The sequence below is a fragment of the Thamnophis elegans genome, chromosome 2, assembly GCF_009769535.1.
Source record: "Thamnophis elegans isolate rThaEle1 chromosome 2, rThaEle1.pri, whole genome shotgun sequence".
Classification (NCBI taxonomy): domain Eukaryota; kingdom Metazoa; phylum Chordata; class Lepidosauria; order Squamata; family Colubridae; genus Thamnophis; species Thamnophis elegans.
In genome coordinates this window covers 88,657,034-88,719,315 of record NC_045542.1, presented here as the reverse complement: position 1 = coordinate 88,719,315, position 62,282 = coordinate 88,657,034, and the positions used below count along the sequence as shown (strand labels likewise).

General features: G+C 37.1%; 2 protein-coding genes across 4 annotated transcripts; both read left to right on the top strand.

Annotated features, from left to right (window-relative positions):
* The first annotated feature begins 6,034 nt into the window (after nt 1-6,034).
* Nucleotides 6,035-21,730, top strand: CLK4 (CDC like kinase 4). Of its 3 annotated transcripts, XM_032210099.1 has the most exons (14): nt 6,035-6,412; nt 6,995-7,052; nt 8,940-9,082; nt 14,660-14,882; nt 15,966-16,056; nt 16,418-16,484; nt 17,801-17,917; nt 18,013-18,179; nt 18,268-18,362; nt 18,602-18,731; nt 18,904-18,986; nt 19,824-19,903; nt 21,207-21,294; nt 21,383-21,730. In XM_032210099.1, exons 3-14 carry the CDS (start codon nt 8,940-8,942, stop codon nt 21,521-21,523), a joined length of 1,425 nt encoding a protein of 474 aa, XP_032065990.1. In that variant the 5' UTR covers nt 6,035-6,412; nt 6,995-7,052; the 3' UTR covers nt 21,524-21,730. The 3 variants fall into 3 exon arrangements, with proteins under 3 accessions (XP_032065990.1, XP_032065988.1, XP_032065991.1); XM_032210097.1 differs by lacking the exon at nt 6,995-7,052 and having other exon boundaries at nt 6,037-6,412; XM_032210100.1 differs by lacking the exons at nt 6,035-6,412; nt 6,995-7,052; nt 8,940-9,082; nt 15,966-16,056 and having other exon boundaries at nt 14,795-14,882.
* Nucleotides 21,731-33,167: 11,437 nt separating this feature from the next.
* On the top strand, nt 33,168-50,234 carry LOC116523962 (collagen alpha-1(XXIII) chain-like). The gene is made up of 3 exons (XM_032239055.1): nt 33,168-33,591; nt 42,826-42,895; nt 50,065-50,234. The coding sequence occupies exons 1-3, from the start codon at nt 33,313-33,315 to the stop codon at nt 50,232-50,234; spliced, it is 519 nt and encodes a 172-aa protein (XP_032094946.1). The 5' UTR covers nt 33,168-33,312.
* Nucleotides 50,235-62,282: the final 12,048 nt, after the last annotated feature.

Here is a 62,282-nt window from a genome sequence, read left to right as displayed (position 1 = left end):
TTTACCGTACAGTTTTAATGCTTTTAATACTGTAAGCCACCCAAAATAGCTTCAAAATGAGATAGGTAGCAAATATATTTTATAAATAACTATAACGCCCACAAAGGCACAGGATTGAAAGAGCCTTGGAGTCAATCTGAACCAACTCCTGCCGTATGCAGGAATCCCATAAATCAGTGATGGCTAAGCTTTTTCTAAAGGTGTGCCAAAACTGTGTGCGTGCGTGCGTGCCCACCCACCTGCACATGTGTGAGCAACCTCACCTGCGCATGCACAAGCAACACCTAACCGCGCATGCGCAAGTGACCCCCGCATTAGGGGGGATTTTCGCCCTCCCCAGGCTCCGGAGGCTTTCCTGAAGCCTGGGGAGGGTGAAAACATGCCGGCCGGCTGATTTTTGGCCTTCCGGAGGGCCAGGAGAGGTTGTTTTACCCTCCCTAGGCTTCAGGAAAGCCTCCAGAGCCTAGGGAAGGTGAAAAACAGGCCCAATGGGCCAACCGGAAGTTCATTTCCAAGGGCCTCCATACCAGCAAATATGGCTCAATGTGCCACCTGTGATACACGTGCCATAGGTTTGCCATTATGGCCATAAGTACAAGGTACCCAACAAATGGCCACCCAGATTCCTTTATTTCCAGTGAAAGAAAGTCCACTACTCCCTGGGCAGTGTGTTCTATCGTTTCATATCTGCTCTCAGATTTTATTTACCAAGGAAATAATATTTAAAAATAATATCAATGCAGGAGATACATCTTTATAATTAAACTGCATTGCTTTATCACAACCACCTATCAAAGTATTCAAAGTCTTACAGAATGTCAATACCACTATTGCCACCTGCTGATCAGAAAAATATATACATTTAAACTGTGATAACATTACCATCATTTTATCATCTTTATGCCACTAAAAGGTTTATGTCTGTAACATTTAACTGGGCGAAACAGTATATCATAGGGCAAAATATTTTGAAACAATGTACCTCAAATAGTCTAACTTACATAATGTGTTCAAACTCTGGGACCCATAATTCCCTTGGAATTGAAATTCGGATAAAACAATTTATGACATAATACGAAGTCTTATTATAATAAGATTTAATATAATTCAAAGTAACATGAAACTTTTACCAGTGGATCTATTGTTATATATTACAATATTATTACAAACCATTAACAGGAAAGACCAAATCATGAAAGAATTTTGAATTTGAATTTATTATATTTCTATGCCGCCCTTTTCCCAGAAGGGACTCAGGGCGGCTCACAACCCAAGTCAGGGGGGGGGGGGGATAGGGGATACAAATAGGGGGGAAAAAGACATAGACAAACAATACCACAATTTTAAAAACAACTCAACAGGCACACCATTCGAGCGGGGACAGGAACTCATCAGCCCCAGGCCTGTCAGAACAGCCAGGTTTTAAGGGCTTTGCGGAAAGCCTGGAGGGTGGTGAGGGTCCGAATCTCCACGGGGAGCTCGTTCCAGAGGGCCGGAGCAGCCACAGAGAAGGCCCTCCTCCGGGTGGTCGGCAGTCGGCATTGGCCAGTGGATGGAATTCGGAGGAGGCCTAATCTGTGGGATCTAATCGGTCTATTGGAGGTAATTGGCAGCAGGCGGTCTCTCAAGTACCCAGGTCCAATACCATGAAAGGCTTTATAAGTGAAAGGAACAACATACCTTCATATTTTCTTAATGTACCAGCAAACGAAAAATCAACAATCCAAGCTTTCTGATGCAAAATGTATGCTGTCTAATAAATGCAGAATAAAGTATTTTATTAAAACTTAATTCAACCAAGTCCAGAGGAATATGGGAAGATAATAAATTCCCATTCATAGTTACAAAATAAGTGTAAAAATTAAACCAAAATATTAACCTGAACTGCTCATTACAGTATATAAAATGGTTTGATTTGCTGTTTAATTAAACACTCTGTGAAATGAAAGGGCACATGCCAGGGAGAATATACATTTGTCCTTCTCTGGGCATTTGCCTCAATATCAAGATCAGGTCATGTTTTGATGAAGGAGAATGTACTTGATTTGAAGGGATAATAAATACTGTGATAGATGCCACCCAAAGAAAATTATCTTGGATTTCCAGGCACTTTTTTAAAGGACGAGACAGATTTGGGAAGCAGATGATATAAAGCCCAAGCCTGCGTATACAGTCAATCAGTTTATGGATTATGGCAGAAAGATGTGCTTACGTTACTTGGAATTCTATGACTTAAATTTAGTCATGTGGTTTTGAAACCCTTAATATCTTGAGGCTTCCTATGGTCTGTAAGTAGTCTATTCCATACTTATTATCATACACTTATGCTGGGCTACCACCTCAAATAAGGGTGGGGTCATTTTCAAAACTTACTCCACTCTGTCTGAACCACTGTTTGTCCACATATAGTTGGAAGCCAATTTGGTAAGGCTCTAGTATGGTCTTGTGGGATCTAGATGTGGACATATTCAGAGCTGGATCACTATCCAAGCAAGACAGGAGGAAAATCCCACAACATGATATTTCAGGGTTAGACATATGCCCAGGACTTGAATGCTTATCTGAATTAGATATTAATACATTTAAAATAAATTATTTATGTACTACAGTGCTGCATTAACTTAAAGCTTTACATGTTCAGCACTTTACTGGCATGTCTACAAGACTTACAAAAATACCCATAATTATTAAAAGCAACAAAAATAAAATCCTGAAAACTTAACATTAAAACCCAAAGATATTCAAAGGATAAGAAACCATGTCTTAGCTCTTTCCCAAATTGTAAAAAGAAAATGATTTGCTTCATTTTCAGTCGTAATTTGTTGTCTAACATGTTCTCTCTTCAGAAAATGCAAAATTAGTCTTCAATGCATCTGAGGCAGAATGCACAATTTGTACTTCCCTAATGACTTGTTGAAAGAAATGTCCTTCTGGGTTCAGCTCCAAGTGGGGAAGAAGACACTGGAGACATGGAGGCTGCTTGGAAAGATGGTTTATTGTTGGACAGGGCCACATGGCTTGAGCCCTGAACAGAAAAGGTGATCACATGCTTCAATGTTGGTGGAGAAGAAGAGAAGGGCTGAAGGAGGGGCTTGCTAGGCTTTTTATACCCTGTTTAGTCCCACCTGTTTCCTGTTCCTGTGTAAGAAATGTATTCTGATTGGTTGTCAGACTCCCATGGGGTCATGCAGGGGCTACTCTCTAGGCTGTGTTTTGAATCCAGGTATGGATGAGCTCTCAGATGCCATGTGCTCAGCTGAGTAAATTTCTAACATTATCATGCCTTTACTCCCATCCCCCCTGGGGCTGCAGTGGAGAAGTCTTTATTATGTAAAGTGGACTAGCCTGGCCCATTAACAGTGGGGATGAGCAGGAAGCTACAGGTAACTATTCTGTCTTTTAAAACATGTTTCTTTCTCCTCACATCCAGAGAAATATTCTGCCTTTTCAATATTTCCTAGGATATTTCATTTTTCTGGGAGAGGGCTGGATGATAACTTCCCACAGACAGTAGAGTGAACTGTAAGGCAGGAAGCAGTCATATACATATATAGTTTGGGATTAAGCTGTTTTTAAAGCTTGCTGTTCCTTCCTGGCTATAGTGGATTGGATTCAGAAGGTACTCAGTGCAACTACTTCAATAAAAGAATAATGAAGGATCTTAAAGACATACCACTTACCACTTGTGCTGCCACATTCAGGGCCACCTACAATTGCTGGACTGACTTCAAGGACTGACCCATAATGAATGTATTTAAATAATCTAGTTTTGAGACAACCAAAATATAACTAACCAGTCAGGGTTCTGTCCCCCACCTAAGAATGCATCAGCTAAAGCTAATATAAGGCACTATTTGTGTTTTACTGTTTTACTCTAGTAGTTAATGCTTTTTCTCAACCTTTTCATATATATGAAATCAGTAACACTATTTTTTAAAGATGGGATATAATATTTGGAAGTTCTTGTATGGTGTCTTGAGAGATTTTGGGATGTTTCCTCAACAGAGGAAGCTGATTCCTGAATCCTGGCTGATTGCTGTCATGGTTGAAATGTGAAATACCAGATATGCCTCTGAGAGCATCTGTCTTTTATTCCCAAAGAAGAAAATGTATTGCAACAATCCAGTTTAACCAGTCGAAGGTCCTTCCATGGCAAGGATATCACTTCTGGGGCCTCCCTCCTTCCCTCCAGGACAAAAAATAGAAAAGATATAACCAACTCCATATATCATTAAAGATATAACCGACTCCATAAGGAAATTCAGAAACAATCTGTATGAAGCCATTGAAGTCTGAACCACACTTTTTACATGGCTTCAATGTGAATTTTAATGTCTCTCAAGATCAAAAGCTACAGAATTTCCAGCATCCCTTCCAAGATCAATTATTGCATCAGCGATTCTGCTGGCACACAAGCCAGATCCACCTTCATCTGAGCATTCAGAAAAAACAAAATTCTTTTAATTTCTTGGCCTTATTTTTCTCAATAAAATGGGAACGATATTTTGGAGATTACTGTAAAGAACTCCATGTTTTACCCTAACAGAAAATCTGCTTCTGCATAGCTCTCCTTTCTTTACCCTTATTTTCTATAAAGTTAAAAGAATGCTTTTAAGTAAAGTACTGTGGTTCCTATGCAGAAAGTACGTTATGGCATGCTACCCGTCCACATGCCTCCGCGTTTTCAATCCACAAGAGGACTCTGCAAGGTCTTTTAAAAAGCCCCTTTCCCAGTTACGCTGGTGGCAAAGCGGCATCCATCTTTCCAGCGTTCCAGGAACCCTGGAAATAATCACACGTACAGATATTTTATTTCACAGCTACACTCAGCAGAGCGACGTCGTCACCTCCTTCTGAACACAACAAAAACATCAACCCAAACACGCGCCACAGAGAACTATTTGTGGCAAGGCACAAAAATTAACCAATCGCTGTTTCCGACGTCATAATCTCCGTAGCCACCCCCCTCTTCGGGCAATATGTGGGCGGAGCCTCCGTTTCTACAGCGCCCTGCTCTGGAGTGGTCAGGGGACGTGGACCGCGGAGGGAAAGACGTGTGTTTTTCTTTTTCTCTTAAAATGTAAACTTTGGAGAGATAAATTATTGTACGTTGAGCTCGCCGGTTTTTTTAAGGCTTGGCTCTGAGGGAAAGCAGTGTTCTTCTGAAGCAACAGCGAGAGCTATAATGCACGATAGTTTACTTCGGATTCCAGGCTGTCTTGAGAACTTTTTAACATCGCTCTTAGAGTAGCCTAGTTTTACAGAGTAACAGAGTTGGAAGGGACCTTGTAGGTCATCTAGCCCAACCCTCCCGCTCAAGCAGGAGACGCCACGCCATTTCTTTTGCCAATTTAAAAGCAATCAATTAAACTCTCAACCTAATACTTTGTAATCCAGGTTCCTCTGTGGTGTGGAGTGAGGATTACATCCTCATCTAAAATGCTTCTAGGGATTCCAGTACAGTACAAGGAAGGGCGGGGGTCTGGAGGCCACTGGCTTGCGACTGCCTCGCAGTGGATATCAATCAGAATAGAGCTGGAAGGGACCTTGGAGGTCTTCTAGTCCAACCCCCTCCCCCTTCTCAAGCAGGAGACCCTATACCATTTCAGACAGGTGGCTGTCCAAGTGGATACTTTGGAACGATTTATTATGTTTTTTTTTTAATAAATGGAACCTTGTTGCTATCTTTAAGCCGTTTTTAACGTGACAAGTTAGACCGCGCTGCTGCCCACGACCCACTTTTTGCCCCCGTTTCCACGGAGAAGGCCGATGGTCCTTTATCTTGGCTGCAGAAGCACTGATGTAAACACCCAATTCAAGATCCCGGGAGAAATAGATTTAGAAACGCCTGAAGGAGCACAACGCGTGTTCGCCGCCTCCTGGAATAATTGTTTATAAAAAATAAAATAAAAAGCGGAATATAAAGAAATATTTCAACATCGGCGAATTCTTGGAGGTCGAAATCACAAGAGGCCAAGTTTGGATACCCTCGGTGTAGACACAATTCCACCCGGACCCACGCTCATTTTCTGCCTTTCTTCCCTCCACTTTCAGGCTATGGTGACAAAAGCGCTGCTACCCCTCCCCATCGTCGCATATTCTGAAGTTCTGCTTTAAAAGTTCCCGGTCTAAACGTTGGGGAAAGCCGTCCTCGCCACGGAACTCAAAAGTTAAAAGAAAGGAAGGAAAAACCTGAACGCCGCGGCCGACCTATAAAGGAATCCTGCTGTGAAAGCGGCAGCCTTCTTCCAGCCCTCGGATGCGTGACGTCATTCCGGAGGTGGGAGGGGAAGAAGGAAGCTGCCATTTTGTTTGTTTGGCTACTTAAAAACGGCCAAAACCGTCATCTTCCTACCTGCTCGTAGCCGGGAAGCGACCGGGAAGGTCACCTTTGTGAAGGGGGGGAAAAAAGGTAGGTGTGAAGCGAAGCGTCTTTGGGACTCTTCCACGGTTTTTGGGGGGGGGGGGGACGGACCACAAGCAAAAGAGGTTTCCCCACCCCCAACACTTTTCCTGAGGTTCGCTATTGCAGTTTTACGCTAAAAGAATAAAAAGCAAACGATATGACTTATTAAATTTAAATATATACAGCTAGACTTCATATATTGGTATGGTCCATATTGCGCCTCAGCAGCCATTCCACGAGTAGAGAAATCCGTTTTTCCAGGCTTATTTGGAGATGCCGGGGGGCTCAATACAGGACTGGGCGTGTGCAAGTATGTACCGCACCTCTGTTAGGTGTGGAGGCGAGATAGTCGGATTTTTGACTGCATTAAAAAAGTATCTTTCAGCATCGAATAATCACAGCCGAATGAGTGTAATATCGAGATAGATACACCCCTCTTTTGCACTAGGACTTCACTAATTGCCAATAAAAGAGATCCACAAAAAAGATGGCAATAGAAAGTCAGTTTAAAAATGAGCATCGTTGCATTTAATGCTGAAAAGCCACTGTCTTAATATGCTATTATTATTTGTTGCATTGCATTGTCAGGAATGCCTGTTGCCCCTCTCTTTCCCAATTTAAGCTGGAACATGTGCTTCAACAAAAGGTAATGAGACATACTGTAAGAGCAGACAACATTATTTTCCAGTGTGTTTACACATTACAGCAAACCTTAATGGGATATGGTTCCTGTTGATTTAGCATGTTCTGCAAACACAGCCATCATGGTTTATTCATAAACCATAGCTTAACATTCTTTGAATGCTGTTAGCCTCTTTCATGCCTATTAGATATGTAACCTATAGGCATAACTTATGGTACTAGTTGAGCCACAGTGGCGAAGTGATTAAGAGTGCAGTACTGCAGGCTACTTCTGCTGACTGCTGGCTTCCTGTAATTTGGCAGTTCAAATCTTACCAGGCTTAAGGTTGACTCAGCCTTCCATCTTTCCAAGGTGGGTAAAATGAGGACCCAAATTGTTGGGGGCAATATGCTGATACTTAAGAGAGGGCTGTAAAGCAGTATATAAATAAGTGTTATTGCTAATTTTCCATCCTGGACATTTTGGAAGTGTTAGGCTTAGAATAACTTTATTATCACTTTGAATGTACACTAATCTGTATACATTAAAATGAAATTTTGTTCCATACATCTCTCAAAGGGTCACCACCTCCAATATACACTACATAAACATGACTAAATAAATTCAAATTATTCATTTACCCACATATATAATATGACACAGAGAAACAATTAATGAAATGTGTAGAATTCTCTAGAGATCTAAATAGTGATGGTAAATTATAAAGTTAAATTGTATTAGTAATTCTGAAGGTTGTTTTTATTTAGGAGAGAACAAGAATGCAATCAGTCTCTAAAATTATTTGAATAAACCTGGAATTTATGTGACTTGGAAAAAGCAAATGTAAACTGAGGGATTGTAAGCATTCTCAGAGATGTTTATAGAACGGACTGAGCCATGGGGTCACTCATTTTTACATTGCATGTTCTTTATTCAAAATTTAGTTACCCCTGAACTACTAAACTGATTGTTTTTCTACACATTGAAAAAAATAATATCACACTGGGAGCATGCTGTCTTGCAATCCCTTCCTCTCCAATCCGCTCTTTGCAAGGAAGAGGGAGGAAAAAGAAGCAAGTACTTTCTGTAAACAGTTTCTCCTTTGCCTAAATGTTTCCCCTTTGATTTTGCTATGCTTTTTAATCACTCCCCCACTCTTTGGAATCCTAGCGTTCCCTGCTTAAATGTCTTATATGCATCAAAAGCAGTGTGGTCATGCTTATAGTTCACGGCTGGGAGCCATGGATGTGCTATACATATAGCTTATTATATACCCTGTCTCATTGCCAGTGTGATCATATTTGCTTTCAATGTGTAGAACAGCAGATATCTTACTCTTGAAATGTCTTCATCTCCAGTTTTTCTAATCCTCAGTGGGCAGGGAAGAAAGGTCAAGCAAAGAGAGATTTCCCACATAAATTCCTTACTTTCCCCCTCCCTCCATGCTACAACTTGCAGAGTGAAGAGATTGTAGAAAAAGGGGTTTGAAGGGAGTAAGTTTCTACTCCTAAGACAATCTAACCTAAAATGTTTTTAATATTTATTTTGTTTCTTTGCCTTGATAGCATATTGGATTCAAGTGATGAGGAATGGAAAGGAATACAATAAGTGGGCAGAAATTATCTTGCTTTTAAATAAATGATTCTATATTTGCAGATTTAAATATTTTTGTAAACTGTTCTTTGTTTTAGTAACTCTGAAATAACTCTCACTGTCTAATGAGGTTTCTTTCCACAATAGAAATTAGAATATAACCTTACTTTCATTTGCCATATTCAAATAAAATCAACTACTATTGAAATAATAGAAGTCCATTTTGACTTAATATTTCAGATTGTGCTTTTAATTTGTTTTAAATTTTCATTAAACTAGCATGTAATACTTTTTATCTTTATACGTTTCTTTTAAAAGATGAAACACTCAAAACAAGCTTCTTGTTACGAAGAAGATGACAGAGGAGAAGAAAAAACTACAGATAGCCGAAAGGATAGGAAGAGGTCTCATAGTAGTGAAAGAAATTACAGATGCTATAAATCACTTAAAACTCCAGACAGGTACGGTACAGGATAATTATATAAATAATTATATAAGTGTCCTATAAACCTTATTTAAAGAACTGTATGTCTTCCATTTGGTTCCATCTTGCATGTACAATTGGGCAGAGTTGGCATGTTGCCTGTCCCATCAATTAAGCAATGTCATCCAGTAAGATTTAGGAACTGTCACAGCACCAGGAAAATGAGACTTTGGGCTATAGTGCTTCTTTGCATCATTTAATGATCTCATATTTTGGTGGTGTTTAATTGTATTGAATTATTGGTTTTAATTGTACACTTTTCATACTTAACTATGGAGTTGAGAAATAGTATACAATTCTAAAATAAATAAACACAAAATTGATTGACCATGGCTTGCTTCATGGGTCTGATGCCAGGAATTTCCCTACTTTAGGTATGAATAGGATTATACTTTCACAACAGAACTGGTTATACTATGGAGGTCTTCCTAGCTTCACATCTCCTGCTTGAAAAGCATGTGATCAGGAATGCCTTTGTTAGTATGATGATTGTAACTTTTTATGACTAGGAGTTGCTTTGATATGACACCATTCAAATCTTTTGCTAGTTATCACTTTAGGGTATTATTCTTGGGGGTACCTTTCATGCCTTTATTGTTTAGTGACCAGCTTCTTGACCTTTTTAATTTTAATTTTTGCTTTGAATATGTTTAAGGGTGTTTTTCTTCTTTGTTTTTGTCATGTGCTTCTCAAAATTCTTGTCTGCATTCCTTATCATACATGTTTTCAACCAGGTTTTATGAAGACGCTAATGTCCTCTGGGACTTTAGAATTCAAACAGACAAATTTCTCCTCAGCTCTAAGTTGCTTCTCTCCTTGATTAGTTTCCATCCATTGCTTCTTGTTCTACCCTCAGTCTTTCTTTCTATTAAACTAGACATACCCAGTTTCTGCAACCGTTCTTCATATGTTTTAGTCTCCAGTCCCCTAATCATCTTTGTTGTTCTTCTCTGCATCTTCCTAGAGTCTCCACATCTTTTCTACATCGTGATGACCAAAACTGAATGCAGTATTCCAAGTGTGGCCTTACCAAGGCATTATAAAATGGTATTAACCACTTCACGTGATCTTGATTCTATCCCTCTGTTTATGTAGCCTAGAACTCTACTGGCTCATATTTAAATGGTTGTCCACTAGGACTCCAAGATCCCTCTCACAGTTACTACTATTGAGGAAGATACCATCTATACTGTACCTGTGTATTTTGTTTTTGTTGCCTAAATGTAGAACCTTACTCTTTTCACCATTGAATTTCATTTTATTAGATAGTGCCCAATGTTCAAGTTTGTCAAGATCCTTCTGTATCTTTAACCTATCTTCTGGAGTGTTGGCTATTCCTGCCAGCTTGGTGTCATCTGCAAATTTGATGAGTTCCCCATTTATTCCCTCATCCAAGTCATTGATGAAGATATTGAAGAGTATTGGGCCCAAAACAGAGCCTTGGGGTACTCCACTGCATACTTCACTCCATGAAGATGCAGTTCCATTGAAGACTACACGTTGAGTGCGGTTAGTCAGCCAGTTACGAATCCATCTGGTAGTGATGCTGTCTAACCCACATTCTTCTACTTTATCTAGTAGTAGGTTATGGTCTACCTTATCAAATGCCTTACTGAACTCCAAGTAAACTATATCAAAGGAATTCCTCGGGCTCACTAATTTTGTCACATTATCGAAGAATGCAATAAGATTAGTCTGGCATGATCTGTTTTTGACAAACCCATGTTGGGTTTTGGCTATTACTTTGTTTGCTTCTAGGTGTTCGCTAATTCGTTGCTTGATTATCTTTTCCAGAATCTTTCCTGGTATTGAGGTCAGGCTGATAGGTCTGTAGTTTCCTGGATCTGTTTTTACTTCTCTTTTGAAGATGGGAACCACATCAGCTCTTTTCCAGTCCTCTGGTAGTTCCCCGGTGCTCCGGGATCTCTGAAAGATATAGTTCAGTGGTTCTGAGATCTCATCTGCCAGTTCCTTCAGAACCCTGGGGTGTAATCCAGCCGGTCCTGGTGATTTGAACTCATCTAGGGTAGACAGGTGCTCACTTACCATTTTCTTCCCTATTTCAACTTGTGTTCCTAATCTGATTTTTGTGGTGGTGTTTTTGATAGGTTGGACTGTTTTATCCCTTTGTGTAAAGACAGATGCAAAAAATGAGTTAAATAGTTCTGCTTTCTCCCTTTTGCTTGTCACCTTCTTGCCACTTTCTCCCAGCAATGGACCAATTGTTTCCTTAACTTTTTTCTTGTTTGGAAGAAGCTTTTTTTGTTATTTTTTACTTTTGTGGCAAGCCTTTCTTCATTGTGAGCCTTAGCTTTCCTCACTTCATCTTTACATGCTCGGGCTATTTGCTGATATTCTGCCTTAGTTATGTCTCTCCCTTTCCAATTTTTATACTTACCCTTTTTGTCTTTCAATTTGTCAGAGAGTTCTTTAGGCAGCCATGCTGGTTTCTTTTGGGAGTTTTTTTTTTTTTTTCCTTCATTGGTATTGTGCTAGACTGGACTTTTGTAATCTCATTTTTCAAAATTTCCCAAGCTTCTTGAGTTGTTTTCCCCTTTAGGATTCTCATCCATGGAATTTTTCCCAAGCTCTCTCTAAGTTTATTGAAATATGCTCTCTTAATGTCCAAGGCTAGTTTCACTTTTTTCTACTACTTGTGTTTGCATAATGTTGAATTCCAATATTGTATGGTCACTTGCCCCCAGGGTTCCTGTGGCTTCAACACCTTCTATCATTTCCTCTCTGTTAGTGGGAATTAAGTCCAATATGGCTGATCCCTTGTTCCCTTCTCTACTTTTTGGGAAACATCCTGTCCTGGTGATTTTGGTTGACCCTTTCAGATAGGAATATATATAGTTGAGCATCAATTATTATAATTTTAAGTAACCATTATGCAGCATGATTAGTTTTTGTTTATATTCAGATGTGACTGTTAGACGCAGCTGGCAGTGTCCCATGGTATATATGCTAAAAGTAATAATTACATTAGTTCTAGACAGTTACATCTCAATTGAGAATATGGCCACTACTTAAAATTGAATCTAAGTTTATTTCCGACATGGTTAGTTCTAAGATGAACTGTTCTCTCTATTATATCTGTGTTTTTGGCTTGGGGACTGTTAGCAGATACATGTTGGTATTCAAATATTGGTATAAATCTTTTTTGTATTCTTTTCATTTGTTTCCATTTTTCAACTGACTACTCATTAGTTCACTTCACAGTGTTACTATTTCTTAAAGTATTTCCTACACCCTTCCAAATCAGATGCTGTCTGGAATCAACGTAAAGCTGCTCCACTACATCTGTAATGGGTACCCGCAGCTTGGTTCCATTTCAGTTCAGATGAATCTTGTCTTTCCTGCCAAAACATTCCCCAGTATTGAACAAATTTAAATCTCTTCTCCTGACCTAGTCTCATTCACACATTCAGCAACCTCTGAGCATTGCTTATCTAACTTGTTCTGGATATAGGAGGGCAACTAACATTTATAAGAATGCTGACTAAGCAGCCTAAATTTCTTAATATGATTGGTACCAGTATAGTATGGACACAACTACCTCCACCCCAGCACTATTGAGCAGCTTATCTAGATGGGATATGAAATTTTAAAGTTTTGCATCAGATAAGATAGCAACCACATCCATTACAAACACATCTATCAGTTGTTCTAACTGAATCACAATCAAAAGCCCCCAAAGAAATATCCTCAGTCTGAGAGCATAGGGATTCATCACTGAGGTAATGAGAACATCTTATCTTCCAACTAGGAATTTTCTTCTCCCTGATAAGGAAAATCACCATGGGAGATATCACATCTCAGAAGGTTTTGTCTACATTTTCTCTCTCAGTCCATTTTCATTTTTGTCGTGTTAATTTTAAGAAAACTACCGTGTTTCCCCGAAAATAAGACGGTCTTATTTTCTTTTGATGCCCAAAATAAGTTCTTGGCCTAATTTTTGGGAAGGTCTTATTATTTTTGAGGTGCAGGAGGTGGTGACCGTGGTCACCTCATGGCTGCTGCTGTGTTACAATATTTTCAGGGAGGAATTATTTAAGCGCATGTGTTCAAAAGCCCAATTGGGCTTATTATCCAGAGAGCTCTTGTTTTTAGGGGAACAGGATAGCTTGTTCCTTTGACTCAGGAACATGATCCATTTGGTACATCTGATACCACTCCCTCCCCTGATGGCTTTTTATCTGTATGCTAATTATTGTTGATAATTTAGTATTCTATTTTGGGAATTATTTGATCCAAAAAGAGTTTGAAGTACTGACTTCCTTACCCAATAGATACACCCACAGTGATGTTTGGTCTTTGAAGACCAAATGGTGAATGGTGATAGTGGTCACTGTACTTTTCTCTTACAAAACTGTTGTGCATCTTTGTTCACTCTGGTTTTGAGCTCCCATTTGCCACTGTTCTTTCCTAAAAGTCCTATTTTCAATTGAATTGTTGGCTAAAAAAGTGACTCCACTGCTTAGTCATCAGTTTATAAAATATATGTGTATTTTATTGTAAATAAAACAACAACCTGCTCAAGCTACAATTTCAGTGAAATTATATAGGATTTTGTTGACATGGCGTTGTGGCAGGAACACATCCTCAGGATGAAGGAGAGTACTGAGAGGGCCACTTGGGAAAGAAACTTTGCACATTAAGTTTCCAAAATTATGACTCTTTTTTTGAAGCGCTAGGCAAATTCTCCTTAGCATTTGTGTTTGCTGAATTCAGAGATGTTCTCAACGTGCCTTGTGTATGGGTTTATTGATTTAGAATAGGGGTGTCAAATTTGCCGTGTCATGTTGTCGTCACATGACATCGCAACTTTTTTCCCCTTCACTAAAATGGAGGTAAGTGTGGCCAGTGCGTGACACATCTGGCTGTGGGGCGCGAGTTTAACATCCTTGATTTAGAATATCCTCAGATGAGATGAATTATCTAAATAGTTCTTGTGTTGCTCAGCATTAGAAATCCACATATACAGGTGGGGTAGTTCATTGATTATAACCTTTTTTTTATAATTATAGTAATTATTGTAATTGAATTTTCGATTATGTCTGCTCTCTGTTTTACTAATGCCCTGAACTTTTGAGTTGCTATAATAACAACTTTCATTTGGATGCTCTTTACTTAAACAGTTAATACTCTTATTTCTATAATAAATAGTATGTTTTCCATCTGAACTTTAAATAAAAAGGAATTCTAATAAAACATTGTGCATTTTGGAAGTTTATTAGAATATAGAAAATATTACTGGTGTGCAGAACATTTAAAATCCAAGCCATCTCAAACTCAAAACAGCTCATCTGATTGAAATATTGTATTTGTTTTGAGTTTGAAACAGATGTTCCACATTCGAAACAGGATCTTCTGATTCCTTTGGAAATATTTTAAGCTTGAATGCTCAAGCATGGAATAGCTGTTTCAAACATGAAAGAAATATTTTGAATTTGAAAAAGGTCAGGATGGAAATATTTTGCACACCTTTATAAAATTATTTGTTTTTAACTACTTTTTTTGAAATGGGGAAATAATGTAAATATATTTTCAGTAACTACTTGGACAAAGCATCCACACATGAGAGAGACCATCATGACCGAAGATATGTTGAGGAATATCGAAATGATTTCTGTGACGTAGATGACCATAAGCATTATCACAGACATTATGAAAAGAGCCATTGCCATCATTACACCAAATCTTCTGGTCAAAGTAGAAAAAAGAATCATAAACGAAAGCATAAGAAACATGATCCCAACAACAGCTCACATTCGGTATGTATGCTTTTAAAAAGAATAATAAATATATTATTGTTTTTAGGCTACTTCGAGAAATATTAAATTCTCTTGATATAGTTGGAAGACTTGATATGAAGTCTGCATTTTATTTTTATTATTTCTGTATGATGGTGTATGTATGCATCTACTACAATGAAGAGTATTAACTATATGAGTTTTCATTTGGCTTAATTTGTCCAAAACAGAAAAACTCAGATTACTTTGTTGCCTTTTGTCTTGCAGCTCAAAAAATAAAAATAGCTGTCTTACCCTTACTTGAATTAGTCTTACATCATGGTGAAGCAACCCTGACTAGCTTGTTCCTTGTTCTTCAAAATTGATCTGTTTCAATGGAATTAGCTTATTAGTACAATGTCTGTAATCAATTCATCATGTTTCTGTGAAATAGTTTCAAGCAAATATTAAGCATTGGATGATTTTATTATCAGAGAATGAATCATTTCAACAGTTAGCAAGGGCTGAATATTTTACAAATAATAAAAAGTACTTTTATTATATACATTCAAATTTAAAAATGTTGAGATGCCAGACTTTGTTCTTACAGATGTATATCACCAGAATATTAGATTGAATTTTACAAATTTTACTATTATTTTTTCTCTTTAGCTGGCCTAATTATGGAATATAAATAGTTGCATGAATAATATGTTATTACATATTAATCAAAATACATTTTTTTTTAAATTCAAGAAGATCAGACCTGTTTTATAAAGATAAAAATGACAAAAATGTTTTTGATAAGTAGAAGTAATTTAGATTGTAATCTTAGTTTCAATCTTCTGGTAATGTAAAATTTAAGAGACAAAATTGTGTTGTGTTTCTGTTTTCTTGCAACTTTAAGTATTTATCTGAAAATCTGTTCCTTGCCATGTTTTTCTTCTGTAACATAAACTGTGCCCTGTGAATTTCTGGGGACTGAATTTGAAATTGCTCCTGCCAACTGTTCGTGGCCTGGTGCGTAACTGAATGCCTGAATATCCCCGCTGAATGAATTGCGTAATCTACCCTGAATTCACTCTGATATATTGATTGGCTGGACGATCTTGGTGCCGTTTCCAGAAGAGCCATCGAAGGAAAAGATCCAGGAGTGTAGAGGATGATGAGGAGGGTCACCTGATCTGTCAAAGTGGAGACGTACTAAGAGCAAGATGTATAGAATATTTTTCAACACTTTTAAAAAAAATGTCAGCAAAACATCTGTTTAGAATAGTATGTTAGATGAGAAGTGGGGGCGGGCTAAGAATGCTTCATTGCTCTCTCTTATCTTTTGTTTTGTCTTTGTATTCTATTTTCTTTTCTTTTCTGTACTCTTAAATATTGCTGTTTAGACAACCACAACATTAAATAAAGCTTAAAGTTAGATTGATAGCTAGATAACTATTTTGTGACACCTATCCAATAAAAATAACACATTCTGAAACAGACAGTAAATGTTATAATGATAGACTTAATAGTATTCAGCTTTATTCAGCTAGTTCAATAACAGCTGGAATTTATTTCTTCTTTTTTAGATGAAGTTATTGCTACTTTAGGAGAAGGCGCCTTTGGGAAAGTTGTAGAATGCATTGATCATCACATGTATGTATCCTGTTTTCTCAAAAGTATTACTAACTGAAATGTGTTTATATGATGGTAGAAATCCTTCTGCACATGCTATTAATTTAAGCAAATCAAACTTCAGAAAAATAGTTCAAAAATAATTATATGGTAGCCAACTATAATAACTTAATTTTTTTGCATCTTCTGCACTGAGAGTGTAAGCATGATAACAACATTTTTGCAGTTCAAACCATAGCTCAGAAAAGTTAACAACACATTATGCCAACCTTAAGTTACATGTAGTCTTAACTGTCTTATTAAAACTTTAATTATGTTGATACATGCAACCAAGAATACTAATCCATAATAACAAATTAAACTTTAAAAAAGCATAAGGCAAACAAGATGAGAGGTCAGGTATTTATTAAGGGACCTTAATAAATGCCTTGCAGTCTAGGCTATGGGACTTGAGGTTCTAGCCTATTCTGTTAATTTATGCTGAATTCAACTTTAAATGTTGAGCTTTGTATTTTCAAGCTTAGGGATTCTTTATTTTTTAATTGCTGTTATTAAACAGCAGCCAATGAAGCCAAATTCGCCTTCATTGAATCTTTTACTGATTATATTAATAGAATTATTGGATTATGTTTATGGTCGTGGTGATTGTAAGGAAAGTGTTATTCTGTTGTGTAAAGATTTATATTTACTAGTGTTCCATATTTTGTTTTTATTGTTTTGAATTGGTTCCGAATGTTGAAAAGCATGTTAAAAGTAACTCTATAAAGTTGCCATTTTGTTTCTTGACTTATCCTATTTTTGAAGAGAAAATTGCTAGATTTCTTTAAAAATAAAAATATGATATGGTCTGATAGTTGGAAGATATGAAGACAGTGTTAACTTATTTTTCCTTTGCCTGAACTTCTATAAAATACTGATCAAATGCTTTAGAAGACTCTGGTTCATTATGGAAAATAATGCCGACAATTACAAAATTATTATAAATTTTCTCCCCCTCCAACCCTTGACATGGGGGGTGCAATATCTTGATTTGATCAGTATATAATCATTCTTGTATTATTTTGGTAGGGTCTGATGGTGATATGTACAAAATGACCAGATTGTAATATCCGAAAAGGTTTCAAATATTATTTACATACAAGAGAAAATAATGTTCTAAAGTTATACTTTTGTTAACTGTTGCACAGTATTTTAATATTATTTCTGAATCAGGACATGCTAGAATTATGTGATCCCATCAATCAAGTAACCAAGTATCAGATAGTAAAGGTTACAGAGAAATTTTTCTTATATGCTTGAAAACGGCTGTACTTAAATTGTAGTATTTTATTTCTTAGGAGAAAGATGCATGTAGCTATAAAAATTGTAAAAAGTGTTGGTCGATATCGGGAAGCAGCTCGTTCAGAAATACAAGTATTGGAACATTTAAATACCTTGGATCCTAATAGTACATTGTAAGTATAAACTGAAACATTACTACTATGTTTTAAAAAATAAATAATTTACTGTTTTATTAATCCCTTGTTTTGATGATGTTTTTATTCCCTAGTCGTTGTGTACAGATGTTAGAATGGTTTGAACATCATGGTCATGTCTGCATTGTATTTGAACTGCTGGGACTCAGTACTTATGATTTTATTAAAGAAAACAGTTTTTTGCCATTTTCTATTGAACTGATTAGGAAGATGGCTTTTCAGATTTGTCAGTCAATAAACTGTAAGTATATTTAATAATTAAATAATTATGTCTAAAATGCTATACAGGAATTTAAGTATTGAATTCCTGCTTCTTTTTCTTTTTTCAGTCTTGCATCACAATAAGTTGACTCATACAGATCTAAAACCTGAAAATATTTTATTTGTAGAGTCTGATTATATAGTAAAGTACAATTGTAAAATGGTAAGTGTTAAAACATTTCTCTCTAGATTGTTCCTATGCATTTTTTATTCTGTACAATGTATTCAACTGCTATAACATTTTTTTAGAATTTTCCTGTGTAAAATATTTAGTAAGGCCACAATTACTAAAATCATTGCATGATGCAATGGAGTTATTTAAGAAGTTTGTTACCTGGATCACAATATATTTCAATTATGAGAGATCAAGAAATACAACTAATTTTTTAAACTTTTTTACAGAGGCGAGATGAACGCACCCTGAAAAACACAGATATTAAAGTTGTAGATTTTGGTAGTGCAACATATGATAATGAACATCACAGCACTTTAGTCTCTACACGTCATTATAGAGCACCTGAAGTTATACTTGGTTAGTAAAAACTATCAAAGCTAATTTATTAGTTTAATCTTTTGTAAATAATTTAAGACTGCTTTTCATACATACATACATTTATAATATGAATGGTGTTACTATTCCTATCCTTTCCTATTTTCAACTTGAGTATCATGAAATAATCAGAATGTTGTGAATTGTGTTACAGCACTTGGTTGGTCTCAGCCCTGTGATGTTTGGAGTATAGGCTGCATTTTGATTGAATATTATCTTGGTTTCACTGTCTTCCAGGTATGCATATAACTTTTTAGTTATAATTCTAGAGTTAAATGGAACATTTTAGTCTCCTTAGCTTTGTTAATTCTTTGATGTGAAATCTTATGGAATGTAGGTAAGATTATTTATCGGAACTTTATATCATCTGAAATATAATATTTATTATATTTAATAAATCCTATTTAGAGCCAAAAATTGCTTACTTTAATATAGTATGGCTGAATTGTTCCAGCCTTACCTAAGTGCTTCGGTGCTGTGGTTACTATTCTGGAAGTAACCAATTTCTGAGTATTTCTGGCATGGTCAGAAGACTGTTGGAACATTTACAATGAGTTCAGAACAATCAGTTACTAAAACCAAACAATCGTTCTGAATTCCAAACTTGTCCAATGTAAAATCTTATGCATACCACTAAAAAAGAGTGCACATTGAATACAGGCAATAATTGCTTAACAACAGCCCTCGGTACCCACAACTCCATCGGTAAGTAATGTCTTCTTCATTGTCACCTCTTGTTGGAAGTGGACTGGGAAGCACGCAAGTAGTGATCACAGGTCACTGCTACGGTTTGAAACACCTAAATTTCGATAATGTAACCATGGGGATTCTGTCAGAGCCGTTGTATCTTTAAATGGTCTCTAAACAGAGCAATTATTCAGCAAAGTCTACTTATAAAACATACACTTGAGGACACTGCATTCCAGGTTTTTGCATGGTTCAAAGTTCCAGAACCCTGGAGACTAAACAGTTGTCCTTTTTCTGCAGAAACCTGCTGATATGAGCAAAAGATATTGTTAATGTTTATATTTTGGTGTATGCTTAATTTCTTTGGGCTGCTTTTGATTTTTGCAGACACATGACAGTAAGGAACACCTGGCAATGATGGAGAGGATACTTGGCCCTTTACCAGTTCACATGATTAAAAAATCACGGTAAGCTTATTTTAAATTGCCTTTTACAAAAAAAAATTCAAAGAAAACTTTTTGGGAGGGAGGGATAAAAATCTGATGCTGGTAATATTTGCATAGGATCATAAACCCTGATTCTTCTTGTCTGGTTTGATGCAAATAAGCTGCATGTTTGTGGATACAACACATTTTCCTGGGCTTCATTTTCTCTTTGTATGAGCAAAGAAAACTAAGTAGGAATGAATGTTTTATTGCCACATCCAATCCCTGACTTGTTGCTTCAAATAAATTAAGATTGCAAGAGCAGCCAAAATAATATTTTTCTTAAACCACCCCAAGTTAAGATTCGTGAGTTGCGGCTAAACAGATTGAAGAAAGCTGCCCCTGAAAGCGGCTAAACAGATTGAAGAAAGCTGCCCCTGAAAGTTAGAATTCTTAGTCTGTTCCTTTATAATATACTAAAATGTATTGTTAGAAACCTCCTTGGGCAGGGCAAAATTTCCTTTCAATATTTTCAATGTTAAGACTACATGCTTAGAAAAGAACAACTCCAACTGCTGCCAACACAGCAAGATAGGTGGCAAATGAATTTAACAAATAATTTTTTATTTCTGAATTAAAATACACAGCAATTGTTTTGGGTGCTGGGTACCACAATAACTAGCTGTGAATTAAAGTAGGGGTAGCATCAGTGACTGTTTTTTTAATGGCAAAATTAATGGTAGTTGAGAAAAGTAGCTGAAGCCTATGTGCAACCCTAAAAACAAGCATCAGGAAAAAAGATTAAAGAACCCTGAAAGGTGCTTGAAAAAAGGAAGCGTACAGGAGAGCTTAGGGCGAGAAAATATAAATGTTTGAAATATTTTGAGTTTGAAAAGAGCTGAGTATGGAATGTATTATTCAAAGTTCAGACATCATTGTTTCAGCCACTTCAGAAAGTCCTTTAAATTCAAAGCAGTGATTTTTGAGCTAAAAACTCTTTTGAAGAAACTTGAAAAAATGTAGTTTGGTCAAAATAATGCATCTCAAATTTTAGTAGAGTTGTACATCTATTGTAAGCACATAGGAGTAGCCACTCATCTCTTACTGCCTTATATGCAAGGCTGAAGTTGAAACAGATATTTATGTATACTTTGGGTATCAGTTTCAATTGAATTTAATGTGGTATTTTACATAGGATTGTATTAAGGATATTATAAATACTGAAAGAAAATGAAGCATTTATGTATTTGTTTATGAATGAATAAATTATATTTGTATTCTGTACAGTCATACTGATAGCCCAAAAATGGAGATTGGCAAGTTATAGTTAGCCTCTTTTATATAGGAAATGTTACTTTAATCAAAACCAACTGGACTGGGATGAACAAAGCTCTGCAGGCCGTTATGTTAGGAGACGATGCAAACCACTAAAGGTAAGGAGGGAGCATGGAATTTTTTCTCCATTTAATTCTGACATCCTAAGAAAAAATTTTAAAGTCAGCGTTTCTCTCTTTTTCCTAGGAATTTATGCATTGTCATGATAAAGACCATGAGAATCTTTTTGATCTCATTCGCAAGATGTTAGAATATGATCCAGTCAACAGAATAACTCTAGATGAAGCCTTGCAGCATCACTTCTTTGATTCCCTAAAAGCTAGATAGCTTTTCTTGTCTTCCTTAAAGGAGATGATACAGACTAGGTCTGTCAACATCTGTTGTGAGATGTTGTAAATAATAAATTAATTTGTACAGTTGTTTCTGTAAATATAACCGTTTTGTGTCTGTACTGATGCTCCAGTATTATTTGATTGAACAGTTATAGCTGATCATGGATGTTATCATGTAAACATTAAAGGAATGTTTTTACAAGTGATTGTACTTTTTTGAGTTAAAGATGAAGGCAATAATGGAAACTGTTAAACAATGTTGACATTAGGAGCAAGAATTTTCAGAGGACAGTCAATATTTCAAGAACATAATTCAGTTTTAACAAGATAATTAAAATTATCCTGCTTCTCCAAATTTTCACATTGAAGCTTACATTTTAAAATATTTCAATATTTTATGTGATTCTTAGATTAATTACCTCTATATTGCAAAAAGTACTACAGGTAATCCTGTAATTAAGACAGTTCACTTAGCGACCATTCAAAGTTATGACATAGCGCACAAACAGCCAAGTACTTACGAAACAGTTATGAATGTTGAAGCACCACAGCAGTTGTTCATCCTTATGAACGACAGCAGAGGCATTGCAACATTTGCCCTGCCTATTCCACACCCCCGTAACCGAGTCTCTCCAGACACTCAACCTGTGGAGACACCTTGCAAACATCCAGCAAGCTGTCTCCTCTCCAGCTTCTCTGCCATAGTTTCTTTGCCTTCTCCCAGTGCTCCAAAAGCAGACCAGTGAGAGCAGAGGGAGAGGGGGACTAGTGCGCACTGCTCAGCTTGCAATCTCCGCTCTAAGCTCCGACCATCTTTGCAAAAAGCCATTGTTGCCAAAAACAGAGCCCAGATGGGACGTGTTGGCCCCTCCTGGGCTCTGTTCTTGCCGGCAAAGGTTTTTGGAAAGGTTTGCCGAAAACTAGAGGGAGATTGTGTTCCTCTTAAGTTTCAGTTGTCTTTGCAAAAAGCCTTTGCTGCCAAAAATGGAGCTTGGGAGTGACACAAATAATGGCAGAGAGAAGACAGCTTGCTAGATCTTCGTAAGTGAGGCCCAGTGTAGCAGGATGGTGGGAAAGCCATTGTGGGAAGCATAAGGTGTATCGGTTGGGAGAGTCCTTGTGTAGCCTGTTCTATCACTAGCACCCCTACTCCATGGCCTTCCCCACCCTGAGGTCCCTCGTGCACTTAACAACCGATGGATTCGATTACTGAATATGTGGGTGAAAGCAGGGATTTTTCATATTTACATGATTCACTCCAATGAATATTCGGGTTACAAATGTAATTAATAGCTTGAGGATTACCTATATTTCACTTATCTTAATGATTATGTTTGGGTTAACATTAAAGTATTTTTGTTGGGTAGATTTTTGTGGGGATACATACGAAAGTATAGATAAACCTTAACCACTTTCTGATATCAAAGAGATGCAACTTTCTAATGTGCAAATGATACCTGGAATTAAAATAGAATTTTGCAGTCAATATAGTTTAGATTAATTTATCCCCTTGAGTGAAATCCCATGATATAAAAAAATCAGTAATTGTTAGAATGCTATTAAGTTGGTCTCAACACTTAGTGATGGTTCATTGTGGGCCAACATTCTCTCAGTCTACTTTCAATTATAATCTACAACTCATTCAAAGCCTTTGTCATCTAGTCTACCTACCCACCTATTTGCTTATCCTTCCACTGCTAACCTGAACCTTGCCAAACATGTTTGCATGCCAAAGTATATAAATTTTGGCTTGTTGATCATTCTCTTTTTTGTTCCTTGTTGATGGATTGATTCTCATTGCAGTCCTTGGTATTCTTACCATATTCAAAGCTATGGTTCAAAAGGTATCCTTATATTTTTCACACTCTGTGCCCACCTTTCCTTGACATGTGACCTTGACATAGTGCAGTGTCTTACTACTTTCAGGGACCCTGAAAAGGACGCTGGCAGAGCTATAGGTTCCTGCTAATGGTGAAAGAATAAAGTTGATGTTCTAAGCAATATATAACAGGAATAAGGGGCACGAGGGAAACCAGGCTACCTGCATCAAGAAACTCCAAAATCATATTTGAGGAAGATAATGGCAACCAATTTTTCTGTTGTTTTCAAAGAAACTTAAGCAAGAAAATAATATTAAAATCTGTAAAACCATTTGAGTTTTTGTGAAGGCCTTTTTAACATAGCTATGTTAATTTTTGAATGGTTTTATTATAATCACAGAAAAGGCATTTACTGTATTTTGATACTGTTCTTGATCCAAATAATTCAGTTGGGGTACTACCCATTTTATTCTCATACCAATATTGTGATCTAATTATAAAAAAAGACTGTTTGAACCAAGGTCATCCAAAAATGTAATAAAACAAGATGCTGAGTCAGATTAATTGTAAATAACTCTATTCAGCTGACCATCAGTTATTATCAATGTCAGATACTGTATGGTGCCAGAAATTCCAGGTTAATTATGTTGTCTGCTTCCACTTTTAATGTTCATAAGTCATTACAGCAATTTCATGAGGCATTTGTATAACTACATGCTTTGGCCAACAGCCTATATTTTATCTCCCATTCATCTTTTTTCCTCTCCTTCCTCTGGAAAACTATTCAAGCAGAATAGCACAAAGAAGTTCAGATTTCAGAAGAAATGAAAGCTCCCTAGCAATTCACATTCTATAAATTTTTGGAGATGTGTGATTAATAAAAGCATTAACACACTTTCCCCTTTATTTCCTTAAATACCTAATTTATATGAGTCTGCTCTATATATTTCATCTTTTCTTGCCAGTTCAGAAGTGTATTTTTAATTATTCTGTGTATTGTATTTTTTGAGGGATTTTATTTCACACGAACACTAGATTTGCATTTTGGACATCTGGAATTCTTTGGTGGTGGTAAATCCAATTGCTTGCTTTCATGGAAATGATTATGCTAATAGACAGGAAAAGTCACAATTCTCCCTTTCTGTAAATTTTCTTATAGTGCTCCTAACATTCTGTAGCAGATTATTATTAGACGCCTGCAGAGGGAACTAAGGAGTGAAGAGTTTCCAGTTCATATGGTGCTGACTGCGATTTATATATAGTTTTATGGCAGTCAAACATTTTCTTCCAAAATTCAATGTTAGTGTTGCTGTTTTTAAAGTAACTATAAGCAGTGAAGAATTGGAAATTAGTATTTCTTTAAGTTAAGATGAAAAAACCAGATCAGAGGAAGTTGTGGGACTTCTATTAAAAGGGACTGAAGTGGGTTGGACAGGTGTGTATAATAAAGTCAAGTACCACTCATCACAATTTACTAATGGGGAATGAACAGGCAACCAGCTTTGAAAATAGGAAAGTTACTGGTTCAAGTAAGGTATAGGAAATTCTGCTACAAAGGAGATCTATTTACTGTATTTTTCTCACTATAATACACACACACACACACAAAGTGGGTGGAAATGTCTCTGCATCTTCTAGAGCCAATATTGCACTGGGAGGAGGGGGGTTGATGCAGCGGCAGTGTTCGCCGCTGCCTGTCACCACTGCTGCCATTCTCTGCTGCCAGGGAACACGAGCCTTCACTGCCAAGCAGCTGATAGTGGTTGGATCCACCTCCCAGAATAACACCAATCAGCTGTTCTAGGCGGGAATCACCGATGCCGAATGGCAGCTGTGGCAATATGTGGTGATCAGTGGCGGCGGTGATAGGTGACGGCAAACCCTGCTGCCTGCACTGTCCTGCTGCCTAGAACAGCTGATCAGTGTTATTCCGGAGGCTGATCCAACTGCCAATCAGCTGCTCAGCAGTGAAGGCTCCAGTGTTTCACAACAGCGGCGGCAGCTCAGCTCAGTTGACTGGTGGTGGGTGCAACAAGCAAAGCCCTGACGAGCTATGTGCTGGGGCTGCAATAGTGTGCTGAAGCTGACCAGGCTTTGCTGTTTGTCACTTATATTAGCAGATCTCTTTTTGATTAAAAATGTCTATTTAAATGGCTCTTCATGGACAAAAGACAATGATTATCATTCTGTAAGTGCTATGACTTGCTAGGGTATTGGTAAATAATTTATAATTTTACATATTTTAGTGAAATGCTGCTTTTCTATTTAATTTCTACAACATGATTACTATTCGTGCTTTGAGTTCAATAACTGGTTACAAGGTTAGTGATTATTACAATAGCATTGTCCATATTCATATTTAAGTTAGAAGTATCCAATCTTAGCATCTTCATCCATTGGCACGAGGTAAGGTTACATCAACATGCTGATAATAATTAGATGTAAATCTCCGCCTTGGGCAGATGCAGTGGAAGTCCTAACCTAGGATATGGAGGCTGTTAGGTCTGAATAGGAAGACATCTTAATATTAATAACTTGATTTTTGCAAATGTTTTGGATTACAAATCCCATAATCCATGGTCACTGAATGTATAAGAGTTATGGACCAAAAACGGAGGGCACGTGGATTTGCTGTTAATTATACTCTGATTGGTTTATCTTAAAATTATTGGGTTATTGAGAACTACACTAGATCTTAATCTGGCTGAAATATTGGGAAATACATATTTATAAAAAGTGGTTTTTTCCCCCTATAGGGCAAGTGCTAATAGTTGAAAGGTCTTCATTTATGTAGGAAATTAAGAGAGTTTTTTAAAAGAATATTTGTCAGGTCCATTTGTCAGCTAGTTGATTGCCCATCTACTGTAGCAATAAACTGGTGCAGATAATAGGAGTGATTCAAGATTTCCTAGTGTAGAGATGTTGCTTGAGTATACAGAAATGGAACTTCTATATCTACTCTGGAAATCTACTATGTTATCATTTAAGTAAATGACAAGAAAGCATGAAACAACAGCTCCCAGATCACAAAAACTGTGTCCTGCTCCTGACAAAACATACATTCAGTGAGACAGAAATATTTGAAATTTAGTGGTGAGGTCACTAAATAACAAGACACTGGCAGGTATAGAAACAAAGTTAACTAGTATTTAAAGTATATCATTTTTACAGACCTGGTATGCAGAAGATTGAAACAATCATGTATATTGCTATAATCTGCTTTCCCTTCTTTCTCCTTCCTGCTTGCAACATTCATCAGCTATCCAAATGAGTCCAAGAGAATTCCTCAATTCTCCAGAGCAGATTTTTTTTTTAAAAAAGGGAAAAACACTCTTAGCAATCTAAAATATCCCATCCAGGATAAATACAGCCCATCCAGAATAAATAGCAATGATGCTCTACTACTAATGTATAATTTCCTTTGTGAATGCTTTTTATTCCATTTGAGGAACCATAGTCAGCCAATACCTTTATTAGGAGCAACCAAAACAACAAGTTTTAAATTCCCAAAACTGCATCAATCCAGATAAACAAACTTAAGGAATAAACAAAGAGAGTAATAGCTAAAGAAAAAGGCTTAACATAATCAAGTGCAATTTTTTGAAACTACAGTATATTACAGTCCTACCGCACAAACTACATTACAATGTAGCCAGTGGATCTTGTTTTTGGATCTAAAGTTGGATTCCAAATTCTTAAATTTGATTAACTGTGCTTTATTAAATAAACCACAATTGCCTAGATTTATATAACACATGCCAAAACCAAGCTACCAATGTTTAGCACTGAATTTTATCTCTTAAGTTTAAGAGGACATATAATTAAGAATATTAATTTCTACTGAAAGTAGAAATAACTAAGTTTGTGCTGTAAAAATGAATAATGACAATTTAGCAGGGTACTATATCAATGTAGATGTATTTTAAATATATTATGATGTTAAGTCTCACCAATGGGACTATTAAATCATGTTAAATGTGTATGGAATAGACCATTATTGTTTTAATGTCTCAAATTAACAAGTAAGCAAGTTCCAGTAGGGGGCATTATAAGCTAAAGGTAATTACATCAATTTATAATTTCTGAACCAACAAAAGAAATATAAACTTTAATGCATGCATACTAAACTCATGGGCGCTTAATTGCAATTTGAATTGATTATATGAAGCCTATGATCACCTTAGAATTAGAATCTTGTTATTTTATTAAGCAAAACGGAAGATTTCCCTCCCCCCTGTAATTTAACTCATTAAGAGTGGATGCATAGAAGGCAGATGGAAAGAATGCAAAAGACTGCATTATGGCATGTACAGATACTAAAAACAACAGTAATAGGAAACATAAATTAGAAAATGACGGCCAGTTTTCTGGAGTAATTAACCATTTTAGAAAGTATGCTGTGGACATTCTCCCAAATTTTACCTCAACTAACAGTCACAAAACACGATAAGATAAATTAGTGAAATGCTTCCTCTACTTGGAATCCTCCTCCCACCCAGTTTAGCTGTGTCTTTTTTTTCAAACTAGATGGACTTCTGATAAAGCATTCACCAGTACCTCTAGGTGTCAATTATTTCTCTATAAATATGTCCTTGCAGCTGGGGCTTTTCATTATTTCCATTTTTTAAATTAAAATGTGTATTAACGAAGCAGATGCAACTGGGCATCAATGAAAATGGCTATAGCCAGTTGGTCCCCATTGAATTGCATTATTTGCTCCTGGATTAGATGAAAACTCTTCAACTGGAACATTATTAAGAACCACTTAGAAGAATTTGAATTTCAGGAGAAAATTCAGCCCTCAGATTATCAGATGGTGGATGCATCTAAAGTGGCGCTACAACAACTATTCTTTTTTCCATATCTTGATAGCTGCAATAAGATTGAATTGTGCAGTGCACAGAAATTGCCTAGGTGGATTATTTTATTCAAATAAAATAAGGTCGAATGGCAGGTTGATAAGTAAAATAGTGTATCAATAGCCATTTCTCTTTCCCTGCCTTAAACATTTTCTGTCTCTCAGAAATATATTCTTAAAGGTCTCCTGAGCCAGCTGTTTATTATAGTGTTTATGACTTAGGAGCTGCTTAATGCACACATTTTAAAACTGAGACTCCTCTTTTCATCTATCGAAGGATAACCTCCACTAAAGACAACTTGAGTATTTTTGAATGAATTATCATGAGTGACCAAGAGTCATATTATTACCTATATTCCTGATTCAAACTACTTGTCCTTCTTACACATCTATATTCTGCCAACACATAGTCCTTAGGAAGTTGCTGTATTGAATATTTCTTTTGATTTGCCATACGTTAGTTTTTCATGTAGGAAAATAAAATTGCATTCCTTACTTTGAAAACATCTGGAAAATTTACAACTCACTGCAGAGATTTCTGTAGTGCTTAATTTGCATAGAGTACAAGGGTAACCTAGAAACTAGATCTCCATTGTGCCTGCAGTTTGGCTCTGACTTCAGATTATTACAAATTTACAACAGTAACACAACAGGAGATGGCACTCTGTGGGTACTCATAGGCAGTCAGTATCATCTCCAGCCAAAAGCCAAATATATTACCTTGGGGACAAGAGGCAGGGATATAGGGCTTTGCTGGTCAATTATATAACAGTTTATTCAAAAATAAATTCAGTTGTCTTTGATACATTTAGACTGCAGTGATTATCCCACAATTATAAGTAACATTCCACAAAGTTGAATATTTGCATTTTTGAGTAAAACTGCACTATGTTTGTTATTCTAGGTTTTATTTTATAGTCCAATAAGTTTTAAAAAACCTTTGCAGGTCAGCTAATTATATTTCTTTTCTGATTGGTCACAACTATGCCTTATTATTTTATATGTAAAGACATTTTTATGCTTCAGAACTACATTAGCTTTTTAATACCATGTCCCAGTCTCTCTCTCTCTCTCTCCCTCCCTCCCTCCCTCCCTCCCTCCCTCCCTCCCTCCCTCCCTCCCTCCCTCCCTCCCTCTCTCTCTCTCTCTGTATGTTTAAAAGATAAAAAAACACTGGTTCCAAATCATCCCCTCATTGCTTACATTTCCATTATTTAGATGTATTCATTGCAAGATCTGTTTATTCTTGCTTTCTTTCTGTAGCCAGTTCTAATCAAAAGAGAACCTCTCTTCTTATTCCATAACTGCTAAGTTTGCTCAGGGATATTTGGTGATTTTATCAAAAGCCTTTGAAAGTGCAAGCAAATAAAAATTAGATTTCATAGAATTAAAATGGGCTCCTTAGAACCATCATGCAACTGAGTTCAATTTATATTACCTTCAAGTAAAATAACGTTTAAGATTGAAACCTAATGCGATTTTATATTAGAATAAGACCCTCCAAGCTCAGTCAGGCTTATGCTTGAATAAATATGTATAGGATTGTGTAGACAGGACAAAGAGGTAATGTTAGATGAAACTATGAGCCAAATTGACACGCTAAAAATAAATAGAACCTCAAGTCCAAACAATATCCCTACAGAACATTTTGAAGAACTTTAATATGAAATTGTTTATCTTTTTTCAAGAACACAGAACTTCCAGAGAACTGGAAAAAAGCCAGTGTGACTCACAGGGCTTAAGGGGGCAATAAAGGTATTAGGCCAGTTAGTTTTGTTATCGGTTCTAGAGAAAATTATTGAAAGTGTTATTAAAAAATAAAATAAGCACATGCATGAAAGAATGAGACTTACTGAAAAGAGACCAAAATGGTTTCTCTAAAGCTAAATCTTTTTTATAGACTTATTTAAGGGTATTAACAAACATGTTGTCAATACTGACCCAACAGTAATATTTTTTGAAAAGAAATAAAAAATATCTGAGCAAATTTAACTGTAAGAGGAAGGAACAATAATTAATTGGCAACTGGTAAAGAACTGGAACCATGATGGGAATAAATGGCCAATTTTCACACTGATGAGATGTGTAAATTGGAATCCTCCAGGGAGTGTTGTTGTAACTGCTATTGTTTATTTGCATGTGTGATTTTATGGAGGATTTGGGGGAGGGGAAATGTCTGTTAAAGCCAAATATCTGTTGAAACCTCCCCCTCCCCCCCAAAACCTGACATCACTTGCCTCCAACTTACATCTCTTATATAGTGTAAATAATGTAAAATGATGTAATTAATTGTTCAGAATGTGTTAGACACCATGGACTTTAATCTGGTAAATTCTGAACTAGCAGTGTTTGGCTTCTGAGTTTAGTGTCTGCTGTCTAGACAATAGATATGTGAACTAAAATGTCTATTGCAACTGAGGTCTTCCAATTAGTAGTCTGTAAATTTGAGGCAGGGTATCAAATCAGTCAATCAATCCTAAAGGAAATCAACCTTGACTGTTCTTTGGAAGGACAGATACTGAAGTTGAAGCTTCAAATGCTTTGGCCACCAAATGAGAAGACAGGACTCATGGGAAAAGACCTTGCTGTTGGGAAAGATGGAAGGCAAGAGGAGGTTAGATAATGTCATTGAATCAAAGAAGAAGGATTTGGGCGGACTCCAGGTGGAGGACGGGAGTGGGGGGCTGGTGTACTGTGGTCCATGGGGTCACGAGGAGTCAGACATGACTTAGCAACTGAACAACAACTAAAATTAGGGCTGAGTGGTTATAGCTGTGTTGACTGATGAAATCAAACTATTCAGTGTAGTAACAACAAAAATAGACTGCAAAAATCTCCCAAAGCCTTCAAACGGAGTGAGATGTGTATAAAGCATCTTAAATGCATCTGTGAAGGTTGGTTGGATGGTTTTAAAAAAAAAGATAGATAGATGATAGGTAGATAGATAGATAGATAGATGATAGATAGATAGATAGATAGATAGATAGATAGATAGATAGATAGATAGATACAATTAAATGTAGTGTGAACAACTGTGAAGTGATATATGTTGACATAAAATCTCACCAGTACATTAATGGGTTCTTAGTAGTAACACCAGGAAAGAGATCTTTTGTCACGGTGGGCAACTTGATGAAAATGTAACTATGTACAGCTGCCACAACAAAGGGAAATTCAATTATTGGAAACTTTAGAGATTTTAGCACTCAAAGCACTGATCATTACACTTTGAAAGGGGTTATTTTAGAGCTAGGAAAGGTGCAAACAATGACAATCAAAATTATTAAGGGCTAGAGAAACTCTTCTGCAAAGAAAGGCTACAGTACAGCAATCAAGGCTCTTAGAGCAAAAGGAAACAAATACAGAGGGCTTCAAATCAGGCAGTGCTTAGATAATGAGGTTTTCTCTCATTACCTTAGACTTCAAAATCTTCCATTGCAATTGAATGCAGAGAGATTCGGGATTGATAGAAATATTTTAAATGAGACTCAGTTAAACTAGAATTTACAACTGGCATTGTGGAAGATCAGAGGATCAGGATATCAATGGCTATGAATACTAATTGTCTACTACATCCTGAATTCTAGGCAGCCCTAGGCAGTAACAGTGGAAGAGAGTTCTCAACCTCCAGTCTAGGTTCAAAGAACTTCCCAATTCAATCAAGTTGCCCACTGTGTGACAGAATGCTGGACAAGCTCTTCTTACAGTTCCATCACAGTAACATGGTCTCTTTAATGTATGTTATATGAGAATAGAGGTTCATTCTCCGAGCTTGTGGGTTGATTTTTGAATGTTTCATTACCAGAGTAGGTAACATCTTCAGCAAAATTTAGGGAATGTCAGTGTTGGTGTTCTTCTGCTTCTAACGGCTTTGAGCGGTCAGTAGGTCTTGTGAGGGGAGGGTCATGTCAGGTGAGGGTCTTGACCCTTCCATCACAGGATCTACTGACCACTCAAAGCCCTTATAAGCACAACAGCAACACTGACATTCCCTAAATTCCGTTGAAGATGTTACTTAGTCTGGTAACGGAACACAACTCTTGGAGAACAAACCTTCACTTTTATCCTACACCTGAGCTACATATATTTGCCACAATTATAAATTATAGGTTATAAATTGCATCTGGTGTCTTTCTTTGGGGTGGAATGGAGCCATTGGAAATTAAAGACCACAGACCCTATAATATATAAGTAAAAAGTATCTGAAGGTGAAACTTCATAGGGGTTCGAGATAGATATCTTGAACCCCTATGAAGTTGTGTCTTTGGATACTTTCTGGATGGAAAGTTCATTTTTGGACTAATTATCCCTTCCATCCTCTATAAAGCAAAGCCAACTCAGAAGTGAATCTCACCTACGTTCAATGGCACATATCCCATGCCACCGAGAATGGGAATAGTATCAAGGGATAGAAAAATTTACACGCACACTCCAGTCTTTCCAGGCCATCTGATAAGACTGATAAGATTTTAACACGGCTCTACTCATCCACTACTCGGGGAAGAGGTGTTTTTTTTTTTTTTTTTTGTTTTTTTTTGACCGCCGTCGCTGCCCTCGGGAGAAACCGACGGGACGGCTGAGAAGACCCCTACTGTACCCCATCAGCTGAGAAGAATTATTCGGCGGCGGGCGGGCGGGCAGCAGCATAAAGGAGGAGAAGGGGTCCCATTCACAGCCTCGATCCCCCTCTCCATTTCTGAGCTGGGGAGGGAGGGCTCGGAGATCGCGAAGGCGCGGGGGTGGGATATCCCTTTCGGAATCCCCTCCCCCCCGGGGAAGGAGATCCCAGAGTGGTGGACGCCGCCCCCGCCTCCCCAGTGCCAGAGGGCTGAGGGGGGGGGAGAAAGAGAGGCAGGCAGTCACCCACCTACCCTCCTCCCTGCCCCCGCCCCGCGCAGCTGGAGGGCCATGCTAGGGAAGAGGCCACGCTTCCCAAACTTCCTGCCCCTCTCGCTCGGCCAACGGGTGCCAAGAGCTGCCGCCGCGACCGCCGCCGAGCGAGCGCTTCCTCAGCCAGGGGACCGCAGGAGCCGCCGCAGCCGCTCCCCGGGGAGGACCTGAGCGCTCGCCTTCTTCTCCCTCGCGGAGCGTGCGCGCGCCAGCGAGATGAGCGGGCCTCGAGAGAAGGCGCCCGAAGCTGCGCCCCAAAGCGGCGGCCGCTTCGCCGGGGCCATCGGCAGGGGCCCCGTTATCCTCTCGCTGCTCTTCTCGCTCCTCTCGGTGGGCGCCTGCTTTCTCCTCAGCGCCAAGACCTCCAAGCTGCAAGGGCGACTGGTGGCCCTGGAAGAAGAGTTAGCCAGCCGCGCCTGGAGCCCCGGAGAGCAGCTGGCCGCCGAGCCTTTGCTCGCCGCGCTTCAGCCTCAGGTGGACGACCTTCTCCAGGAGGTAAGGGCTGAGAAGGGCGGGGTGGAGGCCAAGGGGACAAGGGCGGGGCGGCGGGGCCGGAGGCTGCCTTATTCGCCCGCTTCTCTCAAGTAAACTTTCGAAGGAAAGTCTGGCTTTCTCCCCCACCGGCTCTAGGAAGGGGCTGCGAATGGCAGGCAGGCAGGCAGGGATCCAAATCTCGGCCACAGACGTCTGTTTGATTGACAGCGCGGGGCTCGACCCGAGAATGCAGGCACAGCCCCGTCGCACCTCACAACTTAATCCAAGGCTGAGGGGGCATCTGAAGGCGCCGCCGCCGCTTGCGATCTACTGAAGCGGCGGGACTCTGCATAGCTGTGTGGGTCTTCAAAGTGCCTCCCAGGGCATCGGGTGTCGTTTCTGCTGTAACTGGCCGAGAGACCGTTACAGCTCGTTACTGGAAGCAGGCGGATGGGACCCCGCTCTCCGGCTTCTCCAAACGATAACACTTGTGGGGGTGTTTTGCATTGTGGAACTCCATGCTTAACCTTTTAACCTACATTTCCTCAAAGAGCTTGGGACCTGGTGAAAACCCTATCCTCAACACCTGCTCCGTGTTGTTGTCACAACACTCCCGGCTAAACTAGAGCGAGATGATCCATCCCTTGCTTAATATATTGTGAGAACCACAGCGGTTTAATTAGTTTTAGTAAACCATTAGCATGTTGCTAGTGACTTGAGAGAGCATCCTTTGATCTAAACTGTTTGAGCCAGGATTCAGATCTGGCTTTAACCCAGTTGTTATCTGCCAGGATGCACTGATTTAATTGCTGGATTGCAAGCTCTACAATATATAAGTAAAGACATCCTCTAGTTGAGGTTAACTCTTGGTGGTTGCATTCCTGCAGCTTTCTCAGCACCATTTTGGAGATGGGTTGCCTTTGCTTTTCCTGGGATCATTTTTGTTTTTTGTTTTATTTCACATTTTAATCAACTCCCTTGGATGAATGTAAAATAAATGTATATTTTGAGCAGGTACAGAATGTTTCCTTCGCTATAGTTCCAAAATTGTAAAAGTGCTTTGAGGATGTAAAGGTCTCTCCAAACCTCTTTTAAACAAGTATTCTCCAGAAATGTTAGACCACAACTCACAAAACTGTAAAGGTGTAATTAATTTTGTACACTTTTGTAAATATACATTGGTGAAATCTGGATTTCTAGATTATTTCTTGCCTTGTTTTTTAAAAAACTGTGACAGCAGTGCTCAAAACAGTCTTCACATCGTAGTGATCAGTTGATTTTCCAGAATGCCAAGTTGGCATTGCAATTTAAGACATACCTGGAGGATTTCAGGTTAGAGAGAGGACATTTGTTATAAATGGCTGAAACATTTCAAACTTACTGATAATCATATTTTGTAGAGTTGGGAAAAGCTCCAGTAATAACCTTTCTTAAAATCAAAAGCACTTTAAGAATATTTCCCAGGAAAGGGAGAGTCTCCTAGAAAGTGTAAAATGAAGCTAATTTAATTTATGAAGTGTGTTAAATGGGGTTGGAAAGATGTGCAAATCATGGGTCATATGTTGTAGATTGGTTGGCAATTAATACAGAGACTTGACTGGCATGGTGTTCACACAATATCGGTTTAATTATCTGTTACAGTTAAGGTATTCCCCTTTCTAGCATGGAACTGGGCTGATCTGGAACAAAACATGGTGTGATTGGATTATTACTTGGATGAAAGTCCAGTAGAAAGTCCTTTGGTTGTAGTGTAGGTGACAAAATTGGACAAAATTAGAAGAATGCCGTGGCAAATCACTTTTGTTCAGTTGCCAAGAAAGCTACATGGACATGTCTATACAGCCATCAGGAGTTAAGCTTGACAAGAGGGAAGCCAAAGGCACTTTTCTTAAGTACCCAGTTGTTTGTTCTATGCCTTCACAAAAGGTTAGATATCACTGACAACTTGATTCTGCTTCCTCATAGAATAATTGCTGATGTGAAGTGAGGACAGAAGCTTATGTCACTGTAAAAACAAAGATATTTGTTATACATATGAAAAGATAACTTATTTGCATTCTATAGTAAGAGATTAAAATTTTACAGTGTTGATTTTGTTTCTGCAATAAACCAGGATGGTTACTATTCTAAAATATGAGGTAAAATCCATATCTGGAGTTATACAGAATAATACTCCTCAGTGGTAGCCCCCTTTCCTCTGGAATTCTTTCTTTTCAGAGGTATGTGAAGCTTCTGTTTGCTGACATCTCAAAAATCAGTTACATATACTTTATTCCAATGAACCTCTGATCCAGGCTGATTGATTGATTGAGATTGTTTGTCTAAGGTTTTGCATTGGATTGCATTTCTATGTTTTGCCCTTGTTTATTTCTGTTTCCAGATTTTTGTTTGTTTTGATGATGTAGTGCCTGGTTTCTTTCAGGATTGGGGCAGATTACAAATATTGAAATATAGGTAAATAAAGTACTGTAAGTTTTATCTAACAGGTTTATAGTGTTTGGGACTTTTTGCTCATGAAATTTTACAATTTGCAGCCAACATCGGGAAAAAGATTAGAAAGGCTAAGAATCCCTTTCATGGTATTTTTTCTAATCCTATGCAAATTATCCATAGTTTGCTTTCTTTAAAAGACCAGAAGTGTGTGGGATGTAGTGACATGATGCAAAATCCATGCCAAAAGAGGAAAATAGTTTATAGTGTTGCTCAGTCTGTAGCTATATCTCCAAGCCTGGAAAATTGGCATGAAATTGCTTAACATTTAAACAAAACCAGGACAGAATCTGACAGCAACATCTATATGCTGTCTAATTCCACTTAAAGTTGGTTCTAAGTAGCCAAGAAAAGAATTACAGGGAGTTTAGATTTTATTTCAAAAACAAAATTTCTGCAGAACTACAAAATTGATTAAACATAGATACTGTAGTTCCAATTGATATGAATAAATGTGCCCTTTGATTCTTAATTTTGCTATTACTGACAGAACATTCAAATAAGGTAATTGTTCAATTAGTTTCAGATACGGTTCTTCATGACCTCTTTAACTGTCACAAGATAACTTGTAAGATATCCTGGAGTACACTCTCCAGCTATAAATAACACTTCCCTACCAATGTTTTGAATTTGGTAGCCAGTCTATACAATACAATTAGTTCAGTCCAACTTTACTGGCTCGCTATTTGGAAATAGAGGAACACAAGCCAACAGAAATGGGGAAATTACTAGTGTAATGTAATAGTATAATTGCAGCTTAATGAAGTGATATTGCAATGCAAAATCCCTTCTTGAAATAGCCATTATGTAAAAAGGAAATTCTAATATAAGCAGTGGATGCTGCAGAAATACTCAAAGAAAGTCAGTAGATTTATTTTTCCTCATATAGCTGGATATTGCAAACCTATCCAGCTATAATTTGGATTTCATTTTAGTTTATGGTTGAGAATAGTTACTGAACTTTTAAAAATTTGGATTGGTTCAGATATACAGTAATGCTAAATCAATGAACCATTGGTATAAATCTTACATTTATTAGGTCTCCTGCTGTGTTTATTTTCTTTTGCTGAGTGACTACAGAATTGGAATGCTTTGACTTTTCTCAAACATTTTTAAACCGGCATACAAAGAAGACTATGGGGATTAATGTATTCATGCATTAGAGATTCAAGTTTTAGATATTTAATAAAGGTCTGAAACCAAAAAGGACACATATAGAGGATTAAAAGAAAGGCTAAAAATAGACAAAATTCATAATTGTTGAGCTAGTGTCAGGTAGGCTAAAACTCAGAATAAGATGAAGTTGGTGAATGATAATAAACAACAAAAGATTCTTCAGATACATTCAAAATAAAAGAAAAGATTTATACCAGTTGCTAGACATTAGCACATAACGTAAGTACAAAGGTGAAACTACTCAATTCCTAGTCTGTCAGGCTTTATCAACAAGAAGGCATGTGTTGTACCAGGCAGAATGAAGGGGCAGGCCTGAAGCTAGAGATTGAGGAAAAGAGAGATGGTCATGACATATCAGTTTATTCTGAAGGAGTTTAAATCTGAAGAGCTGCATGATTTGCATCCTACCATACTACGGGAATAGTGCACTATAGAATTCCTAAATGGTTCTCAACCTTGGCAGCTTGAAATTATGGGGCTTCATGCTGTCTGAGGAATCCTGGGAGTTTTCTCAACCATGGCAATATGTCTTCATATTGCCATGGTTGAGAAATGCCATGATAGGCAATAAAAAGTGTTAGATTGGCTAAGATGTGCCTGGCTGCTGCCAAGCTGTCATTCGTAAGTCTGAGGACTTACGAGGCTGCAACAAAAAGAAGGTAATGTCAGAAGAAAATATGACCTCAAAAATGGGAAAAGGAGGATCCAGGAAATCATTACCAACCCTTCAAGGTAGGTCAGATCTGGAAACCGACTCAAAGTGACTGGAACTGTATTAATGCAGACTATAGTAACAGAATCTTGAAAACCTACCTATGTTTTTCCTAAAACTTTGTTTCCTAGTCATAAAATATGCTTACTTCATAGATCAGGGATGTCAAACTGGCGGCCTGCGGGCCATATGGATCACATGCAGGCCACACCCACCCCAGCTCCACAAAGGGAAAAAAACGTTGTGATATGTCATGCAAAAGCAACATGACACTGAGAGTTTGACATCTGTGATACAGATTCTCCAAGGTCATTTCTGTGGTTCTGTACAACTTGAAATAATTAGTCAGGAAAGATTTGAGAACACATAATAAAACAATCAGTCTGCAGATACCTTGATAATAATGTGGTATTATCAGTATGAATTAGTCAGTAGTAAGTTTTGTGCAGCTGGCATTTATTTAGATTTGTAACATTAAAAATTGGATTGCCATGGACATAAAGTATCTTGATTTCAATAGACATTTGATAAAGTATTCAAGAACATTCTGAATTGGGTTGGATAGCACAACAATTAAGGGGATACATAGCTATCTTTAAAAAACTTCCATCAGAAGAAAGGATCTGTTTCTACCATCCCCAAAGAATGATCCAGAAGAATGATCTTAGGTACGAGAAGAAAGCAATTTGATGGTGGAGCTAATTATCAAGGGAGATGGTGATCGTGTTCACTGAATATGTTCAAGGAAAAGCTGGATAACCTGTTGCCTTGATTATTATGATTCCTAAACTGAGTAAAGTATTGGATTTTAAAAGGAAGTGCATAGTGTTATGGATTGTAAATCTGAAATAAACTTTGGGTATTTAATCCATCTTCGCGTTCATTGTAGGAATTACCTCTCCAGTTCAGATACATGGCCTTCCACCGTTTTTCCTCCTCTAGGGAAAAAAAATCTATAACAGGGAATCTTTTTCGCCTCGGGTGCCAAAAGCACTCACGTGTGCTATTGCAGGCACGTGTGTATCCACCTCATAAGTTAATCCCCCTGTGCCATGCCCAATGCACATGCATATGATTCCCCCTGCTGCCCTGCATATGCATGCATGGCTTTCTTGGAGCCTGGGGAGGGCAAAAACTGCCAATTTTCCAACTTCCAGTGGGCCCAGTAGGTCTGTTTTTCATCCTCCCAGACTCCAGAGGCCTTCTAGGAACCTGGGGAGGGCAAAAATGCCCCCGCAGGCCCTCTGGAGGCCAAAAATGGCCCATTTTTTGACCTGGTTGGCCCAGTAGGTCCATTTTTTGCCCCCCAAAGGCTCCACAGGCTTTCTAGGAGCCTGGAGAAGGCAAAAATTGCTTCCCCACCCCCGGAGGCTCTCTAGAGACCAGAAACGGCCTGTTTTCCGACATCCAGGTTGCTAGTTGGGCTATTTTTCTCCCTCCAGAGGGTGAAAAACAGCCCAATGTGCAAACCGGAAGTCCATTCCCGAACTTCCAGTTTGTGTGTTGGGTGATTTTTCACCCTCTGGAGGAAGCCTCTGGAGGGCGAAAAACAACAGAAAATCATGGCCGAATATCAGCTGGCCAGCACGTGCATGTGCGCTGGACTGACAGGGCAACGCCTCACGTGCCCTCAAAAATGGCTCTGCGTGCCACCTGTGGCTTGCGTGCCATAGGTTTGCCATCAGGATCTATAACCTTCCATTAAAAAAAACAGTTTCAAATACCTAAAGTCAAGTTTCATGCCTTCCTCCATACTTGTCTTCTCCAAGCGAAACTACCTAACACGTTCAGCTGTTCTCCATGTAGTTTCCATTCTTGACTCCTTATTATCTTTGCTGTTTTCTTCTGGGCATGCTCCAGTTTTTCGAGTGTCATTCCTAAAATGTGATGCTCAAAACTGAATCCATCAATGCTGAATAAAGAGATACAGTGATTATCATTAACTTTATTATAACACTACTTTTGATGCAGTCTAGGAGTGTGTAGTTTTTTTTCTTCTGCATGTATATAATAACTCATATTGGCTCATATTTTGTGATCTACCAAGATAGATTCTTTTTGAATATAGTATTTTCCCTGCACCTTATAACTGTATTTCTACGGGTATTTGACTTTTCCTACCCAAATATAAGACTTCACGTTTGTTTTTGTTGAAATTCATGTTGCTGCTATATCATCATCATCATCATCATCATCATCATCATCATCATCATCATCATCATAAATTCTATGCTCACTTATGTGATAGATCTTTTTATAACACAATTGGTGGGATTAACACATGGAAATATCTTTTTAGCCTATAATATACAGTTTGAAAAAGAAATTTCAAATATTTACAAGGTGGCACAGATCCCTTGTAGATGACATTTTATCACATTTGGGACCCATAGCAAGCCCTTTCTGACAGACCACACCAAAGGAGAATATTCATCTTGGAGAAGGTGATTTTGGAAGATATCCAAGCCTTAAACTATGTATATGTAGGGGGGTGTCAAATTCACGGCGTCATAGTGGTGCCACGTGACATTTCACAACTTTTCCCCTCTTCGCTAAACCGGGCATGGGTATGGCCAGTGTTTGACTCATATGGTTCATGGGCCCATGGGTTTGACAGCCCTGATTTATGGTTTTAAAGGTGACAACCTGTACTTTGAACTGCATTTGGAATTACCTGGCAATCATTGTTGCATGTGCAGTCGATGATGTTACATAGATGTCATATAGGTGAACCTTAGTACTCTTGTAACTATTCAGGCTAATTACTGAACCAAATAAAGTTACTGACGAGTCTTCAAGGGCAGCTCCATGAGGGCCACTTGTGAAGTACAAAGGCATGCATTAAGCCCCCTCTTCCAAAAGTGGCTGCAGATGGTATACAAGATGCAATTGTTCCAAGATCTTCCACCTACTTTTTAAGCAGGAGGTCTGGGTGATTTGCATTATTTGACTAGTGTAAAGACAAAGCCATTGTCTCTAAGTTTACTTCATACACTGGAGGACTAAATAAAGTTTGATATATGTGCAGCTCTTTTTTCTAAAACATGTTAATGTCTATTTTCTATATTACCAAGCTGTTATTTTTAGTTGTCATAGGTCAGTGCCAAAGAAGAGAATGGATGTCATTGCAGAGACATCAGTGATGGCATGCCAGTGAAAGATGAGAGCTCCAAAGGAGGGCATCAGAGTATGATACCTCATTCTTGTACTGCACAAAATGTCCCAAGAGACACCCCACAGTTAGAAAGTTCTCAAACGAATTTGCCTTGGAAAATGCTTAGGGGCTGCAGAACAACATTGTTTTTGTTAAAGAGCAGTTTGTTGTGTTTTTCTCTTCTTTGACTTCTCAGTCTTAGTCCTAAAGAAGAAGAAAAAAAAGTTACTTTATTGTATATTAGAGAAGATGCTTCTGGATTCAGGGGAGGGAGGAGGATATATGAAGCTCCACTTTTCAAATAGTTAAAGCAGCTGTATCTTTTTCCAAGCCTGCACAACTACTTTGACTGCTGCTTCCAGATGTTCCTCATGTTCATACATGCAAAATCACTTTTCTTTGCTGGGAGAAAGGCAGGGAGGTCACTGACTGCATGTATGCAGACAGCTTGAACCCACAGCCAAAAATAAGTGCTCCATTGTGTTTAGCAGTGCCATTTGGAAGGATTTGCCCAGTCCTAAAGTACATTATATAAATTGGATTCCCTACCAATCCATGGAAACAACTTCATCAATCCACAATGCAAGTGACAACGAATGTCAGTGCTGCGTTAACTATATAAGTAGAGCTTTCTTCGTAATTTTCTAAAACTTCCAGTCTAACTGCTCCATTCTAGAAAGCTTCTCTGAAGACTGAGCTGAGCTCAGGATGTATAACAGGATGAATAAAGTCTCATGCAGTTTTCAATAGTATCATAGGGATAGGATCTTAATTTTACAAAGCCTTTGCTATTTCAAATACGTCCAGAATCTTTGTTCTGAAACTGGAAATAACGTTTTCAGGAGCTTGTAGGATATTCTCACCACAATAACTAAATTGGAATGGTTGTGTTCTTTAGTTAATTCTATGGGAGGAAAAGAATGAGTAATTTGTCCCAACTCTTTTTTAATGCCTGAATAGACATGAGGTGGTGCGACAGGAAGTTAAACATCACTTTTTTCATGGGCTGCTGTAATTGTCAGTAATTGCACAGTTTCAATTTGGCACGAATATTTCTAGTTTTCAATCTCTCTCCCCTTCTCTTATTTACTTTATTATTTGCTTTATTTGATGCTTACTATTCATCTACAATGCTGCATAGATCCTCAAAAGGGAACAGAAAGAAGTATTCTAAATCCAACAGTGCAGCTTTGTTTTCTAGCATCTTCCTTTTTAAAACATGAAAGCTGCATAATCCTATCTACAAACAGACAATCCTCTATAAAGGTAATTCCTCTAGTTAAAAAATGCATACCATTTTTGTGCACGGTATGCATATATGGATACTATTGCTTTATTTGGGTCTTAGTCAATGATTTTACAGTCTCTAGGTGAAAATGTGTGACAAGTGGTTAAGAATAGATTCTTTCAACTATTACTAAATGATTTTACACATTAAATATAAGATAATTGAAAGGAATAAAAAGATCAAAAAGTGCTGGTTTGTGTATTTTATTTGGCTTGAAGTACTCTATTATTTTAAAATTAACTAAATACTGGTGTGATCCAATCAAAGCTAAACAAGTCATGGAATTTCCAGTGGGAGAGATCTAAATATTTCCTTAATTTCCTCAATGAAATCTATGGCTTCAAAACGGCTAGGAATTGTATGTTTAACAATAGCATGGATCAAACTTATTGGCTATTAGTTTTTTATTTATTTATACATTTACTTTCTTGACAGAAACTGAACGAAGGATTAGCCAAACTACGTACAGCAAGAGAAGTACCCTCTGAATGTCATTGCCCACCAGGTAGGTGGATGAGAAATAGAATTTTTAAATTAGATATATTGTACTATTAAGTGAATGTGAGAAATATCTATAATTGCATTGCTTGAAAGATTGGAGGGGGTGTCCTGGTTTGAATATATTTACAAATAGATTTTTTTTTGTATGGGCAGGAGATCTCTGTTTGATTTTGTTCAATCAATAAAAATAGAGTTGGAGGTCTTCTAGTCCAACTCCCTGCTCAAGCAGGAGACCCTATACCAGTGATGGTTAATGTTTTTGGCACCAAGTGCCAAAACTGGAGCGCGCATGCACCAACTCAGGGCACCGAGTTGTTCGCCACCCTGAGTCCCTCCTGGAGAAGGGCGGCATACAAATAAACCAAAACTAAACTAAACTAAACACCAGAACCCAGAAGAACAGCTGGCCGGTGCACATGCGCACACTGGACAGCTGCTCTTCTGGGTTCTGTTGCACCCTGGACCAGCTGTCTGGTGCACCTGGCACGACGGAACCTGGAAGAGGAGCTGGCGACGGTGCATGCCACCTCTGGCACATGTGCCATAGGTTTGCCATCACGGCTCCAAACCATTTCAAACAAAAGTGAATAGACAATTAAATTAATTGGTTCGTTTAGTTTTGAAGTGTCTGAGTGTTTTCATAAAAGAATAAAATATTCCTTATTAGAACATATACCTAAATGTTTCTTAATTTTTTTTACTCCAAAGCACCCTTTGCTGGATGAGTAAGTACCTTCAGTATGCATGGTTGTTTAAAAATCTTTATCTATAGATTTATCCCAAAGATAATTTCTCAGATGAATCATTAAATAATTTTGTTAGCTTTTGTTCAGTTGCCTTTTGTGAAATTTAGTGAGATTCAGTTAATAAATGTCTAATGATTTCAGTATGAGCAAAATATGCAAGTACTTGCTTGTTTCTTTCTATAAATATTGCTGATCACATTTGGAACAATCCAGAATGGGGCATCTTGTAGTTGAAATGCCTGCAGCCACATGAATGGGATCATTTTTGTAAAGGATGAGGTGAAGTGTTTCCAAGTGGACATTTTTGTTTTGCACAGAAACCAAAGTCATTGCACATATACTTGGATCAGTTATTATTTTCTAATGAAAACCTCCTGGGGCCCAAATGTTTAGAAGCAGTCAAAAAATTGTAAACTGAAATTATGCTAACATTAGTGCATGTAAACTTTGCAGGTTGTTTTTGAAATCATGAAAAAGGTAACATTACTTTACCCTCTTTTTATCTTTAAATTATATATAATAGAGCTATTAGATTTCTCATTGTTTTAAACATAATTGTAGTTCTTTTACTTTAGTAAAAGAACTTTTGTTTTCTTTGCTTTTAATCTTTCTTAATTATTTTTATTTCTGTAAGCTGCCCGGAGTCCTTCGGGATTGGGCAGCCTATAAATTTAATAAATAGAAATAGAAATAGTAACTACTATCAAATAAATTTATAGTTGCCTTCATTCTTATATTGACTTATCTTTTCCAAGCAGGTTATTATACATTTATTGATATATTAACTTAAAATTATTTGTAGTGTGCCAAAATATCCGTTAAATTTGAAGACTGTGAAGCCTGCCTAATTTTTAAGGGTGTGTTTTGATTCTTGGAGCAAAGACAACAGTTTGAAGTTTTTGATTAGGTTTAAATCTGACTTAGATAGCCATCTTATACTTCCAAAATTCAGAGGCAAAATTCCAGACTTTTGGCAAAACGTTTTTAAACCTCCCCCCACCCTGCAAGTGAAAACTGTGTATGTTAAGCTTTCTTGAGGGTATAGCCGATCTATGTTTTTCCATGTTAACACTGTTGCCCTTGTTTCATGGGTTATTTCACTGCATTGCCAGCTGCATCTTCAAAACCCCCAATGCAAAATAAATAAATGTAGTGAAAGTCACCGTAGAAAAACACCTGTTTTACAATGAACAGGTCCCCACCCATGGCATTAATATGGTTGTGCACTTTTGTAGGCTTGAGGTCTTGATGATTTTTCATTATTTCTATTCTTAAAAAATGAAATACATTTTTTGTCTTAAAGAATTCATTTACTGATAGTTCAAATTACAACTGCACTGAAAAAAGTGACATGACCATTTTTTCACACTTATGACTGTTGCAGCATCCCCATGGTCATGTGATAAAAATTCAGATTCTTGGCAACTGTCTCATGTTTATGATGGCTGTAGTGTCCTGGAGTGATGTGATCATCTTTTGCGAACTTCTAATCAGCAAAGTCAACAAGGAAGCCAAATTCACTGCTAACTTAACATTCATTGCTAACTTAACAACTGCAATGATTCACTTAACAACTCTGCCATGAAAGGTTGTAAAAGGGAGCAAAACTCATTTAACAAATGTCTCATTTAGCCACAGAAAATTTGGGGTCAGTTGTGTAAGTTGAGGACTACCTGTATACTGCAACCATGTTTTTTGATTATGAAGTCACTGAAGTATAGTTAACATTTATAGTCAGTTGATGCCAGTATCTGGAATTCCCAAAGTTTTTGAGTTATGAATTCATATTGAATTTGGGAAACTTACAAAATTGCCACTAGAGTAGATTTTTCTTTGTACAAAGTGGCTGTAATAAGGAACAGAATGTAACACTTTTTTGTCAAGCAAAGTGGACATAACATTCAAGCAAAGCACCAAATCTCTCATTACTGTTTTGGTTTTTTAAAATTGGGTTCTAGATACACTAATAAAAGTGAGACAAAGTGGTACTTTTATTTTGCAGCATGCCAAATTCCTCTCTTAAAAATTATAATCATTTTTTTTTAAATGCAAAAAAGCCTGCCCCCCAAAAGTACATCTTTAAGCCTGTCAACATTGTTTGGTACCATGTTGCAGATTAAAAGGTCATTTCCCTTTGCAAATCCTCTGTCTTGCTTTCATGGTCCATCTCTGCATCTCCACCTGTCTTCTCTATGACAGACAGTTTTCAGGAAAATCATATGCTATGGTTTAATCTTTTGCTTTCTTCTCTCCTCCTCTCTTCCATTCTCCCCTGACATTTGTTTTATTTGCCTTCTTCTTCATTTATTCTGTATTGTGCTCAAGACGAAACTCAACCAGAAATTGGGATGTCTGTGCTGAAGATCTCTTCATATCAAATTCAAGTATTGCTGGACAGGGAAAGACTTGGATCAGAACTGTGGTTCTGAGATAGGAAAGGTTTTTCCCTACCATATTTTCCCAATCCAAACTGGACTTCCTACGGTGAAAAGCATGAAGTCTTTTGTAGTATTGAATGGGTTGTTGGAAAGCAGGATTCAGGGGAAATATAGGACAGCCATTTTCAGCTGCATACTCCCATGACCATACAGGTAATCTAGAATAATGGAAGGGATCTTGGAGGTCTTCTGGTCCAACCCCCTTTTCAGGCAGGAGACCCTATAGCATTTCAAGCAAATAGTTATCCAATCTTGTCCAAACAATCCTTGGTTTATAATAGTAATTGCAGGAGAAGGAGTGGCAGAGCCTGGGAGATAAAAGAGGGATCAGCCTAGAATCTCTACATAGCCACAAGTGGATGAAATACAATTTCCCTTAAATTCCATTGCTCCTTAGGTGCTAACCTTAGTTGAAAAGATTATATATGTTGAGTGTGTGTCACATACATACTTAGATATACATACATACTGTTTGTCTTGCCTAATAAGGATTCATTGACCTTAGTGGACAAGATTATGTATAGCTCAGGATTGAACAATGCTTAGTGCTCTCTGAGCTTGATTGTTTGCTTGCAGACATTTTATTACCCAACTAGGTAATACCTAGTAGTTCTGCACAGATATGTGGGAATCACCTTGGGAGATGGAGAAGAGTTATAGCCAAGGTACAATGAGATAGAAGGCAACATGGCCCACAGCAGCAATGTGAGCAGAGCAAGTAGCTCAGAAGAGACCTTCCCTAGTTTCTTGGGATGTAAAAGGGAGGAGGGAAGAGTGTTCTTTCAGATTTGCAAGATTCTGTCAATGTAACCAGAATTAACTTATCTTGCCATGCTTTCTGTCTGGTCTACCTTACAGAGCTGACATGTTTTCTCCTTGGTAATTACTTGATTGGAGTACTGTTTTCTGCATGATTGTTTGTTGTTAATTCCTGCTTATCTGAGCAATGACTGCTGGAGAGGATGTGTTCTAATCCTTCTGTTTCCTTCTTAGCTTTTTTATTGTCTCCTTTGAATGCTTTGTAAATATGGTCTATCTCTGATTATTGATGGCTGATTTGTCTGAACAGTAAGCTTCCAGGAATCCCCTAGAATTTCGGTTTAGCCCAGTAGCCCAAGAAATTAAAACAGGAGTCATTTACAACATACAGTGTAAGGATTATAACAGCCACTATGTAGGATAGATAAGCAGGAGATTAGCAGAGTGCATCCATGAACACCAAATAGTCAGAAGACAGGAGGAAAACTTAATATCACAACACAAGGACAAACCCAAACACAGTATCAACTAGGAAACTGTTGGATCTTAGACCAAGCTTGGCATGAAGACTGACAGTGTTACCTAGTTGAGTAGTGAAATATCTGCAAGCAACCAAGGTCAGAGAGCCCCAAATACTATTGGATGGCTTGATCTGAGCAGTAAGAGATGCATAGCCTAGATTGTACAACAGCATAGTGAATAGTATGTCAGGGTGTATAATGTTAATAATTTTGGAAATGAGGGTATAAAATCTGTAGGAAACTTGCTTCATAGAAAATTGACAAAGATCATACTCTAGCAAAATCCAACTATAAATGTTTTATGAGGTGTGTCATTTAATCATATAGGTTGATATGGCAGTCCCACTATGAAGAAAGGGACATTGAGTCAGATACATAGTACTGGAGTCATAGTCATAGGAAAATTAATTATTGTTGCATATTAATGCAATTATATCACAATTCTGTAATGTATATACCATTTGCACAACCCTGATGTGATTTTGGAAATGTCCAGTTAATATTAATATTTTGTCCTGAAAATTCACCCACGTTTAACATGATTGCACACCCTTTGGTACTTTTTACCACTAGAGGGAGCTAATATTATTTCATGAATACCATAGAAATTAAATTACGCAAAGTATTAAGATAAATCTCATCATCAGGATCTAAAACGCTTGATTAAGTTATTTATGCTAATTCTCTTCAATGTGGAGATGAGTTCCATGACTATAAAAGGCTTATTTTTATGTTCCTTAGCTGGATTATTACTAACTCTCTTTAATGTTCTTTACGTAGTAATTAATCTATTTAGATCATTTTCAGTTCTCTGCTGTACTGGGGTGCCTCTTTGATCGTGTTCTGATTAGGAGTGTACTGTTTTCACAATAACCATAAGTACTTTATGCTTTTACTGAAACGTAAGTATGGCTTCTTGTTGACTCTTAACTCTATTTGGTTTTAAATAATTGTGTATTAAAGGATGCTAAATCCTTCCAGCTCTTGATTCTATGATTCCAAATATGATTGATAAATATAGGCAAAACATTGTTATTGGTCTTTATAAAAGTTTGGATTTTTTTTTAATGATAAGCATTTCAGTGTCTTCAAAGAACATAATAGTATTTCACATATATCCACATAACAAGCACTTTTGTGACACTTCATCAAGGATAGTCCTTCAATCCTCAGAAGAGACTTTTTGGTTGTCATCAGAAGGGGACATTCAAGGAAAGAGGAAATTCACCTTTCAACAACTCTTCTTTGGCCCTAGCAACAACAATAATATTTTCCATTTTGGGATGCTCTCTAAAAATGAAACAATGTCCCACTTCTCTTCCAAGTCTTACAAACAGTTCACTAAGCATCTCTTTTCAAAACTGTGTTTAAAAAAATCGGCCTCTAGTTTGTCTGTCTGTCTATATGTCTGTCTGGGTCTTAAAGAAATTGATTCCATGGGTTATTTTCTTTGCATCATCTTTTCTTCAAAGTCCAGAGTTACTTGGTACAGAAATTTCCTCCTTTTTCTGCTTTGAAAATTGGGTTAAAGAAGTGAGTTACAGGTGAGACTGGACAATTATTATTTTTTTGCACATGTTAGAAGCACCAAGAAGCTTCCGGATTGAAAGGATTAAGCAGTTACATCACCATTGCCTTGAGGACGCCCAGTTGGGGGATCCTTTCATGTCCTAGGCAGGAGCTGGAGTGAAGGATGAGAACTCAACCCTATCCCACAGTTCTCGGGTCTTGAACATGGACTTGCTAACTTCCTGCCCAGTGTCACAACCACTCGACCCACCATGCTTCCAAACTGGAGAATAACGAAAGGCTATACAGTTAGTCACAGTGGGGAAGATGAAACCAGTCAATGGAGAGTTAACAATGTCCTTAAATAGTAGATGTAAAGTTGGAAGGAAGGGCAAGGACCTTTGTGACAAAATGACTATTTGGAGGAAAATCTATTCTCTATATAACATTAGACAGCACCAGAGTTCTAAATTATATTTAGCCTACCAGCAGACTTTCAGTGTTCTCAGAAAGTTAAGCAGAAATGGAAAATGCAATTCTGGATTTATAAACAACCACTGTCACAAAACGTTAGTCAAGATTTTTCTTGCAGCCCACTTTAGCTGCTATATTTCAAACTCTTCCCATGAATGTTCTGTCTTACTAAGATCAAAGAGTTCATTGGCCTAGGCGAATATTTGTGTAGAAAGTTGTCTGGAATGGCTATTCATAAATAGGTTGGAGTGTCATGTTTAACAAAGGCTGTGAGACTTTCATTTGATGGAGAATGGCACCCTAATTGCATCTCAGGCTCCAATCACAGATCGCTTAGTAATTTCAATGCAGGAAGAAACTTTTGAGCACATTATTTTACTATAGGGTTTTTTTTTGTTAGCATGTCTCTATATATTTTCTAAAACCCATCTAACTTTGTGATTGACTTCAAAGGAAATTTGAAGTCATATCTATGTTCCATATGATGAAAAACTGCACAAGTGAATTGATGCCTGAATATGTGAAAAAAATCTCTCACGAAAAGCCAATGAATTACCAGTGTAGCTCAGGGTGCATAACTACATGGATACCCTGATATAGAATAAAAAAATACTGAACAAGAAAAAATAATATTATTTAAACAATAACTTCTATTGAAGTTTAAGACTCTGCAAACTGCTAAATACAGGATTTTAACTAAAATCATGTATATGAATTATTTCAAAGAGTTAAACAAGGTCAATCCTGATAAGTATTTGAATGAGAAACCACCAGAAGCTGTAGACAACCTACAAGAAAATAATGGCAAACTACTTCTTCATTGTTGCCAAGAAACCAGTATAAATGTGACCATGAAATCATCAGGAATTGAACCTACCTTGAAGGAGGCTTTTTAAATCTGTGTATAAATAAATTTCGTGGCATAGAACAGATAACTCATCCTGTTTTTGTTTTAAAGTAAGAATGGTGAAGGCCAAAGCAAAAGTCATAGTATATGAAATAGCAATAATGAAATGAGGGAGATGTATAAAGACAGAAGTGCTATAATAGCGATTCAGGTAACTTTAAAAATCAGTACATCAGTAAAATAATAATATGTTTGATTATTGCAAAAAAACAATCATGGATCAGACACCAACTTCAGGAAAAAGTTTCATCACAGAACAAGTTAAAAAGGCTAATTAGGGTCAAGAAAGCTTTGTTGAGAAAATAAATTATTTGTCCAGACAACATAAATCCAAGCAACAAGGAAGAAGAAGGGGAGGAGGAAGACGAGGAGGAGGAAGAGAACAAATATAACAACAACAATAATAATAACAACAACAACAATAAGAACAACAACAACAATAATAATAAGTAGTAGTAGTTCTCAACTTACAACTGTTCATTTAGTGACTGCTCAAAGTTACAACAGCACTGAAAAAAGTGGCTTATTATGTCCATTTTTCACACAACCATTGAAGCAAACCCATGGTCATGTGATCAAAATTCAGACACGACATATTTATGGCATCAGACACTCATATATATGATGGTTCCAGTGTCCTGGGGACATGTGCCAATCTTAGTGACCTTCTGATAACCAAAGTCAATGGGAAAGCCAGATTCACTTAACAACTGTAGCAAGAAAAATCGTAAATGAGGCAAAACTCACTTAACAAATGTTTCATTTAGCAACAGAAGTTTGGGCTCAATTGTGGTCGTACGTCGAGAACTACCTGTATATCATCACCACTGGGGGGGGGAAAGTAAGCAGAAAACCAGCTATGGAAATAGTTACATTGTTGAACATAGAAGCTGAATGAATCATAATGCATTACTGTGTATGTCTTCCATTCAAAAGATGTGTGGAAAACGATACAGAACCAGTATTAATGATGAAACAGATTCAAAGGGAATCTTAGGTGTAGGAAGATGAAATTCTGAGGCTTATTGGGCAATTTACAAATCACCAGGATTGGCTATAAAAGCAGCAAAGAATTGTATGGCACCTTAAAGTTTATTACATTATTATTCTAAACACTATTGATCCTAGTCAACTTTCATGGTTACATGAAGTAGTCTTACGAAAGGAGTCTTATATGAGAATACAGCATGTTACCATGCAGGAAAAAAGGTGAAAAGGAAAGGTAAGAGACAATGTGGGTTGTGCACTATGATTCAGATATGCTCAGTCCACACCTTCATGAGGGGGAATTGTATCTACAGATAACTTACCTATGCACATGCTTATGAGGGAGAGATAATTCTTCATGCACAGAAAGGAGTCACTCCAGACCTCCCTCAACTGAAAAAAAGATTTGATTTTTTTAAAACCAAAAACAGAATTGGCTGGACTGAGGATGGAGCAGTGGGGTTTACGGTCTCCCCAAATTCTCTGTTATAAGTTGCTAAAACCTCTAGGAATCAAGGGGGAAGCCCAGGTACCTTGAAGCAGAAGAAACACTCTATTTCTCAAAATTATTGTATCTGTAGAGATAGGCAATCAGGAAGCTGAATTAGGGCTAATTTTTGGGTTTTGTATGTGAGGAGTTTTGATTTCTCTACACAGATGAGAAACTGTGTTTTATATCAACCTTGCAACATATTTTAAGGAATAAGGTGCAGGTATTTTCTTACTTTCAAAACTCTTGTGAAGTTTATTAACGTAGAACTCTACATCTTGTCTCTTTTTTTTAAAATAAAGGCTTTGGGCCAGTAACAAGTTATTCGTCACAAAGCAGTGGCAGCTTGTGCTGTTATTATATAAATTGTATTTTACTTCGCAACTCTCTATTTTTAAATAAGGTACTCTTTCCCCATCATCTGAACTATGAACATTTGCACTTTGTATATTTAAAGTTAAAAAGGAAGAGTATTTGTTTACCTTTTTTCTTTTAAATAAAATGTTATTAATCTCTTGTAAGATTGACCTGTTTCCCAGACAGGGATGTGGGGGGGAAAGTTGAATTCTGTAGCCACACATTTTTAATCCTGTGTGGCCAGAAGGTAATGCTGTAGAACTTAATTCATTTTTTGCTTTATGACATTTTTACCTCTCTTACACATTGTCTAATTATATTCTTTCTTTCTTTTGTGAACTTTCAAGTCTTAGTTTAACTAAGAATAAAAGAATCCCTGTCAGCAAATATTTTCATATCATTGCCAAGAAAAATCTATAGGCTTTACTAGAAATTCAGCCAATTCAATGAAATCTTTTTTTTTGGGGGGGGGGGGGGAATTCCCAAATTGGGGTTGCCAATTTTACTTTTCCATGCCCTCACCCACCAACCAGTGATTGGAGACAGGCCCTTTTTCCTAACAGGGAATTGTTTTCTGAGAACTATGGGCTTCCATGGTAAAAGAAGATTGCATCAAAATTATGCACATGGTACATAAGCTGCAATTCGAGCATCATATTGTTCTTAATATATTTTTATCTCCCTGTTGTGCTATAGATACCTATGCCAGTAACCTTTCCTGACCCAAAAACAAGTGAAAGCACTGTTATCAGTTGCTGCTCAATTAAGATTTTCCACGTCAAGTAACCAACACTTCTCCATTATCTTTCAGCATTCCCTTCTATTGGAAAGGCTAGGAAAGTGTAGACTTTTAATCTTGCTCATCAGTAGGACTCTGTGTTATTTGATACTCCTCTCCAGCAGGAAACAGAAAGTCAATGGATGAGTACAGTCATAGTCTTTTCCCCCATCTTGAAAGTGGGATTGAGAAGCCCACATACCTCTGTAAATTCAAAGTTGAGACAGACTCATTAAGAGATAGTTCCACCAGTAATCAGTGCCATGTTCATCACAGAAGTGTGCCAAGTGCAACAATTAAAGGCTATCATAACATAATGTGGTGGTATATTCTCTACAACACATGGTTAGAAATTGTCAAAAGTAAACCATTGTGGCTTGTGGTATTTCCACCCATTATTATCTCTAAAAACATATGCCTGTGTAAGTGCTGTATAGAGCTCATGGCAATTTTATTCAGTTTATTCCCTGGCTGAATAAAATTGCAAAGATGGCAACTCTGCTTAGTAAATTAGTACATAAAATAGTATATAACATAAAATAGTTTATATGTATGATATCAACAACATGTATCATAATTCGTATCATATCAACAGCTTGCTTTATTGTTTCTTGGTTGTATTTGAAATATTTACACCAAAAGCAAAATGCTTTGGGTCAGATATAGTGTATTTGTACAGCTACTGTATTTGTCTCTTGTTCATTATTAAGCACAGAATAGAAGATTCTACACAGATTCTACATACCGCACAGTCAGCTTGCTTTATTGGACCTGTGCTTTCTAGCCATGTGAACTATTTTGAAAGTCCCATTAAATTGGCACCTGTTTTTCCAAGGTTTATGTGTCTATCAAGGCAGACTTTTTTATGTTGACCATAAGTCAAATAAACATGCTCTACTTATAATCTGATTTGGCAGGGTGACGACATGTAGTTCACTGTTTTAATTTTATCTCTGACACAAGTACTACATGTAGTAGGCTTTTTGCAGGCACTTTGATTTGATTTACAGAATATGTATTAAGTTGTTATTAGTCATCTAATTGTGTTCTTTACTCTGTTTTTTACATCTTTGAATAAATCTTTAATTACAAAATTGCTAGGGTATACTATCCAAGATTTCACACCAGGCTTTATGATCAAGTGTAAATCTATATTTTCTTTGCTTTTACAAACGGGATGTGTTAAATTATATAGATTTTTGTTAGTTTCATGGCCTGATTTATTCTGTTTTTTATTAATGTGAACAGATACAAAAATTAAATCAACAGATAAAGTTTTAGTCATGGTATCTGGTCAAATTAATATAGGATTCTTTCACCATACTGAATAAAAATCCAAGCTATTATTTGAATGATGGTCCTGCAGAAAGCCACAAAAACACCAAACATTATTAAGCACACATTCAATCTGCTTCATGAGAGATGAAATATAGTATATTTCAAATTAAAGTTGGAGAATGTTTTATTTTTTCTAAATTCTTTTTGGGATCTTCCTTTTACTGCGTCTAAAGCTCCATGTATTGAAAAGATTTGAACCATCCTATTCCCAAAAGCATTTATTCTTAATTGTGGATTTAGATGGCAGCTGATTGCTTCAAATGTTAAGGCGGTGTATTAGTTGCTTATACCTTAAGGCCAGTAAAGCCACATTTGTTGTATACTTCTAATCAAAATTGACTGCTTGGGTTTGTGGATTGATCCATTCAGATTAGTTGAACTCATGATACTTTTATTTAATCTCTTCTGATAAAAGCTTGAAATTTGAGCAAACTATATGGAGAACATTTTGTCAATAGTTTACATAAAGAGTTTATTTGGACTTTTGTCTATAATTATAACAATTTAATTTATTTTGGGGGACAAAGGATAGAAATAGACTGAGGTGGACATGATAAAGAACCAGATTATTCTTGCCTAAATCCCTCTGTGTTAATATTCTAAAATGAGTATATTTCTATGGTCAAACAGAAAAAATATGAACTGGTAATTATGTGTTCTCAAATTCAAATTATTTTGATTAGATTGAAAGTCATGAAATTCCCAAACCCAGAACTGAGCAGTATGTTAAATTCATAATTTTATCCTTTTAGATTTAGCCACTACTACCAATGGCTGTTTTTTTAGTTGCCTGCAGTGCACTTTAGATAAGCTGATAAAATTACTACAGAATTGCTATTACAGCTAAAGAGCCCCTGTTAAGTCCTACAGAATTGAATCTTATCTTTCCATTGGTAGAAATTTAATGCTGGTTTTTCCCTGAAAGATAGATTTGATAGTGAATATACCTGTTGTGCTTGGACAAGTGGGGGATATATAATTCTGTCTGAGTTAGCACAACATTCCTTTCACCCTGAAATTTTATGTTTTCTTAAGAATCCAAAATGCAATCCAAATTAGAATAATGATCTAGATATGTTGGTTTGGTTTTAGAGTTCATTGCATTTAAGTCCCACTGAAATCTGTATACGTGGTTTATTCTTTTTCAGTTGATTTCCATGAAAATCAGTGCAACTCCAGATCCATGTTCATTGGGTAGATAGTCACCTACATGGGTAGGTGTCACATAGATTTGGCAGAATACTTGTTTAAGTTACAGCCAAGCTGAGCTTGCAATGTACCTTCAAGTACTTTTCTAATTTGTTTAAAATTATCTTGGTTAGTAAAGTCCTTGGAATAATTAGGAATAGCTTTTGGGATCAAAACAGTTGTTCTAAAAAATAAAAGTTCTTTTGTTGTCTTCATGTGTAATGAAATGTATAGTTTTGCGAGAGCTATTTGTATCTTTGCCCAGAATTGCCTTATCGGAGAGATGAGCAGCATATAAATTTAATAAATAAATATATACATTTATCTAAATTTCCATTTCTAATAGCTCTAATGATATTATATTATCAAGCTTGGAAGATGCATCTCTCTGGGAAAATATTTAACCACATTTCTTTCTGAAATTGTGTGGCTGGTCACACACTTCAATCTAGTAGTTTTTGCAATTGATTTTTTTAACAGTAGAACATTCCTGATGAGAATAAACAGCAACTGGGTTTGTTGTTTGCAGAGATTTCTTTAAATCAGGGGTGTCAAACTGGCAGCCTGCAGCCGTACGCATCATGAGCAGGCCACACTCACCCCAGCTCTGTGAAGGGGAAAAGCATCACGATACGTCACATGATGGCAACGTGATGCAGCGAGTTTGACACCCATGCTTTGAATATTCTTAAGTCTTATTTGTTCTTATGTCATCCTTCCTGGCTAAATCATACAGGAAACACAACTAGATGAACTAATTCTACTTTATTGTAAGGCTACATTAACAGAATTTTGTGAATCTGAAAGTACAAACTTCCCATTGCCACTAACTAATTAGGGCAGATCATCCCTAAATTTATTTATCTGACCGTTAAGAGGCTGCTGGCTTCTCTCTCATTCCCCAGGCAGCATCTCTTTCCCTCATCTGCCAAGGTCATCCACACATTGTATTACATCTTAGCAAAATTTGTCATTTTAGTCAGAATTTTTAGACTAAGGCTGCATCTTAGCAAATATTGTTCAGGGAGAGAGATGCTAACAGGCAGCCATGATATCTCTGATTAGGTTTAGGCTGGGCAGAAAGCATCCTGATAGTGCAAGTTTTATTTGTTGCAAAGCAAGAGAACTTGTTTGGATTGACTTTATGAGTTCCTGCTTGACTGTTTGATTGAGTTAAACTAAAGTTGAACCTAGATAATCAGAAGAAGTTCTTAACTTTTCTCTGACCTATAATATTCACAAAGAGAATGGATCCCTTTGGGAGCTGTAAACACTGGTCATTTAAAGTAATTTAATTATATAAATTCTATGTACGTTTTAAAAATTATATATTTCAGTTCCATTATAAATCAGTGGCATGTCCCATATTTTAAAAAAATGCTCAGTGGTGTGGGGCTCCTAAACACTTTGGATTTTGAGTAAAGGCTAAGGACGCTGTCCCTGAAATGATTGCTGGGGGGCTATTTGCAAAATAAATGTCACTGTAATGACAGCAATGGAACACCTGTTAGAACTGAAATACAGTTAAATTGCTCTCACTTTTGTATAACCACAGTGGGAATCTATTTCCCAGAGATGTAATTCTGTGAACTAAAGTTTTCTGGATCAGTAAAACCTCTATACATTTCATATTACTGGGAAAATCACCTCCAGATCATTTCCTTCAATATACACTGCAGTCACTAAAATTAGTTTCTGTCATTGTAGGTCATTTCTAAACTCAGTCAACCATACCATCTATCTACAGAAGCATGCATTCCTTCCATCCTTCCCTCAAAGTTTACTCCCCAGCTGCCCCATTAGCTATCTACCTAACCCTTTTGTCTTTCTCAATTACTTTCTTTGCTACCAGAAGGAATAATGAGTAGCAGCCACAGACTCTTCATTCTATTTCTGGACAGGCTACAAATTAGTGTATTTCCTAACACTTTGGGGTATTGTTGAACTCGAGGTATTCCAAGGAGAGATAGTGGTAAATGGAGGCCAGAAAAAGAGAGAGATGTAATTCATTTAACAGCCCATCCACCGGAGCTGGATACCTTGATGTGGAGTTTGTTTCAAACAAACTGTGTTTGTTAAACACAGTGATTAAAAGTGTTAAGGTATTAGATAAGAATGATTTCAAGCGGATAATGAATTCTCCTTTAAGCTGCTGCAGTCTATGGGACTTGTGATGTTTTGTGTCAGAGTTCTAGTGGTCATTTAATTTTGGATAACGGATAGGGTTCATGTTAAACAGGAGTGAGGTTGGGTGTCTGGCTTAGTTCACAGTTTTTATGATGTATTTTTAGAAAGAACTTCTAAGAGAAGTTAAATGATGAACACACATGTGTTAGACTTGCAGAATGACCCTATTCTGCTCTCTGTATTGTTTCGTATGCAAGTGTTTTCTAATTAATCTGAATAGAGCCCTTTGCTTCATGATTTTAGTTAAACAGCCTCTCTACCTTAACGACTAAAATGTTCACAGACGTCTATATGGTTGGGAGGATATCCACGTAGATCACTTGAGAAGTTAGTTTAATGAAATAAGATTTATCTGGTTTGTTGTTAATATTTTGAGCTTGGTAATTCTCACGCCAGGCGTTTCCAAAGTACAACAGTTAACATAACTTGAGGTCTGCACTGTTTCTTGGAGGAAGGCCTGTTGCACTCTTGCCACACCTTGTTTATTGACATTCTCATTGGGTTCCAGGCATTTAATACAAACCAGTTCCATTGTTTTCTTGCTCTGCTCTGAAAGGTTGCAGCAGAGGCCAAAAGGCCACCATGGTTGCAGTGAAACAGCTACTTTTGTTTAGCAAAAACTCCATTAATTAGGCTCTCCTTGCTTTCATCTCTATCATTGTTTACTACATGTGGCTGCTATTAATACATGTTGCTTGCTAGGAGACTTAGTTGAGAGAAACACACCTTTTAAACCTCTTTGTGTTTCCTGTATCCTTTATCTTGTGCACAATCATTGTTTTATATTACTTTCTGCCTTAATAGTTTTCACTGGACCATTAGGAATTTCTTTTATTTGAAAAGTTAGTAGCTGAAATAACTTTTATGAAGTTGGTGAATCTTGGGTGTCCAAAGGAATTGGAGAGTTATGTGTTCTATTGCCTCTTTGCAAATATAATTTGTTACCGAGCAATACCAAAGCAAGAGTTTTAAGTACTGTTTCTGTGAGTTTCCAAAAAGGTCTCAAAGCTTCTTTAAGTAATGCAAGAACTCTGGAAAGGGGAACTCATTAGCCCTGATTAGAGGCAAATGAAGAGAAGAAAATGGACTAAAAACAAAGGAGCAGAGAAACCAAGAGCCACATTCCTTTTTGCCTTAATGAGCAAACTTTTATTTTCTTTAGTGACGTTATTACAGTTTCTTATTTAGTCCAATTACTGTTGACAGTTTGCTTTTTATCCTTTCCTCAGATAATTTGCTGGAATTGTGTGTGTTTTGGGGGTGGGTGGGTGGGTTCTCACTTTGTAATTTGGGCATCCAGGCCACTCATTACTATGATGCTGCCATTAGCCTCTATGAACATCATTTTATTATCTTGATGAAATTTGTAAGGCTATTTTGAAGGTGAAATTTTGTCAAACCTGGCAATAATTCAGAGAACTGCATATTTAGATCATATTTTGAAATAGGTAAGTTGGGGAACACACACACACACACACACACACACACATTTAATCCTTTCCCTTAGAAATACAAACCTCCCACTGTGAAAATTAAATTTCAAAACATTTGTAATAAGATTTACTATTTCACAATTCATCTATTAGCTCGGAATTTGCTTTATTCACATGACAGTGTCAGTCATATGTGACACGGTTATTAAGTGAATCTGGTTTTCCCATTGTCTTTGCTTGGCAGAAGTTTGCAAAAGGTGATCACATGACCCTGGGATACTGCGGCTGTCATAAATGTGAGTCGGTTGTCAAGCATCTGAATATTAATCACATGACTATGGGGATGCTACAATAGTTGTAAGTGTGAAAAATAGTCCTAAGTCACTTTTTCAGTGCTACCATAACTTCGAATGGTCACTAAATGAACTGCTGTAAGGCAAGATCTACATGCATTTGTGATTTTATTAGTAATATTACTGAGATTTATATATTTGCATTCATTTTATTCCCTTCTGCAGAGGAACAATTGTAACATTGGTCTGTATTTCAATTAACTTTTGGGAGGGGGGGGGATATCAGCTATGAAAAATAAAAGTATACCTATTTCCCTTCAGCTTTGCTGATGAAGAATGTATGTAGTAAGGGACAGACCTGCCAAAGCCAGACAGATGGTCTAAGAGTAGATAAGACCTTGATGTAAACATAGTGCAGATTCTATCAACAGATTAGCATCAGAAATGTGCTACAGTCCCTTACAACAAATCAGCTATAAAACCAGCAAAGAAACATGGGCTTTAAACCTCGGTCCATAGTACTCAATAGACTATGTTGATGTTTCTAAGACTTAACTTGTTTCTCCCATGAATCATTTATGTACCCCAAACCAAATTTTGATTTTTCTGTAAGAAGTATTGAATGCAACTTGAAGCTTAAAAGACGAATTACTGCTATGGGCAATAATTGAAGATAACCCTTAACAGCAAGTATGTACAAACTGCAAATTAGCGAATACTGAAATAGTTTGTTCTGAATAACATTCATGCAAATGAAAAGTATCGTACATATTATTTCAACAAATTAGGGAGCAAAAGGACCACACACTGTTATCATGGCTCCTTTTCTTGTATTACAATAACCTGAAAAGTTGGCTAATTATATGTATTTTCAAAGGTGTTCAACGGTGCAAATTCATTGGAATTGCAGTACTTTCAAAGCCACCCTCTGGCATGCTGATTTGTCTATGAAGTATGTACTTTAAACAATATTACAATTGGATGTCAATTTTCTCTGTAGACAATGATTTGGAAAAACATTTTGGACTTTTATAAATATCCTTGATTCCAAATATATTTAGAAAGCTTTTTGTATATGATTACTTGTAAGAAATGTTTATATAAATGGAAAACTTATTTTCAGGTACTATCATCTTTTCGGCGAATCCATCAAAATAATAAAAGTACTTTTGATGAGGTTCTTGGAAAAATACACCATTTTACACATGAATATCCCCATAAGGAATCCCCGTTTAATGAAAAAGCTTGAGCTGTGGTTTCCATACCACATTTTGTATGTAATCATTGTAAATCACATCATGAGTGTTTTCTTTAACAGAAAAAAAAACCCTTTACAGTTTCCTTAAGCTAGCAAAATCTGTACTTTTCCATACAAAATAAATTGCAAATCAGTCCATACATTACGTGTCTGATGCTTCTGCACTGTTGACATTTGGCCTCACACATTATTTCTCCCTCCATCCCCCACCCCTACCCCATGCCCTCCGCTTTATAAAATAAAAAATAGCTTAGTTGTCTTTACAGCAATGTCAGATCTGATTCTGTTGTTTGTTCTTATCTTTCTGATAATAACAACACATTTGCTGGTGGGATCCAGAGCTGACTTCTGGCTAATGTCAAATACTCAGAACTGAGAACCAAGAAAGTGCTGAGACAATCCACTCCGCTTCATTCGTATAGTTAAAAATAAATGACCATGGGAATTGAGAACAAAATTGCCTAGTTTAATTTCAACTTCTTCTATGTTTTTCGTTCCACAAAAATAACACATGTTGGCATTTTTAGAAAGATAATATAAAATATACAATATAGTCATTAAACAGAGGGCTATACAACACAAACATTTTCATTGAAACTCCAAAGGCTGAAAATGGAAATAGTAAAACTATTCAAATAATGCAAAGGAAATAGTAAAACTGGAATAGATACAGGAGAAATGAGTGAAGACACAATACTAATATTTGGAGACATTCTTTCTCAGAAGTTCATAAAATTAATTATGTTTACAGAATAAGTTGCGGCAGACATTTGAAACAGCTGCTCTGAAGTATATGGGAGCTTCAGAGGCTGCTGGTTGACTCCTCAAATGGATGCATCATGGATGCATACGTGTGTGTGTGTGTGTGTGTGTGTGTGTGTACAATTGAATGGGGATGAGTGTTTACTGGCTGGATGCTCTTTCTGATGCCAACCTGGATTTCACAGCAGATATTTTCTCTTTGCTCCCTGAGAGAGAAACATCTGCCGTTAATTAGGATTGAACTCACAATCTTCTGAGTGGAAGGCAAGTGCCTTCACCACTAAGCCACCACACCACACATGGATGCATATATAATGATGATGATGATGATAATAATAAAAATAAAAAATATAAGACTATCCATTTATTTAGTAGTAGTCTTGGAAAATATTATTTTACAAAATAATCACATGGAACTTCTTGCAGTGATGTTGTTTTACAGAGATTATTACAGTAGAGGAAGAGAGCCAGTTTGATATAATGGTTAAGGCACAAAGCTAGAAATGGGGAGACACTGATTTTTATCACTGCCTTAGGCCAACTTGATGATCTTGGGCAAAATGAACTTTTTTATCCTAGAGAGCAGACAATGCTTCTGAAATCTGAAAGATCTATCATAATCGTGATTGCATAATGGAAAATGTATATGGACAGGGCATTTCCAATATAAGCTTTATTTAGTGGGTTTGGGTGACTCATTGTTCCTTTTGTGTCTTGCTCAATCGTTTTGGTAATGGACATCTTGATTTAATAGTTTAGTTTTAAAACTGCTACTGTCTATCAATTTTTGTTATAATCTCAAGAAAGACTCTCTTTTTGTGTGTAAATTCAGCTACTTAACGTTTGTAAATATTTGTAAATGTCAAGACCTTTTTTATGAGGATATCCTCTCAATGGCATGTCATCATAAAGAATCCAGCTTTTTTATTTCATGCTATAGCTGTATTTTTGTTGCATTGTGTGGTC

Excerpts from the sequence above, each read along its gene's own strand:
- CLK4 (XM_032210099.1), top strand. The coding sequence starts at position 8,940 with ATGAAACACTCAAAACAAGCTTCTTGTTACGAAGAAGATGACAGAGGA. Across the intron at positions 14,883-15,965 it reads CCAACAACAGCTCACATTCG|AAGAGCCATCGAAGGAAAAG; the intron begins GTATGTATGCTT and ends TGCCGTTTCCAG. Across the intron at positions 18,180-18,267 it reads GATTTGTCAGTCAATAAACT|TCTTGCATCACAATAAGTTG; the intron begins GTAAGTATATTT and ends TTCTTTTTTCAG.
- LOC116523962 (XM_032239055.1), top strand. The coding sequence starts at position 33,313 with ATGAGCGGGCCTCGAGAGAAGGCGCCCGAAGCTGCGCCCCAAAGCGGC. Across the intron at positions 33,592-42,825 it reads TGGACGACCTTCTCCAGGAG|AAACTGAACGAAGGATTAGC; the intron begins GTAAGGGCTGAG and ends CTTTCTTGACAG. Across the intron at positions 42,896-50,064 it reads TGAATGTCATTGCCCACCAG|AGTTAAACAAGGTCAATCCT; the intron begins GTAGGTGGATGA and ends ATTATTTCAAAG.